This window comes from Tyto alba, unplaced genomic scaffold (genome assembly GCF_018691265.1).
Source record: "Tyto alba isolate M040663 unplaced genomic scaffold, T.alba_DEE_v4.0 Super-Scaffold_9, whole genome shotgun sequence".
Lineage (NCBI taxonomy): Eukaryota > Metazoa > Chordata > Aves > Strigiformes > Tytonidae > Tyto > Tyto alba.
The window spans coordinates 30,424,854-30,496,942 of record NW_024881330.1 but is presented as its reverse complement, the minus strand read 5'-3'; positions in this window follow the sequence as shown (position 1 = coordinate 30,496,942).

The following is a 72,089-nucleotide window of genomic DNA, read 5'->3' as shown; positions in this document are numbered from 1 at the left end:
ACACACTAGCTCTGCATGATCACTCACACTGTTAGTATGTACATTCACAGTCCACTCTAACTCTGAAGAAATCCAAATGACTTTTAGGTTAGGAGAAGTGTGGGGGCTCAGGAGACAGTACTGGCTGAGAATGGTTTCCACCTCTGTTCTGCTCTTATGGACAGAATGGGCTCAAACAGTTATTGTCTTATGCTGTTTTACCCATCCATAGCACTCACGCTTGCTAGTCCACGGTGTCTCACATATACTTCTCTGCCTTCATGTCCTGTATTATGACCAGTGTCACACTACAAAAGCCGAGTGGTGCAAGGCTCAGGAAACCACTCTTTCCCAACATCAAAGCTGGTGCTGGCAGAGAAACTGCTTAGGGCACCAGGGAAAACATAGCCAATGTTCAAATCTGAGTAAGATCGTAGCTATATCAACAGCTTCCCTGACTGCAAAATTTAAAAGCATGATATCTATTCTGTAAATACCAGAACAGAGATGCACCACAGGTTCAAACTCAGGGCCATATCTTTGGAAAACTGTGAGTACCAACGCCCTTCATTTGAAGAATTTTATAAAATCTTGGGTATAAAATCTTACATCAAATCATGGGGCCCTCAGCACAACATCCTTCTCTCTCTCTCCTCTCTCAGCTTAGATGGACTCCTTTAGGAGTCATAGCAGTCTAGCAAGCACATGTAAAGGCTTTCTATCTTTACATGGGAACCTGGAAATGTCATGATGGAATATAGAATCATTAGGGAGAATTTACAGCCCTGAGTTCATTCCTGTCAAAGAACAGTGATGGCTTGTTTGAAATACATTATAAACAGGTCAAGGTCAATGGAGTTTTCAGCTCACTTGAGCTACTTGCTTTGGGAAGCTCAAAAATGAGTTCAGACCTTTTTGTCAAATCAGTAAAGACACAGTTAACATAACTATTAAGTACTGGTGAGAACATTGTTATACACTCCAAGGATTACAACAGAGGCGTGAAGAAAGAGACAGAGATGGAAGGAAGCACAGAAGGATCCCCTCTGTTGCAATACTAAGGGCATGGTTGCTGTTAAGCTCAGTCAGTGAGAAGTAAAGGACCTGTGGTAATTTCACCTTTCTTTTCTTTGCCTAGAAGAGGGAGAAAAGGTACATAACAGTGCAGTATGTGGAAGTGGAGAAGACTGACCTTCCGGTTATTTCTGAACTTTTTTCACATGCCACCAAAGGAGAGCTGACAATTGTCAATGTAGGGGCTGCTTGATAATCACAGAGTGGGAATAGGAACAAGATCAAGCCATTATATGGAGTGAAAGGTACTTTTCTCTGCTACAGAGTCAAGGACTAGGAAATTAGTTACCAATGAAGGAAATAGTTGAGATTTTCCTACCTTCACCTCACAAGAGCATGAGAAGAGACAGTTGAGCATGAAAGAAGGAGAAACTTTAGAAATTATTGGTTTGGGTTTGCATTTTTGTTTGGTTTTGTTTATTTTGGTTTTGGGTATTTTGGCTTTGGTTTTGTTTTAAACAGAGATGTTATTATACATGAATATTTGTTTGGTTTAGAAGCACTGCAATAAGATTTGCTAGGTCATAATTAAACAGACTTAAGGCATAGACAATTTGGGAAATTGAAACTAGTTTCAGAGGAAGCCAACGTCCTCAAAACTACTGCAAGAAAACAGTACTTCTGCAGTCTTAAATATTAAGAGATACATATAAATCTCTTACAAAAGAGAGACAGGGTCCTATCAACAGGTGCAATTACCAAGTAGAAAATGTTGAGAAACTTGAATGATTATTGGAAGTTTGAAGATGAATTCTGTTGATAAAGTAATGATAGTTTATCTACTTCAGTCTGGTCGCATTCATTGGATCTTGGCTGTCTTTCCATGTGACCAAGCTAACAGCCAAACATATAATAACTAATTTGGGAAGATATAGGGAAAGAATGAATTATTTAAAAAATGACAGTGGCATTTTATGACATAATGCTTTCCTGGAATGTGTGTAACACAGTAAGTATATTCACTCCTTGTTGCTATCACAAGTTTAGTGATTAAATTATAGTGAATTACATCAGGAAATACTACCAGTATGTGGCATGATCACATAGTGATGCATGACACAATAATGTTAAGTCTACCATCCGTGTACTATATATGAAATACTAGCCCCTTGATAGTGGTGTTTTATACTGTAACTCAGAATTTGATGACTCATTTATCCCCATCCTCTCTAGTTTTTAAATATATATAGTGGACTTAACACTTGAAATATTCATATCACATATATAAAATTAGCTTCATGTCTATTCATGTACATTTGTATCTCTTTCCTATTGGAACTTGGCTGAAATAATTAGCTTTAACTATATGTTATGATGTTCTATTATCAATTGGTGTTTGAAAAAGCAGCCTTTTTACCTAGGCAGCACGTTAGTTCTTTATACATGGACTACTGCAACTGAAAAGCCCCAATGACAGATAAAAAGTCCAGATTTTATTTCATTTTATTCAGTTAAAAGGTACTAAAGCTACAAAGAGAAGAGGTCTACTGCCATATTACTAATTGTGGCTGTAATAGATTAAACAGTTAATTTTATCTTCCTCTAATCAGAGATTTGCTCAAGATTCCTCTCGTTTGTCATGCACAAGCACAAAGACGGTGTTACTCCAGTGCTGAGAATGAATGCCTAGAAACTATTTATTCTTTGGGGGTATATTTTAATAGACCACCCACCCTCCCCCAGAGATATTATTTGTATTCTGATGTATAATAGACATTCAGGAATTATGGGTCCAAAAATTGCTGCTGGTGAAAGCTAACATACCTTCATGACCTTTGATAGAGATGACTCTTTAGACAAAGATCTTGTCCCTGGTTAGCAGTGTGCTGATGTAAATGTATTTACATACACTTAGACACATTAAGAATTAGGAGCAGCTTCTCTGAAAACCTTACATCAATCTTACCATTTTTGAATCCTTCCTTGTTTTACACCCATCACTCTTAAATATAGAGGATTCACTGTGTGCAATAAAGGCACCATTTCATGCTCGGCTAACAAGTGAATAAAATGATCAAGCTTGTAAGTATTGTCAAGAATGATGAATTTATAAGCACTGAATGTTATATCACCCTTCTGATAGTTTTGTAGGTGAATGCATCAAGACCAGTATACAAGATTGGCTGCTAATAATATCATGTGTCTATTTAGAATCTTCTGTGGTCTTCAATATATTTGGTAAAATTAAGTTTTAGGATTCAAGGCGATCAGGGATAACTGTTCATGGCAAACAGCACTGACCAGCCCTGCAGACAAATATATATTATTTCAGGCATTTCTAGTAAAAGGCCATATGCTCCGTACTGAACTGACAGTTCAGGGTCCTGTCTGGGATTGCCTGGGCCCAAGCTGGTTTTATTTGTTGAAAAAATTGTCTGTTAGTCAAGTGACTATTACCTAACCTCCATGAGCTTAAGCTCTGTGCATCCCCTTCATGGCGTGTGGCATACCTAGTCAGTTCCTGTTTAACAAACAGCCCTTTAGGTCAGCTGAAGCTGAGGAAGGCTACTGCACAACGTATAAACTTTGGCTGGGAGTCAGTGAGAGGGAAGCAGGCTGTGTTAGGAGAACATATAAAATTAGCCCCAACCTGACCTTATGAGTAAGAAAGGAGAAATCCTCACCAGGAACATGTTCTGCCAGTGAAGGCCTCAGTGTGCTGGTAACACCTGGGAACTGGCTCCCTCCCTCTGATTCTGCTAAAGGAAGACTGAAACTATCAGCTGTAGGACCCTGGGAACATATGTAGGGTAGGCCAAACTCTACATCCAAGGCATAGAAACTCAGAGGCCTTTGTGTAACAATTTTAACTATTTTATTAATGAGGATTCTAGGTCTTAATTAAGTAGTTTAGACTATTATACTGTTAAGTTACAAATTGGAGTAAGAAATTTTTGGCTCCGTCTGTATGGTGTATTCCATTTTGCCCACCACAAGATTTTGAGTGCAACAGCTCCTACCAGTCTCAACCGGTTATTTTTCCAAAGGCTGAAAATCCTAAAGAGATGTTCAGTTCATAGGTTGAATAAGGAATAGATGTTTCAGAAACACGAAAGGAGATTTCCTTGCACACTGGTAGCTCTGAGTTCTGTAAGTAATGCAACATGCAGTGAGAGATGCAGGTTATGTAGTTTGATGGGAATTTAGAAAGAATGCTTTCTTTTGGCATGATGTTTCCATGCCACTGAAAACATGGTTTTATATTCTCCCAGTGGGTAATGGCTTACACAAACCTGGAAGAAAGCTCTTAATTCTTTGAATCCTATCCCCATAGGCAGTCATGTAAGTGTAGAAGAATGCTTAGGAATAATTACACAAAACACTTCTATAAACAGATTGATGACCTTCAATATAAAAACTGAAAAACCTTCACTGTAAGCAGAAGACAGCAGGAGAATCCAAAGCAGTCCAAGCACATTTCCTTTAGCCTGTTTGTTACCAGGGTAAAATGGGTGTCCAACGTAACTGTGTTTGTTGGGTTGACAGGGTCTTCAGATCTTATTTCATCATAAGGAGTGGATCAATCCAAAAAGAGGTTCTTTTGTCATTCTTAAAAACCTTGGTCTTGTTTATACTGAAATCAGAATAAAAAGACATATTTCAAAGAACCAGATATGTTTTCCTTTTCAGTATATATACGACAACATAATCCCCTGAGTGACTTTAAGCCACTGTTTGTCTGGGTTTTGCATGTGAACAGCACAGGAATAACAATCACCTTCTGTCAAAATGCTGCAGGAGGCAAGTCCTTGTCAGTGTTTGTCACATCTATGTCTGCTAAACTACCAACTGAGTGGGAAAAAGAGAATGATTTTTCAAACAGTTTCCTGTGTGCCTCCTCCCTTTGATAAAGCTTCTCAAAAATATTAAAAAAAAAATATTTCAATACCACCAGAATTGTTGATGTGCCATGAATACTTCCTGTCATGTATACTGATGCATCTCCGTGCCTTTTCCTCTCATCTGTTTCTCTCTTTTGCTGAATCACAGTGAAGACTTTATCCAAGAAAACAATCCCTATTTTAGGTCACAAAGATTAAGTCAATGTGAATGGAGAGCAACCTGTTGTGGTATAAACAAATTTTGCTGCCAAATATGCTTATACAGTACAGGGAGATACTGGTCCATGACTAAGATGCCTACTTTTGAAATAAATGTCTTAATCATTATTTTAATAATTTCAGTCAAGTGTGTTAACACTCTAGGAAAAGACATCTAGCTCTTTCTATGCCATTATAATTCTAATAAAATGTAATATGCATGACAGACATTGTAGTGAATAGGATGTTTTATATCTTATTTAGTCATATAACCTTTTCCAGTGAAGCCCTTGCTAGAAATTGTAAATATTTTTTGATATACTGCAGCAGGTTATGACATATCTTCCTACAAGATTTTACTGTTTCTGCATTGAAATATCAAGTGATTAAAAAGAAAAAAAAAATAAAAATCCCCAAACCCACAAACAAAAACAACAAAAAAACACAATACCTGGAACATCTGGAATATTTCCAAAGCTATTCAGAGCGTGTCTAGATTTAATCATAAAAGTTTTCAAAGCATACTTTCAAAAATTGAGTTATGTAAATGTTCACTCTTATATTCACATTTTCATGTTCTAGACCCAAACCTAAAGAAATATCTTACTTTTCAAACTATAATACATATATCACCTAGTGACAGGAGTGATAACATCTCTGTAATTATTTGTTTTCTTTAATTTTTTTTGGTTGGTTACTTGTTTATTTATTTCATTTTTTGTTCCCTTGCTTTCACTGATGCAATATAGTACCAACAGTCACTATTCACAAATGAGAGCAGAACTGCCACTTCCTTTTATAAAATATCAGGAGAGTGGCTGCATCCTAATACATTAGTTATTACTCAAGAATGAGTCATTAGTACAGACTGAATCGAGATTTTTGTCTTCACTGCAAATAGATGCTTAAGTCAAGGATGGGAAAAGGAGGCTTCTAATACATATTGCTAAATTAATCCCCCTTCCTCTAGGTCTTCTATTTATTAATAAACACAACATGGTCACTTATCCTTGTTATGGTCAAAATCTTGTTTATTAGCAAAGGGGAAAAACATTTTATATATACAAATCAAGAATTTATTGTTAATATAATTGGAATCTTAACATTCTAAGTCAAGAATAGTTATTTTTCTGAATCTAATTATTAAAAAAGTAACTTCCATACAGAAGAAAAGCAACTAAATAATATTAATAATACAATTAAAATTATTACACACACATTAATTATTAATAATTATTATTAATTATTATTAATTGCACACACTTCTTGGTTTGTACCCTTTCTCTTGATGTTACTTTCACGCTTCCACAGCTCCCTTTAAGATGGGTAGCTTCAAGTTGCTGGGGTGGACATTACAGCAAGTCATAAGCCTCTGGAATTTTTTTGCTGGGAAAATATGATGTTCATGTTGATGGTTTCTTCTTCCTCACTGTAGAATCCACAGGTTTTAACACCTTTGCTTTCTTTATTCATCTGCAGCTCCATATATTATTACAAATTTACTATATATGGTGGGTTTTGCTCACGTTACATACTGCTTCATCGCTCTCCCTGTTACCCTTAAAACTAATTCTGTCTTTCTCCTGGTTTGCATTTCTTTTAACTGACCACTGGTGAGATGTTTATTGCCATGGGGTCTTCAGTGACAAGATTCTGCCCATCTCTTATCTTCCCATTCTTTCATTTCTCTATGTTGTGTCCTGTGTCATTACTTCTCAAGACCTCTGCAGTTTTACCAGTATTGTACCAGCACTGCGTTGTATTGTATTCCCCTGCACTATATTATTGTGTTAGATCCGTAAATGTCTCTGTCTAAAAAAACTGCTCATTGCTGGTGTCTATGTAGAACTATACTGGTACTTCACAAAGATGAACACAAGAAAAACAAAATGGCCTTTGTCACGTGCTCAGTTATAAAGCTTACTGTTGCAGAGAAAATGGCCAAAACAAAGCTGCGGGCTGGTGATGAGTTCTGACAGAGCAAGCTTGACAATGCAAGTCCTGAGGCCTTGCAAACTCAGTTCAAAGCTTATGGCCTGTTACTAGCAATGGCACTACTGGGCTACACAGTTACAGCCTTCTCCGAAGTTCTGTCTCCTTCCTGAATTGCTTCATCTGATACTTTCTCTAACCTTCCTAGGTATGCTATGAAGCCTCACTTTTAAACAAGGACAGGGAAATTGAACTCTGAAGTGAAGAAACCTAAAGTATCTAAATGATAAATAGAAGCTGACTAGTCCCATCTGAGATTTGCTCTGGCTCCTAAGCTGCCTTTCCAGATGTGAAAGACACTTGTAAGTCTTTTGTCATGTCTTGCAAACTCCATCCAGATGTGCTAGACAATCAGTGCATCCGAAATAGTATTAGGCACCTATGTTTAAGCAAATAAATGAAACTGGAGGTGATACATGTATCACCTGTCTGGTGCTGGTGTGTCAGCGGAAGATTCCCTCACACCAAAGGACACTGAAGGTTAACTGCAGAGACCTACAGGTTCATTGTCTGCTCAGAGGGAGCCTAACCATCTACCCTATGTGTATCTGCTTACATTTAAATGTCAGCAGTCTAGTATTTGAGGTGAGATGCCTCATAAAGGAAAGCAGAAAACACATTTGACCTTCTTTGCTTACCGTAATGGTCTGTTACAAGCAAACTCATTCTAGTTGCTGGAATTGTTACTTTGCTAATTGCTAACTTGCTACTTCTGATTTAGCTATTCTTAGCACTGCTTTTTACTTTATTAGGAAAATAATTATTGTGAGAGATGTGGATGTTGCATGAAAGCTTTTTTTTTTTTTTTTTTTTTGTAGTTCCGTGTGTCAGTAACAGTTCTGTCATTCCCATGTAAGCACATCTATGACCTTGTGGTTTGCAGTTAGTTTATACTCTAATCGTGCTGGGTTTCTGTGTGTGGCGGGGTTTTTGGTAACGGGGGAGGAAGCTACAGTGGTGGACCACTGTAAGAAGGGGAGAATGAGTGGCTGCGTGGTGCTCTGATGCCCTCTGAGCTCAAACCACAACACTAATAAAGATGCTTATATTTGTATTTGCTTCTGGTACTATGTGAGCTCTTGTTTGTTACATTGTTTACCTCTCTCCGATCTGTAAGACTCACACAACATCCTGACAGCAGGGATGGAAAGCAGCAACACAAGGACTAACGTACAGTGATTAAAATTTCAGTAAGTTTATTAAGCAAGAGATATCACCAAGTAACTTACTGTTAATGATAAGTACTAATATACCTACTCAATGCTGACACTTAAGTAACTTAGTACCTTAGTTTGATCTGTTCTTTATATGATTACGTGTGTACTTGGTTACATTTCCAACTGTTACTTTATATGTGATTCTTTTTCAACATGATTACTTTGCAACAGCAATGTCACTTAAACATTCACAGAAAAAATCAACCTACATAATTCTTGTTGCTTTAATCTGTTAGTGGTCTGTGATCAGTCTCAGATCACATGAAGATCTATGATACACGAATCCTTTGATATCCATTGATTTCAAAGTACTTTGGATATGTTTCTATCTGTATATATTAGTTGACTGATTTATAATTCAGAGAAAATTGGTGTCCTCATACTGGTCTTTGAAATTTTCCTTAGCTCAGCTGTTCAGCCTCAGGAATTCATATTTACCTGTCAAACCTGGACCTTGTTTATTCCATCTTTCCTGCTAACAAGGAACTTCTGCTGACCAGAATCCTTGTTTAGTCTGTGTATGTGTAAGATATTTTGCAATAATCAAATGTGCCAGAATTAATTCCACAAGGAAACTTCACGTCATTGCAGCTTCTCAGTTTGTCCACCAAGTGATCTGTCCACAGAATAAAGTTAAAAACTCAGTCAAGTCAGGAAAGACACAATCTAACCAAATGCATGACTGGCAAGCTTCTAGCTTTCAAACAATTGCTATCTACATTTCTCTGAGTAAAACGTTTAGTGTCAATTTTTCTTTCATGTGCACTTTTTTGCTTTCATGATTTGGCTTCCTCTTCAGTCTTCCACACTCTTACTTGGAAGGAGAGCTTGGTTAAAAATGTCAACAGCAAACGTGATACTCAAATGAGAAACTTACCACCACAATACAGAAAGAACAGTCTTAATCAACCCTGGAAAGTTACACTGCATCTAAACATAGAAATTTTCTCAAAATCATTATAGATTGTAATAAAAAAAGAGATTAGCATCTACATTTTAATTTGTTCCTTCTGGGTTAAGGACTATGTTTTTAATAGTTTGCATTAGAATTAATTATTCCACGTTTATCATCACTATAAAGGAAAACACAGATTTAGATAATTCTGCAGACTACCTTTATTTAATTATTCTGAATGAGAGCTGTTTTATTGTACAACTCAATTAAAGGTGATGGATCATACAAAATTTGCTTCCTTATATGGATTGCAGATTACAGGTGAATTTATCTCAAAATGTCATTTGCACTTCTGAATATGTAATTCCACTCACAGTAGAGTGTGATTAAATACATTTTGCTCACAGAAGCTCAAGTTCTCTCCCCTTCTTTGGTAGGACAAAAATTTTATTTGCTTAGCAGACAATATTAACATGTTATATTCTCCTGCTCTTCAAAAAAGATGTTTATGAATATCTGACAGATAAAATTAAGCCCGTGACATCACAAAACTACAAAAATTACCTCTAACCCTCTTCCTTTTAATTACATGTGGATGTTTGTAGTTCACTGTAGCTAATAAATTTTTGTTCATTAAAGATGAACTGATAAGTGACCTGTACTATGTCTGATAAAATATGACAGAACTGAGCTATATTTTGCTGAGTTGTTTTGAAAAACAGTAACAGCAATGAAGATAAATATTGTTATTTTATTTAAATGCAATTTTGCCAGGATACATCCTGATTGCTACCTTCATGGTACTGGCCTCTCCTAAAGCAATGCCAGCCCTCAGTTGGAGCCAATGTAGAGCTTTAATCATGGAAAGGACCTGGCAAATGATTTAGCATTCACAAGAGGGGACAATGCAGTTTTGAAAGCTGCATTCCCATGCCTGTTGTTCTTTATCCTTTGCAACTTTATTCATTACTCTCTGTAACTTTTCTGTAGGTGCTAACATCAACATCTTTAAAGTAGATGTAGTGTGAGTCTCTTTTAAATAATTGCACAGGTGTTCATTCCTGCTGCATCTTTTTGCTTCATCTCTGTTTCCTCTCCTTTATCAATGTCTGTATGTTTTCTTCTTACCCTTATCCCTCCTTCTAAGTACAAAACAACTTCTACCTATCCACCCATTTTAACCAAATGATGAGAAACTACAAAGAGTGGTTGACCAGTTGAGGATGGGTAATCTCTGTGTATGGATTTTAGACCTTTAGTGTCAGAGTCAGGTTTATCATTACAAGTTCATTGTGAAGAAATAAACCAATCTGCTACTATGTACAATAGCAATGATTCAGGAATGCAGAGGGATGCACCCTTTTTTTCATTAGTTCAGTTTCTGTAAATCAACATGATATTCAACGGCATAGAGAGTTTGCTAGAATACAGATATGGAGAGGTTTTCTGTTTGGCAAAATGTGAGATTTCAGAGTCTCGCTCAATAAGGGGTAGAACTGAGACCTTTCAAAGTTTTCTTGCATTTTATCACCAAAAAAAAAAAAAAAAAAAAAAGAAGCACTAAATCTATGGAACAGAATCAATAAAAGATATTTCCCATTAATGTGTCTGAGGCTTTTTATTGGGGAGAATTTTCCTTTTTTTTTTTTTTATCCCAGACCAATACATTCACATACAATATATTATTTTAGACTGACCAACTTCTTTTTTTGCTCAAGTTTCCTTTGTTTTTAAGAAAATTACATTTCATTACAAAATTCCTAGGCAAATTAAATTTTCAAATTAAAAAAAAAAAAAATTATTTCTGTACCCAACTAAAAATCATCATTAACAGATAGATTGAATTAAATTGTGGTGTAGCTTAGCAGGAAGGAGTGCTATTATCAAAGGGATTAAATAAGTCAGATGATTTAAATAGATGTTTCAGGCCGTTTTAATATAATACTGGTGGTAGGGTTTTCATGGAGATACAACAGCTATTTTCTGCTACCTCTCTTAGAAAATGAGAATATTGTTAAAATTAAACTGCTAAACCATATGCTAAGAGAAATAAATGTTTCCTGTATGGCTTCAAGCTACTGAAACTGATGACTTTTTTAAAAAATGTTATCAACCTCCAAAAGATGTGGCATTTACATGTTGTCCTGTTTGACATACTGTACTGAGATATCTATGGACCTGACAGCTAACATGTAGAGCTGTTTTGCCTGGAGTTCTCACTAATCAAAACCACATCTTTCAACAATTTGTCCTAAGGAAAATCCTTTTATGCAATCTCATGGTTTTTTTTTTTTTAATGGAAATAATTTGGAAATTGATGTGTCTGTCTCATTTTTTTTGAATGTGTGAGATAAGTAATTTCATTAACTGAATCTTTTAGCTAAAGGATACAAATGACCTCAGGATAATATTTCTTCAGCTAATTTAAACATCTGAAATACTGCAAATTTACTGGCAGAGAAAAATCTGACCTGGTATGTTAGGTACAAATCTTTAAAATATTAACAATAGACAGTCTTAGATCTTCCAAATGAATAATTGAAACTTAAAAGAGATCGAGATATTACTTAAAATATTTCTAACCAGAGATAATTATTTCAGCATTATTAATTAAAAAGAAAGTTATGTCTATAGTTTTACTTCTATTAGTAGAAAAATTAATACAGAAAAAAACAACTGTGAATTAAGACATCAAGAAAGCCTCACACCATGGAGACAGAATATGGTTGCCAGAAACCTACTGGAGATTGCACAAAAAAATATATGTTTTATCTTTTGGTAGGAAATAAAAATGTGTCTTTCCACATACGCAATGTATTTCATATTTGCACAACAATATGTACTGAGTTAATAAAGCACAATATGTGAGCACATCTTTTTCATAATCATATCCTCACATATAATAAAATCATAAACCATTTGATTAAAAAAAACAAGTAATGAAGTTCAAACAGTGCTCTAACAGCATGTAGACCAGACCTAATTTACTGTTTGTTATTTTCTTTAACAAGTAATAATTTCAATTTTTTTCATATGTTTCTCTACCACTAGACAATCTAATCAAGTATACTTCAGAGTGTGATGTTAAAAGGCAAAAGAACTGAAGATTACAGGGTTGATACAGGAAAGTAGAAGGCAATATATCAGATGTCCCATAACTCTTAGTTATCAGTGTAATCAGTTAGTTATCAGTGTCCTTTCTGCACACATTAAGTGTACATGTATACTTGGAAAAGAAAGATTGCAGACTCTATTTAATTTCTATCAGTGCTTAAGACCACAGAATCCTCTTCCAGCCGTTGTAGGAATAGAAAGGAAATTTTCATCAACACTAAAAGAGTTTACCAGTATCTTCAGTAAATATTTCCATTGTGATTTGATTATAGCAGTACCTATTAAAAAGTCCTTAAGTCCTGCATAATGTGAACAGAAAACAACAGGAGATGAGAAAACCATCATAAATAGCTAGATCAACAGCCAGTCAACACTCAGTGGCATTATCTTGCACGTATAGCTATAATGAATAACACTGAGACATCGCACCAGCAGGCCAGCCCTGGGGTAGGAGAATCATATATAATGCCCTTTGTGCAATCAGTTTTGTCACTTATGATCTTTGTATGGGGTCTACAATATTTACAAGTTCCCAGGTGAATTATCTCACATAATTAAAAGTATGCTGTATTTCCATTCCTGCAGTACTACAGCTTTGGTATTCTTACATTTGTGCTTATCCACAGTCGAATTTCCACATAAAAATTTGAGTATGTTCTGTATTTATTATCAACTATACCACAAGGTGTAACTAAAATCTACTTCTTGTAATAAAGTAGTGACTTCTGCCTCCATTTGTTGCATTTACCATTTAATTATGGAACTATGGCAATTTGCTCTGGCTGAAGATTTGTCCTGATTTTTTGAAAGGAGCACATGTGATCATTCTTAAAAAGCCGAAGAGATACTCTAGATCCAAAGATTAAATTCACATGCAAGAAAAAATAAAAGCACAATTAGTTCTATAACGCATGATAACAGAAACTGATAAAACATATATTACTTTTGTGAGTTATATATTATATTAATACTGTGAGATTAGTGTAGACGATCAGATGAGATGCATCTTAATGTTACAAAAAGGTATGACAAGTATATACCTGAATTTGTATCCCATCTGCAGAACACAACATTTTACTACATGCATCTTCTCTTCTTCATTTAAAGTTGGGGTTGTTTAATGGAAATTATAAGTATATATGAATATTTTTTTCTTTTACAACCTTTAAATTTCTTTTCTGTATTTCATAGTATTCTTAATCAAGACTATTAGTTTAATTGCTCTAATTGAACAAATAAACAAGCAGAAACATTGCCATAACATTGATTTTCTTTGTAATCAATGAATTTTTTTGGTGAGTTAAATACTTTAATTTGCATTTTTATTTATATTCTATTGTTCTACAACAGAGAGTCAACATAGTAATGGACTAAAATTATTCCATAGTAAGCAAGCTAAGCTGACACAAATTAATTTAAAAGATTTTAATTTTAATATAATAATCAAGTTAGGGTTCAAGGCATTCTGCAAAACTGTCCACTGCCTAATTATATATTATTATAATTATTAAATATTTTTGTAGTCTTATTTTGTAGTGGGGCCTGAAACAACAGAGTGAAAATATAATCTATAATCTGCTGTCTCCAAAAAATGCATAAGTATATATGTATATACTAGTGTGTGTGTATATATATGTATATATGTCTTTGGTATATATCTTTATATATGTATATGCATATATACATATATATACACACACACTCTCAAGTGTGTGCGTATGCTTGTATGAACCAGTCCTCTCACAGGTGTCTGTCAGACACTGATGTCCCCATTGTGTATTTCCACTCTTGTCTGTCCTGGTGAAGGAAGGCTGGAATGAAAGCACAACACCAAACTGAACCATGGCAATGTATTTTTTTGATGGAAACAAACCATAACCTTAGTGCAACATTTCCCCGATTTTTGTCAATATTCTTGTTCATAGACATTTCTTCTAGATTTAAACAATTAAAACTCCTCCCCTGCTTCCCTCTTCTCCCTGAAATTGAGCCAAACTTGTATGCATTATGTATCCCGTATTGCCTCAACACCTTTTTACATCTTTTCCTGCCCGGAATATAAAAGAGATTTTAGTAGTTTTAGTATGCATAGGTTGTACTTTTAGTACACTGTTTTACATTCTTCCTTTGAAAACGCCCATGGATTTTAAATAATACACTATTACCTTGCTGTCATTCCCTTCATGTTCAAATTAACCAGATTTTTTGTACATGCATCAAAATTGTTTGATGTTCTCTGGCATAGATGCTATTAAAGATTTTCATGTTAATACAGATGTAGAAGTCATAGAATATTTCAGCTGTGGCATTCTTCAATATTACATAGAACAAGTACTGTGAGAAAATGAAATGTTTGTTAGTTTTCTAGATCTTAAAGCAGTTTCCAGAAATATTCCAATGAAAAATCAGTTTCTCCAGATCTAATATACTAATTCAATACTCCAAAGCATTGCATTTAGTATGTAAGACTGATTTAATATACACTAGTCTCTCCCTGAAAATGATTAATGATAGGGCATAAAAAATTGGATCAAACAGTTTTCCTGTTCTTTAATTTCATCCTTATTCATAGAAAATGCTACTTAATTGCTTAAAGGTTTACACCTACTATCCATTTTTATACTTAAAAATCCATAAAAGGAAAGCTTAATTGTTTTATGTTGTTAACCTTCTTTCTTTGAAATAAGGAATAGAAACTCTGATATTGCAAATAGACCTCAATAACACATACACACTCATTAAATAGTAAAGATAATAGTTCACTTTTTATTAAAACTGAGTATATTTGTTACAATAATAATAATTTAATTTCAGGACCACTCAAACTCTTCCCAAAGGTAGTCTAAGTAAGTTCAGGATAAAAGGGAGATAATGTACAGAAGAAGCAGAAGAATTTTAAAGTAGATTTTAGAGTCTTTCTTGCACTTGGCACTGAATGAGATCAGGAAGTTTAGGTAGCAAAGCTTAATCATTAGGCAACAAAATTTAGCTGTGATCCTGTCATACTAAGTTAGTCTTCACTGTCCTTAAGACAATCAGTAGCTGGAAATCAATGAAAACAGGACAGGAAAAGGATGAGGTATAGCCTTGAGATGCAGTGGATATGACAAAAGCCCTGACGTTTACTGTAACATTAACATGTTAAAAGGTATCTCAGATAGTCCATATTTTTTTAAAGAAGAATACAAATAATGTAATAATGTTAATTGTAGTGAATGCTAAATATTATTTCTGAAATGGAATTCCTGTACAGAAAAAAATCCGAGGCCTAGGTGTTTGTCCTGGTTCGAGCTGGAATATAGTTCATGTTCACTTTTGGTAACTGGAGGAGTGCTGATGGCACACTGAGATTTCAGAGACTCTCCAGCTCTGTGTCCTCTGCCTGTGAGCAGTCACGCAAGAAGCAGGGAGGGAGCACAGCTGGAGCCCTGGGCCCAGATTGGCTGATATTCCATGTCATGTGATGTTATTCTCACCATATAAAGGAGGAGTGGGCAGGAAGGGGCATGCTCTCACTTCTAGGATGGCTGCCACAGCATCTTTGTGTTTCAGGATGGCTTGCAGGGAACGGGCAGGATGTCAGTTGGAGGGGGTGAGCAATTGCATTGTGCATTACCCATTTATACTGTCACCGTATTATTTTATTACTCTTATTAACTGTTTTTATCTCAACCCACGAGTCTCCCTTTGCCTCTCTGATTCCCTCCTTATTCCCAGGTAGGGGAGGGTGGTCGAGCAGCTGTGTGGTGTTTGGCTGCCAACCAGGCTCAAACCACAACAGTGTTTTACTGTGTGGTTTTGAGGATGTAATTTTTCACGATTTAGGAAGGAACAACATTAATTTAAAGCTCATATTCTCAGCACTGTTGTGAAGGCATGTGATTAGGGATATCTTTTTTTCCCTGTCTTTCTTTATTCACAATTATGTTAGTTACAAATCCAATTATGAAACTTAATAGACATGTGCAAACACTAAAATAATAAAGGCATGTACATAAAGCTGTTGTTATTGTAAATGCACAAGGTACTTATGCTATTTCTGGCCCTTTCTATGTGCAAATGCATCAACAGCCTCTGCATATTTCTGAGTTTAATTTAGGTTGCTTTAGCAGTCACAAACAAGACTTTCCAAATTTTGATACCCTTCTTGACAATCAGAAATGAACATAGTTCTTCAAAGAACCTAATGTTATGTACAGTGTTTCTGACACAGTCCTGCACAACATCCTTGTCTCTAAATTGGAGACACATGGATTTGATGGATGGATGACTCAGTGGATAAGGGACTGGCTGGCTGGCTGATTGCACTCAAAGAGTTGTGGTCAATGATTCAATGACCAAGCTGAAACCAGTGATGAACGGTGATCCTCAGGGGTCAATGCTGGGACCAGTGTTGTTTAACAACTTTGTTGGTGACATGGACAGTGGGATTGAGTGCAGCCTCAGCAAGTTTTCTAAGGACATCAAGCTGTGTGGTGAGGTTGACATGCTGGAGGGAAGGGATGTCATCCAGAGAGACCTTGAGAGTCTTGAGAGGTGGTCTCATACAAACCTCATGAAGTTCAACAAGGCCAAGGGCAAGTCCTGCACATGAGTTGAGGCAATCTCAAGCACAAATACAGTCTGGGTGATGAGTGGATGAAGAGCAGCTCTGCAGAGAAGGATTTGAGAACAGTAGTGGATGGAAAACTGAGTGTGAGCCAGCAATGTGTGCTCACAGCCCGGAAAGTCAACCATGTCCTGGGCTAAAGCAAAAGAAGAATGACCAACACATTGAGAGAGGTGACTCTACCCCTCTCCTCCACTCAGGTGAGACCCTGTGTCCAGCTCTGGGGTCCCCAACATAAGAAGGACATGGACCTGCTTGAGCTGGTCCAGAGGACAGGAAGACAATCAGGTGGCTGGAGCACATCCTTTATGAGGACAGGCTGAGAGAGTTGGGGGTGTTCAGCCTGTAGAAGAGAAGGCTCTGGGGAGACATTATAGCAGCTTTCCAGTGTTTAAAGGGGGCCTATAAAAAAGATGGAGAGGGACACTTTGTCAGGGACTGTAGTGGTAGGTCAAGGGGTAATGATTATAAACTAAAAGAGGGCAGATTTATATTAGGTGGATGGACGAAATTCTGTATTGTGAGGGTGGTCAACCATCGCAACTGGTTGCCCAGAACAGCTGTGGGTGTCCCCTCCCTGGAAGTTTTCAAGACCAGGTTGGATGGGGCTTTGAGCAAGCTGGTCTAGTGGAAGGCGTACCTGCCCATGGCAGGTGGGTTGGAGCTAGATAATATTTAAGGTCCCTTCCAACCCAAATCATTCTATGATTCTATGACACGGAAATTTCAGCGTATCTATGTGTATGGCCAAGGATCACACTAGTTGTTAAAGTTACTAGGGGAGAGACTCTTTGTTAGGGAAGGTAATCATCCTGTTCCAATCATACAATGTAGTGTAGTTGTGAGCATGTCTTAGAGTCATTCTGTCTAAGAGTCAATCTAGTAGTATTTTAAGGAATTAGTTATGATCCTGAATGTTGTATCTAACCTGCTATGGTTCCATAAATTTGTCAGATATACATCAACCATCAGATGGATATCTATGTACTGCCAAGCAATCCAGAGAATGTATAGGCACTAGTTAATACCTGGTAAGATATGCGATATTGTACCCATTCTGATGGTGAAGGGCTCTTTTCAGGATTTAATTAACTTTAAATTTTTAAGGGAAAAGAAAGAGCGAGCAGTAATTTAAATTAAAAAAGAAAAAAAAAAAAAAAAGTAACATTAAAATAATCCTGGACAAGTGAGGGAGAAATTGGTGTTACAAGAAATACTGCTATATTGAATTTCTCATAATTAAATAAAAAATGCTTTTTAAAGGGGTTCATTTTTTTTTTTTTCCTCTCTGTTTGAATCATATGACTTGAGAACATATTTTAAGGGTTTTTTCTTTATGAAATGTGTGGATTTTTTGATTTTGGTCATCATACAAAGTTTTTGTTTTTATTTAACGTCTTTGTCTTTCAGTGAATTTATGGCTCAAACAATTCACTGGACATCTCAGCTTATTTTATTTTTTTAAAGTGATAAAATACCTTAGTAATAAGAATAATTTAATATAACAACATAAGAAATATTTAAATGAAAAAAGAAAAGATGTCAGTGATTGGTGAATCATGCTCATTTCTTTTTTTTTATTTATAAAAGTAATTAAAACTCAAACAGTGCTTCCTACAACCAGAACTTATTTTCAAATCATTGGCAATTTCAAATTAAAAAAAAAATCCTGTTTTTTTTCTATATGAATCAGTGGTCTCAATCCCTCCTTCCACTCAAGAATAAATGTTTTCAAATAATTTTAAAGAACCAGAAAATTTTAAGAACTTTAATTTTCTAAATAAATGCAAACAATACTTGGCATAAATAAGTATCTTTATAGTGCAGATGGATTGTCAGGTGCCTGTGGACGTGTTTCAGAAATGTACATTGTGTGGGAAGTTAAGCAGTCTTTCTGGATATTTATGATTTCTAAAATTTTCATTTTTTCTTTTTTATAATTTACAGTGTATTATTTAAAACAGCTGCTAGGAGAAGTCTATAGCCAAAGCATGTTCAAACATAAGACTTTTTATACCATAAATGTCTTCCAAATAGTTTTATTATAGTATATAATATGACATCTTCTATATTATTTTGAGAACCAAGAAGCAAGCATATTTCTGTACAGTGAATAATAATATGGATGTAAAAAGGATTCTAGTTGTGTTGAGAACAAGAACTATGTGATTACCCAAAGAAGATATATAAACATTTGCCTCATAAATTTTATGGTGTGTTGTGCAGTATTTTAAATTCTAGTAAAAGTAAAATCTAATACTTCCCATAAGATTTCCCAGTGGGCAACTGAAACTATTTTTCCTGGCTTCTGAACTTCAAATCAAGTCCATTGGCAAGAGTCTCATTATTCTTTTGATCAATCTACTGATGTGAGAAGTGCTCTAGAATGATCAATGTGACTACATTTAACTCCTTCTAAGCAGAGATTTTTATAAATAAAGGTCTGTTCAGCTGTGGATCATTCCTCACTTGTGAAAGGTTGGTACTTTCACAGTACAGGTAAGATTCAGTCTACCAGGTTTTTATTTTTTTATCTGTTTTGGTTTTTTTACCACTTTATATCATACAGAGAATTATGTTCAAATATCAAATAAAATGATAGCAAGGAAAAGACATGTTAAAATCTGTTGGGTGTTGCCCTGTCTATTTTTTTTAAAGAAATAAATAAGCTTTTTTTAAATTTCAAATTTGTGAAATTACTTAATTTCTTATAAAGGTTTTTTCAAGGCTTATTAATTTAAAAATGAAGTAGCAGGTTTCCTGGAAAAAATGTTACCTTAGTTAATTATATTATCTCAATCTAAAATTCTAACCTAGAATTTTATTTCAATTATTTAGAATGTACTTTTCATTTTCCCTCATGACTTTTGTACACCATAAACAGAGATTTCTATCTGGCAGTCATTCATCACCCAATAGTTATTTCCATTTTGACACCCTAGTGTACAAAGGAATGGAATTAAATCTGATGACATAAAAGCCAATATTATTTACATGATCTTCAATGGGAATATAATGTACATTAGATTATGTGCTATCTATCCAGTGCTAATTCTATACGAAAGCAGATACACTTCACACAAATTAGTGTCCAGTGGCAGTTCATCTATCCTGTGCACAGCACAGTGCCAGTGAGCACTCAGGCACACCTAGGGCACCTGTGGAGATGTCTGAGCCATCACGCCATTACTTTCTCTGTCTGGATGAAAACCCAGCTTCAGGTAGTACCTGCACAGTTCACAAATGCATTTTTAGAAAACCCAATAAAGCAGTTACTTAGCCACTCTCTCTGTGTGAACAGCTTTGGAGGGATTCATTTTACCTCGGGTGAGATGCTGACAATGTAGATCTCTCCACTTCTAGCCACGATCACTTGTCTTTAAAGTAACAGAAGGGGAAAAATGAAAGAATTTTTTTTTTTTTTTTTTTTTTTTTTATATAATGCAGCTCAGCTGATCTATTTGAAGCACTTTAGTATATGCTGAATCAGACTCTAGAAATGTCTACTTATCCCTCATGATCATAAAGAGTGTTTTGATAGCTAATTCAGATGTCTGTGCTTATTTAGGAAAAAATCCATTTCCTGTGTCCTGTATTCTGCCTTAAATCTGGGTTAGGTACTGTTGATTTTTACACACTAAGATAAAAATTACTATTTTCTGTGGAGTATATATGCAGGGCTGCATCTTGGTTGCTATAGTAATACTAATTCTTTCAGATTTACATTCAGGTCTAAAAATATATGAACTAGGAAAAGAGAAAAAAAACACCAAAACTTTATATATATTTAGAATGTTTTACTCCTACAAATATAAATAATTCAGTTGCTGTCTTTTCCCTGTGAATTTTTCCATATAGCATTTCTCACTTTTCCATTCTTGAAATTTCTGAAGTAATACCATTATGAATTTTAAAGCCATGAATAAATGTTTGAAGGGATCTTTTAGCACTGATATAAAAGCATGTTGTTATGGCCATTTTAAAATATTTTCTTACTATGATTTTAAATAGTATTTTTAGTTTTACATGTGTCAGCTTGACTTCTCAGGTGAAAAGGTAATGTTTTAGCTATTTGCTGCTGTTAAAATATACAGCTCACAATGAAACCCATTCTATCTTTGATCATACAAATCAGTATATACAACTTTTAAAGTGAGTAACAGGTATTTTTTTACTTAATAAAAATATATAAATATATTTTGAAAATCTATTACTATTTCTCTCCTTTACAGGACACATCCTGCTTCATGTACATGATGTTGCTGCCAGTGGATTCCAACAGCAATTCACCATAGTGCTGATTCTGTCCTTGCTCTTCCAGATAAGAAATGAATAGTGCCTGTATTTTACTACCAGTTAGGTAACGCTGTCACTTTATTTTTTTTGTGTGGTATAAATGCTTTGGTTTTATGGTGCAACTTCACAATCATTGCACATGTTATTGTTGTGTATATTTGTGCAGAAATCCAAAAGCAATCACTTTTTTTATTTTTTAAAGTAATAACACAACTGACACATAAATACTCTTTAGATCAAGAAAGTATAAAGATCCCCATCACCTTTCAGTGACATCTGTCACCTAGCTCCCACAGCTCTGAAAAAAACAAGATCTTACTGGGATGAATGAGCAGGAAGGTTGCGTATGAGAAATATGAAGTGTTCATAAGTTCTCAGCTGAAGTTTTGTGCCCAGTTCTTACTACTCTATTTCAAAAATGAATAGTCTACTCTGTTTACTATTTTTTTCCTTTACAAGCAGCTTAATCTTTCTCACCTATTATTTAATCCCAGTTGTAAACATTATAGATGTAAACTGTAGGATACAACTGAATTCTATACATTTCTAAAACTACTTGAGATTAATTTTTTTAAAGGAAAAAGCATAAAGTTCTGTGAATGACCTTGTACCATGGAGGGAGAGCAAGGAGGAGACTTTCTATTCCTAATAGAAGACAATTCCATTTTGAATTGTGGAATAAGAAAGCCTGGTTTGTTTTCTTTTAATGTATCACACCAGCAAGATATTACTTGCCTGGAAGAGTAACGGAATTGACTCTCAGGAGGTGTTTGGACATTAATCAAGACTCCTTAGTGTTTTCTAAGTTTTTAGTGTTTTCTGGAAACCTGTGTTCAATTTCCTTTTTATAGTACAGTTTTTCAGGCTTTTATCAGTTTTTCAAATAATTTGGTTTTGATAACAACAAAAATAGCAAAAGTATGTTACAATGCTTATATCATGGTATATAAGTAGCATAAAATTTACATAAATAAATACTGCAAGCAAATGACGCTGTGCAATTACCAGAAATTTGACTTTAAGTCACATTGACACCTTTAAGCAGCTGTTCCTAAAACCTTTGGTGAACAGATCTATGAGATTGAGTTACTGACATATAATTTTATGACAGTATCAGACAGAAAGTGAAACATTTGTAATGATAGCTAGTAGGAGTAGTTGTCAGATTGCTGATACTTAGAAGAAAATTCAGCATGAAGCAGAATACTAACCAGGATTTCTGATTGATAAATCCCATTGTTTTTCTGTAAGCATACCATCCTTGCCAAAATTCCTAAATACTATTAAGATGTTTATTAACAAACCTTGTGTTACTGGATTGTTGAAAGCAAAATAACCTGTTTCTTAGTATTCCAGTAACATTAGTAACATCCTGGAATTGTGAAACAGTAAGAATTGGCTCAGTAATACATACAGATGATTCCTAGTTGTTTTATTATTCCTTCAGAAGTGATACAGTATGACTCCTACATCTAGAAAAGCATTTATTTCCATCTCACTAGCTCTAACGAGCAGATTGGGTATAAACTGAACTACCTCAATTCATTAGTAGCATTGTTTCTTTTTCCAGCCTGTATTGGCTACATGAGGGCTTGAGGAATAATAATAGTCTTGTCCTAAGGCCTGTGATGAAGTCTGCTTCTGATAGTCAGCAATTTGAATTGTTCCTGTGTGACAACTTCATTGTCATGATTGTGAACTGTGCCTGAGGCACTTCATCCAGATCAAGTAAAATAATTGAACAGTAGGAACTAATAAGACTTACACATCGATGATGTTGTAAATTTCCTGTATTTCTTTTCCTATATTTCATGATGTCTGGATGATAATGAAGTCTATAATTATAACAAGTTTTTTTCCATTAATGTTTCTGCTCATTGTCTTTTTCACAATGAAGCAATTGCTGAATTTTACAAGTTTCCTGTGGGAGTCAAGAACTGCAATCATACAAGAATTGCCACTCAAAATTAGCTCTGTATCTCACTTCCCTCTAAGTCTGTGCTGTTTTTTGTAACGTTTTGGTTTTGCTTATTGAACTGCAATAGGATGAACTTCTTACGTAGCTCACATCTGTAAAAGGTGAGCAAACTCATAGTTATTTCTAGACTTTCAGTTGTTTCTAGAGTCTCTGAACATTCATTTGCACATCTTTTCTTTTGTGAGGTAAGCCCAAGTGTATTTAAACTAACAGCAACATACTTCATAACAGCACTATTTTAGTGCTAAGTTTCAGTGTTATTTCTATCTACATTTTGCCTCAAGGCATGCAGTTTATTTATTGATTTATAGTAAATAATGCTTAGATCCTCCCAGTTCTTCTGAATGTATGTTGAAATCTATCCACAAAGTCATATGAAATCCTCGCATTTTGTGCTGCAAAGGACACCTTATTTTGTAATTTGGTTGACAGGAGAAAAGTTATGGGTTTATTGTAGAGAGAAGATGATATCTTGTGGAGACAAATCCAGATGATTTTCCCATATAAAGTTTATCATAATTTTAGAGTAATACCTATGCAATTTGTGGAGGAGAATTTTTAATTAATGTCCAAAGAAATTTAAAATTTAGCTCATAATATACATATGATCCAATGGTGCTGTCTTAAACCCAGCACTAGGGTTTATTTCCTCCCATTATGGATGTTTCTTACTTAACATCAGAAAGACATTTCTAATGACTGCTATTTATAGCTTTGAAATGTGAACACTATATTCATTTATGGTGTCATATCTCTCTATACTGCCAAGAAGCCAATATGTTAAGTGTACTGAAGTGCAGGCTAGTGGCTAAGTGCAGATCTTAAGCAAACTAAGTGCACATAAATGGTTCAAGCTCAACCCATTCAGTTTCATACTTGGGTAACTGAATGACATGGACTGTTGTGAAAGCTGAGGACATGACAACAACTCTGTATTGCATGAAATAAGCAGTAAGTTTTTAAATTTTTTTCTCTTGTCAAAATGAATAAACTAAATATTTCCAGTGTGATATTTATTAGATTTTAGATAAAAATTCTAGGTAAAGTCCCAGCACATAATGAGGGAAATGGAGAAGACAATCACACTGTAGGAGTAACTCTTCCTCCCTCTTCTTCATGGCGATGTACCAGCAGAACTTGAACTTCTCCTAGTATTTACCAGGCTAGCCTGACACCATAACTACAAAAAGTAATAACATGGCTAAGCGTCAGCTGCTGGATATAGTTACAGAAATGTATCGCAGAGACTTCAGGCTCATATTCTTCCTTTTCTGATTTTCTTTACCATTGAGGGTCAAAGAATTGGGAAAAAAACAAAAACAAACAAACAAACAAAAAAAAAAAAAAAAAAACCAAAAACATAACAGAAAACTCTTCTGTAAGTAGACTTTTTAAGTCGACTCTATACTTTCCCAGACTTCAGCAATTTTCAAAGAAAAGGTAACTTACTTCACATGGTTAAAAAAAAAAAAAAAAAAAAACAAACATTATTTCTGTGCAGCAGACAGGATACAGCTCTAATATCTGGGGTATTTTTGATTCATGCTCTGTCACATTTGCCTTGCAAAAATCATCTGACCAGGCACATAGTCATACATCTTAGAAAAACAAAAGTGTCATCCACAGAAACTGGTACTCTAACCCTTGATTATTTACAGAAATCATCACATCTTGTCAAAGAGGATGAAGGATCAATCTGAGTTCATAATGAAATAATAATATTCACTGCAGTTATCAGCACTGCTCGCTTGCTTTCTCTAGTACCACAAGGAGGAAAAAAGATATTTTGATCCCAGATCATCATTAATTCTATACTCAACTAAACATTTAAACACGTTTAAAATATATCCATCTTAAAAGGGGAATGGAAATCAAGGTAGTCTCTTGCACCGTTTTTTGATTCTTATGTATCTATAATATCATGACTCGTCAGAGGACAGGAAGTTACTTATGCAGATAGCAAAACAAATGTCCAAATATGAGTTTTCATTTCATTTTTTTTTATAAAAGAAAATATTTATCTAAAAACAGATTGAAGTTTAACATATACTTACAAATTTTTAATTCCTTTGTCCTAGTAATTTTCTTTATTGTTCCAATTCAGTCTTTAAAAAGTTAAGGGTTTTTTTTAGTATATGTATATGGATTTTCTGTTTTCCTGCTGGGGCAAATATACAAAAATATACGTAGGTGTACATGCATGTGTATTCAGAAATATACATGGTTTTATATATATATTTATACTATATATCATATATATGCATATGTGTGTGTGTATATATAGTGTATATGCATTGTGCATTAACCCAAGTAGGCATCTCCCGGAAATCCATCACATGTAAGAGTAAGTTGGAAGACAAACACCATAACTCCAAACCTGCTCATTTCCTCCTTCTTCCCCCAGATCTTACTGCTGAGCATGACATCATATGGTATGGAATATCCCTTCGGTCAGCTGGGGTCAGCTGTCCCAGCTGTGTCCCCTCCCAACTGCTTGTGCCCCCCCAGCCCACTCGTTGGTGGGGCGGTGTGAGGAGCAGAAAAGGCCTTGGCTCTGTGTGAGCACTGATCAGCAATAACTAAAAGATCCCTGTGATACCAACACTTTTCAACACAAATCCAAAATATAACCACACGCTAGCTACTGTGAAAATAATTAACTCTATCCCAGCCAAAATCAGCACTATATATATATATATATATATATATTTATAATATTATTATATATATATTTATAAAATCAGATTTATAAAGATTTATAAAAATCTGTATGCATGTGTATATCTACATACAATCACATTTCCAGTGGCCAAAATGGAAATGTACAAGTTCCAGTATGATACATACTCATTTAGAGTTTCTTTACATGAAAAATATTCATAGACCCACTTGGAACAAGATTAATTTCGAATGTGGGGAACCACATCTGACCCTGTTCTGATATGTCTGAACAGAGAAACACTGTGCTGCTATTATATTTAGTGGAGAACTAATTAATAGGGTTACCAGAGTTCTGGGAGTGAATCAGCTTAGTCTTACAAAGTTATTTATTTTGGTTCACATGAATAGCATCTTTTGTATCATTTCCTCTATTGATTATATCTCCACCATCTACAGTGGCCACTTACTTCAAGTCACACCTACATTGTAGGCAACTAAAGTTAGGTGAAATTAATCCTCTCGGTGTTCTGGGGTGTGTGGTCTTTCAAGATTTGAGTAGGACAGAGAATGTAAGGACTATAGATTCTATGCCCTCACCCATACACATTGATATAATAAATAATGTTAATCTCCACTGATAATCAGAAAATGTATTTCATGTTCTCTGTGAGTATTTCTTTTATTTTAATTTCATGACAGTCCTAAATAACAACAACATATATAATACAAGGTCCCCTACTAAAGCCAGCGAAATGTGTAACTGCAGATAAAATATTTAGGAGTATTTGCTTGTTTTGAAAATAATTAATGTGTTGATCTTTCTTTCCACAAATAGTAATAAATCACAAGTTGAAACTGATTTTACCATGTGAGAAAATGTTAGGGTCATAGAGAACAAAATGTCTTACATGAAATAATTAACATTTATAATTTATAATTTGGTAGCAATTAAAGATATACTAAATATTCAAAGCACTAAAAAATGTTGATTCATTCAAATAGCATTTGTGAAAAGATAATTAAATTAATAGACTTACCTGTACAAATATTTCAATATTCAAAATGGAATCTGATCAAATGCTAAAAAGAGAAACATGATATAGTGCAGTGCGTAAGATACTGCTCTAGAGCTGAGAAACAAAATTCCCTTTTATATTCTTTGACTATTATGTTATTGTGGGTCTGTTTCTTCCTTTTTCTTTTTTTTCATGTTTTTTAGTTTTGTTTTGTTTTGATTTTTACTTTTTTTCAGCCCTGCATATGAAGACAGAATAGAAAAAGAATTGATCTTCCCTCAGCAATAAAAGCCACAGAGTTACTGCGATGACCAGGAGTACTTGAAGTATAGCAGTTGCCACCACTTAATATTGGATGTTGAATGGATTCTAACCTGTTCTTTCTTTTCCATGACTTACAAGGAATAGGACCCACAGGTCCCCTGAGATTTTTGTTACAGAGCTTTACTATATCCACTAATTGTTTCCCTCTAGTATACACTTAGGACTCACTGATCTCTTTTTCCTGGCTGAAATTCCTGCCATTAGTTATATCCAATAGAGTTCAGTGTTTTACAAATATCCATCAATAAATTTTGCATCATGCTTTCAAGGTAAAATGAAGCCTTTAATCTTCCCAACCATCCAGGTTTCTTGTTTTATCAACTGGAGAGGAAAAAAGGAAGAGAATTTTATACTCCAGGCTTGCAGGATCAAGACTCACTCAACTTGTTTGCAGGACATCATTCCTTGTGAATGTTAAGCAAGATGTAGTGGCAGTTTTCATTTTCTTAAATTACAAAGAGCTTTTCTGAAAATACATATATGACAGATGGTAATGCACAATTTTTCCTGGATAATGATCTTTATAAAACGTGTTGATAGTGTAAAAAGTAAGGATTAGATCTAAAATACATGAACCTTGTGCATTTGAGCTCATTGATAAGGGTGTTGTTCTGACTGTTAGAAAAATAAATAGTTAATATTCCTAATCAATGTCAATATAGGCTGTACATAATTTAGGATCATGTGAACCTTTTTGTAGTCTCGATGTCTCATTGGTATTACATGTGTAGATGGAGGTAGAATAGTGATCCCTAACTTTCAACTGTATGAATACTTTTGGAGGTGAAGACATGCATGGACTAGTGTGTTGAACAGATGTATGGTTACAGTAGATAACATTTCAGAGGCTTTCTTTTAAACTAATTTGTATATTGTTTTATAGAAGTGCTTTTTAAATTTAAATTTCTTATAAAGGCTGTGGCCTTGCAAACACTTAAACTGGTCAATAGGTAGGTTACTCATGGGTATCAATGTGTGCCTGAATCGGCTATTCATGAGTATGGTGTTTTAATTCATTGATTTATTCACTCTATACGAGGTAGCCTTTATATTTATACAGTGATTGCTACATTTACTAAGGCTTCTAGAATGATATATGCTTTTCCACCAAGTTTTTTGCAAAAGATCCTTTTGATTCCTCAAGGTTTCCATTACCACAGCATTTTGTTACTGCTACAGTGCCAACTTTACTGCCACAGGAAATATGAACAGAGTTCTCATTACAATCTGAATTGCATTGACAATAGTTAAAATTGCCAATAACCTCCACTGGAATTATTTATAATTTATAACAAGTATTCTGAGCTGTAATTTTTATGCCAGGTGATTGCTATAGGCTGAGGATCACTAATATCACTTAAATACTTTAAAACTTTGCAAATACTTCTGTTTGAAAGCAGAAAATAACACATTTTATTTATCCATATTGAAACATATTTATCCATCTCTTACACTGAGAAACTCTAGTAATTTATTTCTTCAGAACAAACAAAATTAGAGATATATTCAAAGATGTTCTTACTTGAAGAATGGGAGAGGTCACCGATTAAATTCTTAATGTCTCCACTTTGAGACTGGGTTAAAATTATTAATTTCTGATACGTTGATGTGTTCCAGCAGTGACATTCCTGAAACTACACATGATAAAATCATTAATGTTGGATGTTCTTTAGTCCATTTGTCTTGGGCACCTGTCTTGCGCCTTCATTTTCAGTACCCAGCTAAAGATCCTTTAGGAAGTTTCTGCCATCTTTGGACTAGTTCAAATTCCTGCAGGTAGCAGGATCACCCCTTAAAGGCTTTCAGTCCTCCCTGACTTTACTTAAATTGTATAAAGAACTTGGAGACTTGTTTCCTTGAACATCTACAGTTTCAACAAAAGTGGTGGTCTAAGTTAGACAGAGGGGATATTGCCTAGCTAAGGGGAGAGCAGTTGCTGTAGTTTACCTTCATTTTAGCAGGACTTCTGACACTGTCTTGCATAAGATCTCCACAGGCAAATTGACAAAGTATGGATTAGACAAGTGCACAGTAAAGTGAGTTGAAAACTGGCTGAATAGCTGGGCCTGGAGAGTTGTGGTCTGTAACACAAAATCCAGCTGGAGGACAGTCACTAGTGGTGTACACCAGGGTTTAATCCTGTTCAACTTCTTCTTTAACAATCTGGTTGATGGGACAGCGTGCACCCTCAGCAAGTTTACAGTCAGGTCAAATCTGGGAGGAGTGACTGGTACACCAGAAGGCGATGCTACCATTCAGAGGGACTTTGACAGGCTAGAGAAACAGACTGTCAGGAATCCCATAAATCTCAACAAGCAGAAATACAAAGTCCTGCCCCTGAGGAAGAATAACCAAAAAAACAATGAATTCTGGCGACCCAACACCTGGAAAGCAGCTTGGCACAAAGGGACCTGGGGATCCTGGTGGACCTGGAACTGAACATTTGCCAGCAACGTGCCCCTTTGGCAAAGAAGGATGGCAACATACTAGGCAGCATTGGGAAGAGCATTGCCAATAGGTCGAAGGAAGTGATACTTCCCCTCTACTCAGGACAGGTGGGACACATATGGAGTATTATTTCCAGTCCTGGCATAAGAAAGATACTGACTTACTGGAGAAAGTCCAGCAAAGGGCTATGAAAATAATCAAAAATCCGGAGCATCATCCATTTGAGGAGAAGCTGAGAGTGTTCAGCCTAGAGAAAAGAAAGCTAGGGGGTGGTCTTATCAGTGTGTATACATACCTGATGAAAGGGAATGAAGAAGACAGAGACAGACTCTTTTCAGTGGTGTTCACCAACAGGACAAACAAGATGCAATGGACACTAATTAAAACACAGACAATTCAATTTGAACACAGGAAACAATTTTTAACTGTGAGGGTGGTCAAGCACTGTAACAAGTTGCCCAGACAGGTTTTGAAGCCTCCGTTTTAGGAGATATTCAGCATTTGACTGGACATGCTCTGGAGTAACCTGCAGCAGCTGACCCTCCTTTGAGCAGAGGAGTTGGACTAGATAGACTGTTGGACTAGGTGGACTGTGGTCCCTTCCAAGTTCAACCATTCTGTTACTATGTGTTTCTGTGGTTGCCATATTCACATTATTGATGGATGGAATAAGTAAAGGCGTGGAAATATGCTTTGAATACAGAAGATCAAAAAATAAGTGAAATAATTCAAATATTACAGAAATTCAATAGGAAAAAAGCCATTATCTTGAAATAAAAATCCTAATATTTATTTATAAAATCATTAAATTTTTGCATTTCCTACTTTTTGAATACTTGGATTTTCAAACTGAATGCCCTTTTAACATTGTAAAACAATGGTACCTTGGTTTTGATTGATGATGTCTTTTTTCAAGACAATGAATAAAAAGTTTTGTAAAGTATTATCCCTCCTCATGAAAATGAAACTTTTACAAATAAATTTTAATGAATTTTTATTCTAGATGTTGTTAGTTTCATTTCATTATCATAATGAAGAATAATAGTGTGGAGTTGTTTTTTTTAAGGTGACTTTATAACATCATTTACAAAACTATCACAGCAAAATAATTATCTGTCAAATAGAATGTTATTTTCTTAAAAGAAATAAGATAAGAAATTGTTGGAATCAGCTTGTGTGCTTTAAGTATGTCACCATAGAAAAACAGTTAAATGTGAAATAAAATTTATCTTTTCTCTTAAGACTGGGAAATTACATAAAGGTCTATTTAGATCCTCCCTTTGTTTACACACACATACACATATGCAAACACAAAACCCAACATCACCACTCTTCAGTCTTGTTGAAACAGCATATCTGTGAGATGAAGTTGTGTTTCACATTTGGCACAGCTGTTCAGTTTTAACTCTTGGCAACTATCCTTAGTTCTGAATTTGCCCTTTGCTCATAACTGATAAAAGTAAACACAAAATTGGAAAGGAATCCAGACTGTGAATGATAACATGACATAATGTAGTTAATTTGTGGTTTAGCTTCACAGTTAGCAAGGATCACAATGTCCAAACAGCCTGAGGCGACATGCAGGTAACACTTTTTGGTGTCCTCAGTGACTGTACTTTAGTAGAGTACAATCAGATGAATTCCAGTAAAATCAAAGGGAATATCTCATGGTCATTACTTTCAATGTCTTGAAGACCAAAGACCATGTTCATACAGTCAATGTTTTCTGTAAAGTTATTCATACGAATCCGTGCCAGTGAAATAAGTATACACAAATATCTTTAGACATGATTTTTGGCAGTCTGATCCATGTAACCAAGAATTTCAAAGAGTAAGTGGAAAGAATTTAATACTTAGACATGACATTGGTTTGACTTCTTTTTATCTTTCAAGGGCAAGAAAAAAACCCTTGTTATAGTTCTAGTGAAAGCTACATATTGCAAAGTGCTCTGCCACAACTCATAAAGCTCAAAGTCTCTGAAGCAATAATGCAGTCTAGCTTGAGAAAATTGTATGTATTTAAGTGTTTACTGATCAATTTACTTTTTATCCTAGTTCCCGACTGGCATCTAGTTCCTAATACTTCTTATGGTATTTAAGGTTAATTTCACTTCAGCAAGAATAGTTTTAAGTACCAGTGGGTGCTGATAATTGAAACCATATTGTTCAAGATAGATAGCTTAGTGTTTCTGCAAGACAAAATGGACTAAAAATAATAAAAAAAAAATCTATGCAGGACAAATGTCATGCAACTGAAAGGAAGATGTTTTGAATACCAAGTATTCTGAGCTATGCTGTTATCCTGCAAAATCACCTCTATGACCAACCTTCCTTACTTCTTCAGAAGTATATCTTCATAAACTACATAGTCTGATTTTCATAATATTTCATTTTGTAAAAATCTTTGACAGATCTTGCAGCTGTGATAAATAACAGTCAGGAGATGTGGCTAAAATATCCACCTAAAATTTGCAGTGTTTATTGGACAGTATACTACTTGCATACTAATATAAGTATGATTACTAAAAGGTAAATAAATCAATGTATTGTACAGCTTTTTCTGGTTTTGAAATATATTTCCGCCAGTTTTTCTGTCTGATGGAAAGCTTCTAATTCAGTCTAACTAGAGTGAAGCATGGATTTTAACACTTTTCTGGAGTGGCATCAAAGGAATTCTATTTTCTGAACTGGCAAAAAAGAAATCCTTATCTAAGATGTTGAAGTCTACAAAATTATGTGTAAAATGCTGTCCTTATAAAGCATTTTTTAAACTTTTTCTCAAAAAATAGCTATTATAAATGTATTTTTATGATACGAGAAGATTCTATATATAAATTATTGAGATTATATATAGGATTATTTTTTTAAATGGTTTTAATAGTCAAGTTGCTTTATGCTAATTATTTGATTATAACAAAGAAGGTATCTTATTTACAAAGAGATATCCAGTGTAGAGTCAACATTATTATGATAGCTGGGTAACCCTTGGTTTCCTATTTGTTCATGAATATCCTATCTGCAATTACAGTGGGTTACAAATTTTAGCCATGACATTAAAATATTTAGCTTTTTTGCTTTATGTTCTCTAACAGTTTTATTTCAAATTTATCAATGTACATATCCACCCAGAGTAGTTACTTCTATTTTTAAATTTTTTTTTCTTAGAATGTGGTATTCTACCATGTAAAAATATTTGAGAGATTTTGCAGTCACAAACCAAAGTGTTAAATATTGCATTTATGTATTTATATACGTGTGTAGGCATATATATCTGTATATACATATACATGTTTATGTGTTTTTATATAAATAAAAAGGAAAGATTTTTTCACATCTGTACATGTGAAAACTTATACAAGTATATACAAGAGCAAAAATTTGAAAATTCACAATATATTCTTTCTTCTGTTTATAAGTTTTGAGACTCAATTATAAGAATTACAGTTTAAATGCTGAAGAAGTGTAATTGACTGCTGAGATAGTTTGTTTCTTTTTCATTATTCTTAATAAACACAAATAACACCTAAATTGTATTTGCCTAATTATGTTCCCCAAGAGAAGCTCTATAAACACAGTTTATAAAACACAAAATGTATCTGAATACTTCATTAAATGACCATAGTACATTTAGTAAGATATAGTAACAAAAACAATTTTATTGCACTCCTTGAAAACAAGTAAGTGTATATAAGTTTTAAAAATATCCCCAAAGGATGAGGCCTGCATTAGTATATTTCCTTTAAATTATATGATTCAGTCTTTGTGAAAAGAATGCTACAGTGAATTCATAAAGATTTCATCCAGTCATCTCTCTTTAGGACTGAGTATATCTGTCCATAAGCATACAAGGTATTTCATCACAGTACCTAAATAATCTAAGAGCAAAATTTACAGAAGACCTTACTACGTTGGTTGCTAAGTCATTTTCTTTCTTGTTTAGTCACTGAAGCAAGCAGGGTTTTGACACAAAAACTTCTGACAGTCTGGGCCTTGCTGACTTAGACTTTAAATATACCTAAGACATTTTGCAGAACTTTACTGAGGACATACACCTAAAGTATTTTGTGTATTAGAAGAACCTCAAAATAGCTAATAATAATAATTAAAAAAAAAATAAAAAAGAAGCAAAAAAAAAAATAAACACAAAACCCAACAAACTCAGTTTTCATTTATATGAACTTTTTTGTTAACTTAAACTATAGTTTATCCCTTAAGAACAGGCCAAATGCAGGCAAGTGAAAGTTCAAAACAAGGCAAGGCTCAAGTCCTGAGCATAAAGAATGAAATTCAGCTATCCTGATCATTGATGATCCCATTGTAAGGAATTTCAGACAACTGATCTGTCACATTTCCAGTAAGCAAAAAAGCATGTAAGTCCTGCATACAGGATTACCCTTGGACTACACAATTTATATTACACGCATATGTCAGATTCTTCCAAGCTAGAGTCCAGAGTTAAGACTCTTTCTTTCTTCAATGAAGATGGTAGAAGAGAACTTGAGATGAATGAAAATCATCTCAAGGACCACAAGAATGAATGAAGTCATTTCTGACCATCTTCTTTGAAGTGCTTTCAGTGCCAGGCAGAAGTAATGAATGGAAAAGACTACCGCTGGTACCAATGGCAACTATGTAAAATAATGGGTTTGGGGGTTCATATTACAAGACACAGGCCACTAACCTGTTTACTTCTAAAGCAGCAGGCCTTGTTAGAATATGCTTTAAGCTTGTCAGAAGGTGATTATGCATTCCTTATCTCACAGCTGATAACTGTTTTTAAAGCAAAAACTTAAAGGGAGAATCTCTTTAATGCATAGTTTGAATCACTGACTTCCAGGGATGTAATTCCATTGAGTATAGCATAAATCTGTAGTAGTTGGTCATTCCTCTGCTGGACCAGAGTACCAGTAGTACAACAAAAATGGAGGGGATGGTGCACAATTATTATCTTGCTCCTTCTGTCTATTATTCAGCTCCTGAGGTACTTGTTAGAAGTAAGAATGATACAGTTGGATAATTCTAGGACATTCGGTTGCCATATTGTTTTAAAATACCTGATTACCAGAAGAGAAAAGGGAATTATAAGCAATATAGTCTTCAATTGCAGCTCAGGACGTGTTGTTTGTCTCAGGCATATAAATGGTTATTCCAAATACATCAGATAAACTTTTTACATATTATAGGTACTAAGATGGAAATAGAGATGGCAGATGATTGGGATGGGTAACTGACAGCTTTAATCAAGGTAGTTCATCATGTCAGAAGTGAGGTAGGAGATAACCAATGAAATCAATTCTTTGCACTTCTACAGCATTTTGCCATGCCAAGTTATCTGTTAAGGCACTTTAAGACATATCTCCAAGCATCTTAACAATAGAGACCATAATGACAAACTACCTATTAAAGGCAAAAGGAAAACAGCAGTTACCGTTTTTGTCTGAAGAGAGTTGTGTTTAGTGACACTACAGTTTAAAGTGAAAGTTGAAAAGGGTGAAGCCAATTACCACCTTTTGTCAATTACATATCATGGATACATATGGGCACATAAGTTTTGTATGAAATTAAATGGAAATAGATGCTATTGTAGATTACTTTATTCTGTATAGAAAGGTCTCTGACTGAAGAATGGGAAGAGAGGATTTACTATGAACAAATATTTTCCAAATAATTTGTGCCAGTTGAAATTCTGAGCCTGAACCTGAATCATGTTTTCTGTAAATTGCAAACATTCAGAGATCCATACATGGATTTTGAATATCTCCAGGAAGAGAGATTCCACAACCTCTCCCAACAACTTGTGCCAGTGCCTCTGGCTTATCAGCCACTCCTCCAGTGTGTTGTCACCTGCAAACTTTCTGAGGGAATTTGAAAATTCTTAGATGTTCAGTGAGTTTTGGAAAATTTTGTACACTAAGGTGTTTTTAAAAAATACTTTTTTCCCCAGAAAATTAATTTTCTTATTCTTTTTTATTTGTGAGGTGGTTTTCTACAGTATGACTCTGTATGAAATTCGTCATATAATGTTAAACTACAAAACTTCAAAACATAAAATAATTAAATAAAAAATACATAATTTATGTATTTATCATACTTCCTGAATAGTCATTATTTCAAGGATGGTCGCTTATTTTAGCTTCAAGGTTAACTAGATTTTGTACAAATTTTCGTATCTTCTATTACTGCAATGTTGCTCTTGGAAATTATTCACCTTGCAAAAACAGAATCAAGAATGTTAAATTGTAAGAAGAGAGTTTTTTTACCTCCTACATACTTCCTGAAGTATCCTTCTTTCTTTTTATGCCTGTCATTTCTTGCAGGAGTTCTTTTCTTCTTGACCTTATGAGATTGGAGGTATAGTGCTTAGCTCAAAGGAGTTTCTAAAGCTTTTAAAGCTTGTTTGTCAGTAATCTCTAGAATACTCTGTAAATTCTAATATGCGAACAAAATGTTTCCTAATTGCACACTGGAGTGGATGATTACAGCATATAAACCCATATTCTAACATGTGAAACTGACACATCTGGTATATTTCTCCCATTCATTATGTTGCTGTTTTCAAGTCAAATTCAATTTTACCTAGTCTGCCTGAAGCAAGTAGGGGTTAATTCCTGTTTATACAAAACGAAGCTGCATAATGAATAACATATATTTGTGGATTTCATAATAGTAAAAATTTGAGCTATGTGGACAATGCATGTATAATTATGAACTCAAATTAAGGATAGGCTTGCTTTCTAGCTTTACTTTCAGACATCTATGTGCATGTTTATAGTCTTAAAACATTGCATTAAAAGGTGCTAAAAGAATTCTCCATTCTATAACATTATTTTCTGAATTGTGTCTTAAATTCATACGTGGTTCTGGAAATAATTATTTTAAAGAAAAAAAGTAATAAATATTTATGTACTGTATTAGAATTTAAAAAATACTTCTTCTATTTTATTTTTTCTTTCCTTCATTCATGAGGGTTAAAACCTGTCAGAAGTGACCAGTTATTCTTTATATTGCAACTCAGACGTGATATATTAATAAGAAATAGATACCTATCTGACTAATCAAGCTAGGCTCTGAGAAATTTCTCTGCTTAAAAGTGTGTAGTCATTCTGCATCAGTGTTTGCCACTGATGTTATTTCATCTAATATAAATTTGTCTTGATACAACTTTTTCTGAAACTACTATTTCAGCTCTGTATTTTCTAGAAAATCAACTAAATATGTTTAGAAATTGTCATGTCTGAAGAGTTCAATGGATACTTAGTAAGTCATGGCAGTAGTAAATAAACACATATCCCTTAATATATCTTTCTTCTAGTCTAACTTTGTAGAACAAATTATATTTTTTCTTTTTATCAAAAGGAAAATAAGGAAAAAAGGGTTTTTGTGGGGAGATTTGGTTTATTTTGTTTTGTTTTTATATCAGACTTCTCTGCATCAGCATGGAGTAGAACCAAGTAACCTGGTAATATTCATTTTATTAAACTGAATAGACAGAAATCCTTCAATCTTTCTGCATAAATGAATATTTTAGAGTATTCTTGTGACTTTTCCTTTTAACTGTGTTCAGTACATTATTGTCCTCCAGGAAAAAGTGAAGCTGGAACCTGTGCATGACTACTTGAGTATTAGCCACACAGATGACATATCCAAAACTACTATAATACCTTTTGTCCTAATAGAGAAATCTCTAGTAAACCAATCCAGAGGACTAGCTATGCTTGTGGAAAGAGAGTTTGCAATTAACTTGTAACTGTAAGCATAAATTAGCAGCCAAAAACCTGGAAATTATAATTAAATGATCTAGATTAATTTGTTTTGACAAAGGAAGTTCCCTAGAAGTAAGAGTTCTGAAACCACACAGATAATAGATATACTTTGTGTCCTTCATAAGACTTCCATAAATCTTACCTTCTGATGTTGGTTTGTTGCTGATTCTGCCTTAGTCTTTTGTTCCTGAGTTTTTTTTTTGTTTGTTTTGTTTTGTTTTGTTTTGTTTTTTGTGTTGTTGTTTGTTTTTGTTTTTTGTTTTGTTTTGTTTTTTTCTTCAGTTCTTGTACCACACAACCTTTAAATAGGATGTGGAAGAATGTTCTGCATTTAAGAAACAAGCAAACAAAATAACCCCCCACTGGTTCATTTTCTTTATAGATTAAAAGAAATAGCAGCAATTATCAAAAACTTGGAGGACTCATGAAACAATCTAACTTTGGCAGTGGAAGTGTTTCAGGGAGGGTGACTCATAAATTCAAGGGCTGGCTATTGTTCAATAGAATGTGTATGTAAAAACATAAGCAGAAAGAATTACAGGGAGACAGATAACAAGCTGCATTAAATCAAAAGTTGCCAAGGAAACGATGATATTGCACCCTAGAAGAAAATCAAAAGATAAAATATATTGGGATAAATTTCTCCCAGAAAACAACAACAACAACAACAACAAACAAAAAACAACAACAACAACAACAACAAAAAAAAAAAAAAAAAAAAAAAAGGAAACCCAAAAAAACCCCAAGAACATGAAATGTAGTAAGGAAATAATTTTGTGTTTTGTGATCCCACTACATTCAGAGGAAGATTTACATACCAGGTAAACATATAGTGCAGTTTCCAAGAACTCCTTGTTACATCAGCTGCTTCTCTTCTTAGCAATAACTGCTGGCTAGCAACATTTAGCAACCATCGTAATTTTATTACTGACTTAGAATCACTAAACACTATAGGTTGTCAAGAACCTCTGAAAGAGAGGATCTCCTTCTCTAAAGTCAGATTTGGTTGCTCAAGTTTAACCCAACTCCATCTGAAATATGAAGATTGTACAACCTCTCTGAGCAACTTGTTCCAATATTTAACCGCTCTCATGCAGAATTTCATTCAAATGGCATATATGGCTGTATAGATATGGAGAAATTATACACAGGACTTTCTGAGGATCAGTCCACTCAACAGTTGCAGAGACATAACACAAATCATAAAGAGTTAAAAGTCTTCACCAGTCTTCATATGGCATCCCAGATAGATTATAAATTAACTGTTATATTAAAACCAGAACAAATTTTTCAGCCAGCTCTGTAATTCTTCAGAAAGCTATGGGGTTTTTTGTTTGATGGTTTTAAAACTAAATCTCTTGTTATGTTCCTCAGATCTATTTGAATTACTTACATTTTTAGGATAATTTTTTCAAAAATAATGTCTCTGAAAAAAGCATGAATACCCCACTTATCTCCACATGTGGTAGGTTTTATGCCCACAGAAGATAACTTTTAGCATTAACTCTCCAATTCTCATCAGAACAAGTAAGAAAAAAGAAGGCTTGGTCAACACATAAAATGACTATGGACAGCCTCTATTGCTATCACAAATAAACTGGATTAGCAGATAACAGCCTTTTTTTCTTCCACCCATTCAATACAAAGTACAGGAAATCCTAATAGGGCATTTAGGCATTTCAAAGAAAAGTTTAACTCAAAGAAACAACACTGAGAAATGTACAACTTACTGAAAGTAATTCAAAAGGCCAGACAACAGGTATGATTGTGGTTTTAAAAACAAAGTATAAATCACAAAAGCCAAATGCATTTTGACAGTTTGTTTGGTTGTTTTTTTTTGTTTTTTTTTTTTTTTTAAGTTGTTTTTTTCCTGATATTGGTCTTTGGATGTTCTTAAATTATTACTGAGAATGTGTTGGGTCCTTACATTTTTTAAATCTCGGTGCTTCAGTTCTGTGAACAGCCCTGTTACACATTGCTGGCAGCCAAAGAAGGGGAAACACCTTTTGCAGTCCTCAGGAAATATTTTACAGCCTGCAATAGTAATGGAAAATCTATTGCATTGTTTTCGATTATCTAAAGGTCATATCTGGCAAATTAAAGAGAGAGCCAGTGTCACTTTAAAGAAAAGAAGTTCCAGTCTGATATAATACTTCCTCTCTAAGAAGTGATATTTGATACCATTTTCATATAGCAGTGGTAAATTGTTTTGTTCTCTAATGAGGACAAATCCCCAAAGTTCTTCCAACATTGATCAGAGAAGGACAAAAATATTTAGCACAGTTTTCTGTCATATACATCTACAACATATTATTTCCAATATTGAATTTTCAGAGGAAAATGTATGGTTTTCATGGTTTTGAGTAAGAACTGGCTCAGGCATACCGATCCTTTTCCAGACTATTCCTTTTCAGTATATGTTAGAAGGCACGGGTGCTAGGCAAATATAGGATGTTTATAGACTCAGCTATCATTTTCCTGGATGCTAACATAGGTTGAAAGGAAAATACCTTAAAGGAATTCTTATTTAGTTGAAGCAAAACCAGAAAAGGTTGAGTTGAAACCAAAGTGATGTGTAGGCAGCGGGAATTGTGCAGACTATCGCTTCTTCTGCATGACATTTTTTCCACTTCTAATTGGTGAATATATTAAGACAGTTTTGTCTAATGACTGAAGGGCCACGTGAGGAGAGAATGGGAAAATTATATGGCTGCATCTTAAGAGTGGATCCAAGCGTGAAGTCTTATAAGTCAGGTTTTTTTCCATTACATTACTCCTTATCCTAACTGAACAGAAATTATTGGTCAGTTGCATATCTGGCCAGCAACATATATGCCTGACATCTGAAGTGATGGCAAGAAAGAGAACAGCCAGAGCACAGTGCTGAAAATGTATGAGTCAGAGGCCTGGTTACAGTGGTGTCTGAGGCAGAGCTGGTTGTCTGAGTCTGACTCTCACTGTCTGAAATCTGACAGATATGAACACTGCACGGGGAAATGCTAATGGTCGGAGAATGAAGGGACTTGGTGTCTGACTTCCTGCAGAAGGAAGTCTTTCTTTCTTTCTTTCTTTCTTTCTTTCTTTCTTTCTTTCTTGCTTTCTTTCTTGCTTTCTTGCTTTCTTGCTTTCTTGCTTTCTTGCTTTCTTGCTTTCTTGCTTTCTTGCTTTCTTGCTTTCTTTCTTTCTTTCTTTCTTTCTTTCTTTCTTTCTTTCTTTCCTTTCTTGCTTTCTTGCTTTCTTGCTTTCTTTCCTTTCTTGCTTTCTTGCTTTCTTGCTTTCTTGCTTTCTTGCTTTCTTGCTTTCTTGCTTTCTTGCTTTGCTTTCTTGCTTTCTTTCTTTGCTTTCTTTCTTTCTTTCTTTCTTTCTTTCTTTCTTTCTTTCTTTCTTTCTTTCTTTCTTTCTTTCTTTCTTTCTTTCTTCTTTCTTTCTTTCTTTCTTTCTTTCTTTCTTTCTTTCTTTCTTTCTTTCTTTCTTTCTTTCTTTCTTTCTTTCTTTCTTTCTTTCTTTCTTTCTTTCTTTCTTTCTTTCTTTCTTTCTTTCTTCTTTCTTTCTTTCTTTCTTTCTTTCTTTCTTTCTTCTTTCTTTCTTTCTTTCTTTCTTTCTTTCTTTCTTTCTTTCTTTCTTTCTTTCCTTTCTTTCTTTGCTTTCTTTGCTTTCTTGCTTTCTTGCTTTCTTTGCTTTCTTGCTTTCTTGCTTTCTTTGCTTTCTTGCTTTCTTGCTTTCTTTCTTGCTTTCTTTCTTGCTTGCTTTCTTGCTTTCCTTTCTTGCTGCTTTCTTGCTTTCTTGCTTTCTTCTTGCTTTCTTGCTTGCTTTCTTTCTTGCTTTCTTTCTTGCTTTCTTTCCTTTCTTGCTTTCTTGCTTTCTTTCTTTCCTTTCTTGCTTTCTTGCTTTCTTTCTTTCTTGCTTTCCTTTCTTGCTTCTTTCTTGCTTTCTTGCTTTCTTTCTTCTTGCTTTCTTTTCTTTCTTGCTTGCTTTCCTGCTTTCTTTCTTGCTTGCTTTATTTCTTGCTCTCTTTCTTTCTTGCTTTCCTGCTTGCTTTCTTGCTTGCTTTCTCTCTCTCTCTTTCTCTCTGTCTTTCTCTCTTTCTCTCCCTCTTTTTCTCTCTTTCTCTTTCTCTCCTTTTTTCCTCTCTCCCTCTTTTTTTTTTTTCTCTCTTTCCCTCTTTCCTCCTTTCCCTCTTTCTCTCTTTCCTTCACACTGGTTTGGGTAGTCTGATTCACTGGTTGCTTGGTGTACATGATCTGAAGCAAGGAGATCACATAGGGGGTTGTTAAAGTTTTGTCCACCAGAAGGGAATCTCAATCCAGAGAAGGGTTTTCGGGTTAACTGATTATAACTAATATTAACTGCTGATTGCAATTTCTTCCTCAGGCACCATGATGATGATATTACAGTTATAGTCAGTTCCTGAGACCCATGGAGATGATGTTTTTCTTGAAAAGTAGTAAAAATGGAACTGAAAATATATCCAGTAGTACCCATAAAGATATATATAATCAGAGAGGGATATTAAGTACTCATAAAGAAGTTTAATATTGTTGGCAAATACTTTCCTACTTCTGCCTAAAATTTTCAAACTGCTGCTAGTAGGAAAACAAAGGAAAAAAAGCCCCAATCTTTATATAAACAATTCATGATTTTTTTTTTAAATAAGTCATATGAAATTATATTGATATATCAAAAATTATAATTTTCCAAGTAAAAAGAAATAAAAATAGTGAATGCAAAACTGGTAATTCTGTTTTGTTCCTTTTAGTTTGTGAGAAGAAATATATATTTACGAGGGAGTAAATATTTCTGTAACAAACTTATTTCAGTATTTCTTGGGATTTCCTTTTTAATTCATATCTAGAGAGCTCATTGACATTAAAATGAGCTTCATTCCATTATTCTAAAGTGCATTTTTTTTCCTGGTATCATAAAAACAAAAAAAAAAAAGCTGTGGAGGTAACTGGACATCAATTATAACAAAAGATTTTGGTTTGTTTTGTTTTGAGAGCATGGAAAGTGTCTGGAAATACACATATCTTCTGTTTGTAGCTAGACTGGACTAATCCTAAACATGAATTTAAAGAAAACAATCATATTTCTTTTAATAAATATTATTTCAGCAGTTTAAGACCTGCTGATACAAGGAGCTTTTACAGTATATGTAGATAAATCAATTCTGAACTACAGAGTGTCTTTTAAAATATCCGCTTCAAGTCAAAAATCATTTAACATTTGTCCCACCTTTCCCCTGTCATTTATTTATGTCTGTATTAATATGTTCTCCAGATTTTCACCACTTATGACAATAACTAAACAGTTAATTCAATTTGAAATAATTTTAATCTATAGATGTATTCAAGATGCATCATGGAACCTGATTTTAGTAGGTATAAACTGGTGTTTCATTGAAGTGTAAGGCCAGTTTACATGAACTGAGAGTCTGGCCCATAATCTGTTAATGAATAAGGACAAAACATGAAAGTTGAAGCTGATTGAGTGCTTTCCTTGGTTTTAATGACCGCATACACTCCCACACTACTTTTACTACGGTGAACAAGGTTCAGCTACAAAGCACTTGTGTCCATTTTGGGAAATACATTCCTCTGACTCGGATGACTCCCCAGTTGTCAAGAGGCAATGCGTGCTGTCAAGCTGCCCACTCACCAGCCTCCATGTACCAAAGTGTGGCAGGGTTGCGTTTTCCAGGAGGTAATGAAAAGGGTCACAGTCTCAGCTTCTCCAGTTTGCAGCCATGTAATTGACATTTGCCTCACTCACCTGGGTAGGCTCAGAGATGAACTGAATAGATAGCTCAGGAGTTGCTCTGCATTCATTTACAATTTACATGTATCGCTATTAGCAAATTATTAGGTCCTTTTAGAAGGAGTACAGGTGAGTGATCCCCCATTACACCCTTCCAGAAGAGACTAGTATGTCATTTGTTACACCAAGAAATGAGGGAGAAGAGGAATAGGACAACTATTCAAGGAAAACTTTCATATGCCCCCTTCAAAAAAAAAGAAAGGAAAATCTTTCACACACCCCCCAAAAAATGTCTTGATCATAACTTTAAAGGAAAGAAGTTTGACCATATGTCTTTTGTACTGGCCAGAACTGAACCCAGCATTCTAGGTGTGGTCCCACCAGTGTTGAGTAGAGGAGAAAGTTTACTTCACTTGACCTGCTGGCAACACTCCTCCTAAAGCAGTCCATGAAGCCACTGGCTGCCTTTGTTACAAAGGCACATTGCTGGTTCATGTTCAGTTTGTTGTCCATCAGGACCCCCAGGTCTTTTTCTGCAAACATTCTTTCCAGATGGTTGACCTCTTATTTTCTTTAGAAATGGTTTCCAGGATTAGTTACCTTCCCAGTGATAAAGGTGAGGCTAGCCAGCAGTGTAATCCCCTGTCTCTTTCTTCTTGTCCTTCTTTGAGGTAGGAGTGACACTTACCTTCTTTCATACCTCATGTACCTCCTCCAGTTGCCATGATCTTTCAAAGATAATCTAGAGTGAACTTGTAATGAGATCAGCCAGCTACCTCAGCACTTGAAGGTGCATCCCATAAGATCCCATCCCCACACCTCCATGGAGGTTGCAGTGAGGCGGGTGTCAGTCTCTTCTCCCAAGTAGCAAGTAATAAGACAAGAGGAAATGGCTTCAAGTTGTGCCAGGGGAGGTCTAGACTGGATATTACGCAAAATTTCTTTACTGAAATGGTTGTCAAGCATTGGAACAGGCTGCCCAGGGAAGTGGTTGAGTCACCTTCCCTGGAGGTATTTAAAAGATGTATAAATGGAGCACTTTGACACATGGTTTGGTGGTGGATTTGGCAGTGCTAGGTTAATGGTTGGACTTGATGATCTTTTCTAACTTAAATGTTTCTCTGACTTGTCTATGGCCAGGCTGTTTAAGTTATACCTATCTTGGTCCTCCTAAACCAAGGGTAAGTCTTCCTTTTCCTGAAGAAAATGTATGGAATAGTCATATCTTATGATGAGACAGTTCTCTTTAGACAAAGTGTGATTATTCTTACAGTGGAAACAAAGCATTCAAATGATAGATAGTCTATAAATGCTCATGTCTCTTATTTAAGTCTTAATATCACTAGATAGGGTACTAGTCAGGTCTTGCCTCTTCATGCTGCATAAGCCAGTGTATTCATATAGTTTATAAACTCTTCCCCTTAACAGGAGATTCTTCTTTTCAGAACCTCTGATGATCAAGAATTGCTTTATTTCGAGAGTGTTTTTCATCTCATCAGTCCCTTTTCTTTCTTTTCCCTATTTTTTATATCAAATTAAATCAAAATATTCACATGAAAACCATGACAAAAAGCAAGATCACATTCCACAATTTATTTTAGAGAAGTTTACATACATATTTTTTGGCGTGTCAGAGCCCAAATAAATACACAAGACAATGCTACCCAGAACAGACTTGACTTATAGCCACTTGGGATATTTAGAATATATCAGGTTTTATTCTTATACTCAATGTTGCATCATTTATCATGACTGCTATTATCAAGTTCTATATAAAGCTATACATAAATTGAGTGACTTGCAGCCATTAAAATGAAATAGTAAGGTATCTATTAAATAATAATGAAAGGCGTATTAAGCCTTTATAAAATCTATTTGTATGTTTAGGTCCATGTTTTTGTCCCCTACTGGCTGCAGGACTGAATCAACTGGCTGTGAAACAGTCATGCAGACAGTTGAACAAGATAAACTTGTTAGTTAGCCACCATCGCTCAACTTCAACAAACATTGGAGTGGAGGGCGAACATGGTTTATAAACTTCCTATAAGAACTCCAAACATTTTTCTCTATATACAACATGGCCATTGTGTCACCTCATCCAGTATCTTGAGGGAAAAGTAAAACCTGTGGTATATCAACAAAAATATTTTTTTCTTTTTTCCATAAAGTTGCAAAACCCATGTGTATATTTTTAAACAAAATAAATTAATAAACAATGGCTTAAACCCAAAATATGCATTTTTTTCTTGGGAAAAATGTTTTATTAAGGGAAAGCATTCTTAATAAAACTTTATTTTAAAAGATTTTCCCATTATTTTCCTTCCTATCTACCTTTCCACAATGCATAAATCTTGCTATTTTCATATGCGTTGCAGATAGCCAGCACTTTAATACTCCCACAGCCCTGAAATTAAGATTGGCTCTTTCAGAGTTTCATTTACCAAGGAGGTAAAAATAACAGCCTAGTAGGAAACACTGCTATCAAATTCTAAATGCTTGCTCTGCTGGAATAATGTTAAGTAGTGGATCATTTTTTTTTCCCCAAAGATGATTTGCAGTGGAAATGCTGAAGCAAAAAAAGACTTGCATGAATGTTTAAAGCAGACCTAGCCTCTGTCACCACTGGGAAAAACAATCCAAACTATAGATGTTTAAGGAAGGTCGGTGTGGTGGCATATATGAGAAAATGTGACATGAAAAATGTTCTGAATTCATCATCATCTTTAAAATCCAAGACTGTTGAAAAGAAAACTGTATTGCTTGCTTGAGATAAGATGAAAGGTTATTCACTCTCAAGCTTTTATCATGACTCCAACCCTGAACTGCTACATGGCCTTTGATAAATAACTTAATTTCTGCATTTGAGAATGAAGACTGTTTTGGGTTTCCAGTACGCAAAATATTTTGCAGATATTACTATAATGCTTTGTTTGTTTTTTTGATCCCATTTTCTGTCTATCCTATAACAGTTTATTTTCTCTATAACTGTTTTCCAATCCCAGTGAGAAGTTTTCATTAGGTTGTATAAAATAGCTCCCAGATTTTCCTCCAAATTTTTCTCCTCATGTAGGCCTGATTCCAAAGTATTATTTTATGGTAAGTATTCATAATTTAAAAATATACATATAATACATATATTCACATAGTTCTTGAGTAGCAGGACATTAGAACTGTCTCTTTATTTCAGAGTCCCAAAAGCACAGCTTTCTTCATCTGCTGAAATAGGTTTCCATTAATGAATTGGGAAATGGTTAAAGAGTCCCAGACATAATTCTCTTTCATGTTTGCTGAAGGATTTTGCATTCATACCTGTAATCACAGTAAACAATCTCTACACAACTGCGGTTTGGAAGTTCACAGACATGATTGGACAAGGCAGGCAAATTTACTTTTTGATGATACATTGGAAATGCTTTGCTATCAGTGCTGATGTTTTCATCCTTGAAAGCTTCCCTGCCACATCTGTGCTTATCTGCCATTTCAGTGAACCTGAAACAAGCCCTGTGCACTGGAATGGTGCCTGTATAGAATTCTCTATGTACAGAGTTTTTCAAACCACTCACAAATTCTGTGAGATGAGGAAGGAATGATTTACAACAAAGCCATTAATAGTGAGTGTTGTATAGAAGAGAAGCACTCTAGCTTGGTAAAAGATTGGCTTGACAGATAAATTAGTGATTTTTTTTTTCACTAGATGAGACTTTATTAAGAAAGGAAGTTACAGAAATTAAGTTTTTTTGAAACTTTTTTGCCTATTTTTTTCCTTTATTTCAGTTGCTTTAAGGGGAAAGAAATACACTATAAACAGGAATTGACAGTATTTCAGTCAAATCTTCTGAGACAGGTGATTGAGACCAAGGGTTCAAGTTAAAAAACCTGGTTAACTGTTAAGTATTTTCACCTAAAAGGCATTAGTGTTAAAGAATACACTAGATTAGTTTTATCATAAAAAAGTAGGATGATTACAGTATTAGCTTTTCCTCCATAAATAACAATTTACAAGAAATTGATTTTTTTTTTTTATTTCCTTTTAAAATAGAATTTGACTGCAGTTTTTCAGCTGACTTTGCTCCTATTTCTGAAACAGAATTGCTTCCAAGCACACTTTTAAAAGTAAATTAATGCTTTCAGCTCTGCATGTTTAGCTGAATCAGCACAAATATTGCTGAGCTGATGACACCTTCTATACCTAGAGGAGCTGAAATCCAGCACTTAATGTAGTCTTCCTTAATCTTTTGGCAAGTGAAAGAATAGTTAAAATTTTTCCTAAGTTGTTGTTATAGAAAATGGAAATATCTATTATCCTAGCACCATGTTTGTGCCAATACAGTTTAAAAAGATCAGTAATACTTTCCATTTCCCAATGTTTATAAGCCAGCTCAAGACAACTGTGTAGAGATGAAAAATCACCATGGAAGTTTCCAACTGAGCACCAATATCTCTGTGACATTTACAAAAGAAATAAATGCTGTGCTCTTTATAAATCATAAAGGTGAAGAAGAAAAGAATATTTTTTTTTCCATTTTCTTGCATTTATCTTGTCAAGAATTATTCCTATGAAACATGCCTATCTAGCAGTAATTGGCAATAAGAAATCTATTACTGCCAACACAGAGGATTCAATAAACAGGGCTGAATTTACTGAACTTGTAGAAATGTCTTCCTTCCTTTTCTCACATATCATTGCCAGTGAAATCCAGTAGCAGTAATCTTTGGGTTTATAGTAAAAGCCTAAATTTGTGTATATCCTGAATATGTGTCAGACAATCATATGTGAATTTCATCGTGAGGATGGTTGCAGAAGCCACATCTCAATGCTTAGATCTGGAGACAGTAATTTAAGCATACTGAGCATCAAACCCATTGAAGAGACTAGGATACCCCAGCAGGGATGCATTCCAAAAGTCTGGCTGATTCATTTCGTGTTCCAATGGAAGTGTGACTGTGGAAAACTTGATCTAATGTCCATTGCAAACCAATGCTAAAATCTATCTTTTGTCTAGTTGATTCATAATATAAACTATAACTTTAAATACTGCAGCTGGTGATTTTTTTTTGCATCTTACTAGAACAAAGAGTTGTCTACATAGCAAAGACAAAAATACACATACATAGAAGATTTGATTAAGAGAGTAATATCTTCTCCTATGCACAATTCAGCTAGGACCTAGTTTCCCTGATAGTTTCATTCTACCCTCTTTTGTCCTACTGGTCTCTGAACTCATCTTTACTCCATCGTAGCCCAGTAACTATAGTATCACCATTGCTGGTCACTGACCATAGGTTTTTCATTAACCCGGTGTAAGGTTTGAGGGCTTGTCAGATGTCTTCTGGATTTGCCTTTATTGTTCTTGAGCTTATTACAGCTTGCTTTAGCTAATGAAGCAAACTATCCAATAGTTAGGTGACTTTTACTTAAATTTAGCTCTCTGAAATAATCTGATTTCACTCTATAAAAATTCCATCATAGATGATAAAGATTTAACAATACTAAGTGACCATTGCCTAACTAATCCTGAGGGTCAACAAGAAAAGCAAATGGTCAAACAGATTGAAAACATAAAAGTAGAACTACAACCAAAGAGAAAGGAACTCCGGCAAAAGACCCTGAAGAACTCATGTCACTGAGGGCTCACACTGACACCTTTCCACTTGAGAAAGGTTGGTGTGTGATCTCAGGACCCAGTGACATACTGGAAGACTGCTGATGAGCAGAGAAAGGGATAGATTCTAGACAGACTGTAAATATTAGTTGAAGTACACAATTATTAGGAATGAGCTGTAATTACATCATTCAGACTGAAGGCATTAACGTCATTGTAACTGGAATATTAATATTTCTTTGTTCATTTTGAATTTATTGCCAAAATTTCTATAAGAACTTCAGTAGTTTCTTTGTTCCACACTTATGGTATCTCTTCACACAAATAGTGCAGATACTGCTGCAACTGAAATCAGGAACTTTATTAAGGAATTAACAACAGTTATCTAAATAATATCAAAATTTATATTTATGTCTTGCAGAAAACTGAGGAGATCATTACTTGAGAAGAAACTTAAATGACTATATGAAAAGGAAAAGAGGACAGAATTACCCTCAAAACCCATTACTGAAACACTCTGTGAATGTTCCAATTTGGCAAATGATACTTTCTATTACTTAGGCCAGAAATAATGCAGGCAGGAAGCTAAAGATAATCAGCCATGGATTGGATGGTAGAAAACAAGTCTCTGATTATAAAAAATTTATTAACGAGGTCGATTCCATTTATGAATAATTATGTATCACTATATAGAAGAAAAATGAAACCATAGGGGAGGTTTGTGTAATGGAGCCTCAGGGAGGAAAAAAAAAAAACAACAGCATTTTCATGGGCTTCATTATCAGTGCTAATTCTTTCCAGCAGACAGAACGAAACTGCTTTAACTGAGATACAGGTGCACAGAAGTATGTAGGCATTTGCATCTCCAAATGCAGTGTCCACTTATGACAATCAACATTGGTCACAAAAATGTTTGCGCAGACTCATCTTCTACTGTTTGAACTTGATTATAAAGCAGAGCTCAGAGTAGTGAAATGTAAAAGATTTCCTTCCAGTTTTGTGGGGGATCCTGTCAAAAAACATTTACTGAATTAGGGTATATTTTGCAGGATCTTGTCAAAATGCCAAGAGAGACATTAAAGAAATTAGAAGCAAATAAGGAGGAAAAATCTAGAGATAAGAGAGATGTACAAGATCTTCAGTGTTAACTCAGAGACTTTTAGATGTCATTAGGACTCAAACCTTAGATTTTTCTTAGAGAACAAAGTAATTTCCTCAGTGATTTACATTTCATAATCTGCATTTTGGCAAAGTAACTATTATACATCACATAGACTGTGTAAATGAAGGTGCCTTGAGCTGTTGAACAGTGTGGGTGGGGAAATAGGGACGTTTCCAGAATATGTGTATTTTCTTCTGTGTCCTTCTTCCTGTGTGGTTAATCTGAAAGACCACATCCAAGACTTGCCACGAGCTGTGGATACTCCAAAAGCTTCATCTTCAGATACCATTAAATTTACTGTTTCCCATGATTGTTATTTTCATTTGATATTTAACAATGGAGAAACCCTATGTGAGAGCAGCATGCTTTATGCTAAAAACAATAAAAAGTTTTGTGATTATAAAACTGGAACTAAAACTGCAATATAGAAGTGTAAAACCTGAAAAGCAGACATAAAAGTACTTGATGTTAATTTACTTGAACACTTTGGGATTTTTTTAGGGGGAGGGGATATGTCTCATTTATTTGAAACTAAGAATCACTGTATCCCTTCAGTCATGATACTCTTATGGATTGTGATCCTACCCCTCCGGAGATTTTTTTCAGAACATAGAAATGTTCTGCTTACTACCTACTGCAGGAAGGTCTCAAATGAGCTTTCAAGAAACTTAGAAGACTTTTCTTTTGTCTATATACAATATATGTGGAATATTAACTTATTTGATTATGAACATCTTTGATGAAAAAGGAGGGACTTCAGAGGTCTGATTCTGCTACTCTTACTTATATTTTTCCCTTAAACACGTTCCACTAGAAACTACAGGATCACATCCTTAATCGCAGCTGTTGTGGTTTGAGCCTGTTTGGCAGCTAAACGCCCCGCAGCCGCTCACCCACCCTCCCCCCACTTGGGAACGGGGAGGGAAACGGAGGGGCAAAGGGAGACTCGCGGGTTGAGATAAAAACAGTTTAATAACAGTGACAGAACAACACGCTGACAGCAGTATCAGCGGGTAATGTACAATACAGCTGCTCACCACCCGCCGACAGACACCCACCTGCTCCCGGCCAGCAATCCCCAACACAAAGGCCCCACAGCCACACCCCTGGAAGTGAGAGCCCCTCCTAGCCCACTCCTGCCTTTATATAGTGAACACAATGTCACGTGACACGGCATTTCGGCCAATCCGGGCCCAGCCCTCCAGCTGTGCTCCCCCCGCCCCCGCACACAGGTGAGGGCACTGGGCCCTGGGGAGCCCCTGGGGTCTCAGGGTGCTGCAGCTCCTCCTGCTGCCAGACCAACGGGAACGCTATGCCAGCCCCAACCAGGACAACAGCAATTGTTGAGGAGTAGCAGAGTAAATCAAATGGACATCAACTTAGGAAGAATGTCAACTGAGCTTCAGTTATACATTTACATTGCAAACATTTTACAAGGTATAGGTCCTAAGCTTTTTGCAGCAGTCTCTCTTTCGGTTTATTATCATGCTGTAGAGACTACAAATATATTAATGTATGTTTTTAGTCTTTCATAGAGACCATGTGTTATGTTTCAATAGCGCAGATGACAATCTTGGCATTTAGAATGTGTTTTGTTTTCTTTCTAAATTACCTTTCCACTATATTTTGACATTTTGGGGATGGTAGCCATCACAAAATTAAAAAAAAAAAAAAGAAAACAAAAGCCCTGAGAATGTCTTACTGAAGTTTTATTGCAGTTCTTCAAATTGTTATTAGAATGAGAACTATAAGCCAAATTCTCCACAACAGTAAAATTATATCTATATTAGCGATCGTCCTTCAAGTAAGTTTCACTTATTCAAAGCTGGAAATCAGAGCTTCTGGACAAAATTGGTTGGTAGTCATAACTCGTGGAAGTTTGTTTCTATATTTAATTTTTCTATCACTGGACATTTTTCTATGAATAAATGTTTATTAAAGAGTTGAATTTTCCCCTGTGTTTTCAATATTACTCATTTAATATCTGATGCTAAGCCTAAAAGTTGTCATTGTTATCTATATGGCTTTTTTTTTTTACTATATTTCCAATATGCATATTTCATGTAATACTGTGAATGTGTCCAATTTCACATTTCATATGTAAGAACCTTAAAAAACCTTTACCACTGTTAACAGATATATTTTACATGCATGGATAGTACTGGTTTAGAACTATTTTAACTACTGGAAGAAAGACTGAACACTCAGATTACTTTTGGAATTAACAAGACCTGTTTTATTCACTTTTGAAAAGGAGGATTGGCCAACATTTTGTGCCATTGTTCAATAAATTGCATAGTAGAACACACATGGTAAAGCAAACCAACCAGAGCTACATAATAATGATACTACTGTTTTAGATAATATCAATTTATTTATGAAAATTCACTCACAATCTTTAGATTTAGACCCTGCTTCTGCAAAGTACTTTGTTTTCAGGCATGTCTCATTGTAAGTACAAATTTATTTCTTGAACTGCATATTTATTGAGCTCTACAGAAGCTCATCCAGTAGTAAATGATATAAAGGAATAAATATTAAGCTAGAGGTCAGGTACTATGATAAATTAAAGATCTAAGCTATAAAAATCTTTGTTATAGATAAAATTAATGATAGTTATAATCACATTTTCTATGAAATTTCAGGAATTCTGGTTCATTAATTTTTAATGGTAATTTAAATAAGAGATTTTGATGTAACCCAGATACTTAGAATTTATTTTCAGATTTTTGCAATTTAAGTAAATGAATAGAATTATTGAATAAAACTTTTTCTTTTTTTTAATCTTATGTGTCTAAGTTGGTGACAATTTTTCACATCAAGTTTTGATGTCTAGTAAATGCTGTACATTTAATCTGTCTTTTGTATGCTCTGTTTTATCAGGAAGATTCATTGAAAATGTTCTTTGGGTTCCTATGAGCTGCTGTGTGGTTTTGTATTCAGAGGAATTCCTGCCTAGTTTACAATACAAACATGTTCGGGAGAGATCGTATCACAATAGGGAGGATACTGTAATGCAAACATGTTAGTTATATTTCTCTTCTATCAGTCTTATTTACATATAATACAAAGTTATTAACATGAGAAAAATTGATGGATCCACTACTTTCTTATTCTGTAGAAAGGATATTGCCTCATTCAGCCATGTACCAATTTTTCCTTCTATTATATGTTCTGTTAATCCTTCCAACTTCACCAGAGTATAATGATTCCTTATTGGATTTGTTATTTCTAATTGTATGCATTGGTTTGGGAGATGGTGATGAAACATGGAACTGTAGAACTGCCTTGTGTTTCTGGAAGACCATGCATCTATATTAATTTCAATTTATGTTGAATTTCTCAGGAAAATTGTTGAGGTCAATTTTACCTTCCTTCTCCCCCTGGCATCATTGCTTATATCACTGTCCTTTCAAAACATCTCTGGATGCACATGTTCAAAGACTGACAGTTTCCATTTTATTTCATCCAGTTCCTTCCCTCATTAATAAAGTGGTACATCCACTCATTATTTCTGGTCCCCTCATTGGCTTGAATTATCCCCTGAAGCCCTAGACAAACATGTGTATCTTAAAAGGTGTATCTGAAGTTTCCTTAGACTGAACTGTGTACTAAATAATGTATGAGGTGGGAGGGTTAAAAGGTACCAAAATAAAGATAAACCTCTTTGGTGTCAGTTTCTCTGTTAAATTCCTCAGTATATCTGGATTAAAGCATCTAAACAATTTTCATTTATTTCCTCAGAATAATATTTTAAAAAATATATATATTTTTATTCATTATCTTTTTTAAGCCATATCTGTACTAAGGAGACTACACTGTTTAAACTGTTTTGACAGAATCACCAGTGGAGATCCGATACATACTTATCCCAAAGACAGAACCAAAGCCAAGGTAGCTTCCTACAAAATAGATTATTCTGGCATAACATTGCCACATTTTAGATGGTATACATTGATATAGTACGAAAGCTCGCAGTATAGGGGAATTTTTATGTGGTGGATGATGTATTTTCATTGCACACAAATTAAAGATCTTAAGTAGGATTAAGTTTTTACTCTTATTATGGGTTGATTAATAAAAAAACAACAAAACAATCAAAGAAATAAAAACAATACAAAAAACAAACAAACAAACAAACAAAAAACAAACAAACAAACAAACAAACAAACAAAAAAAAAAAAACAACAAAAAACCCCCAAGAAATCGAAGCCTATAATGAAGAAAATATTTGTTTTGGAAGATTCTTTCTAAGGTAAAAATTCCTCCCTAGTATTTAACTCTATTCCCTTTATTTCTAGAAATCTCAAAGACTGCTTCATATTGTATTTCCATAACATATGATTCCCTGTCTTGCTTTTCCTCATTTCCCTTCCCTTTCTCTTCTACTTCTCCCCTTTCCACTTTCCTTTCTCCTTCCCATTCCTGGAAAAAGGTGCTCCAGCTGAACTGTCTTACAGACCTGTTATTCCATCTGGATGTGGTTCCATTTCTCTCTCTTTTATTATCAGTATCTCCTTCTTCTAAATTCAGTCTTCTGAACATCAAAGTTCTTGTCAATCTGCTAATTCATAGGCATGAAAGTATCATATGCTGAGATTTTTTGTTCTATTTCCATTCATTTTGTCTTAAAAAGAGCTGATGGTGGGTGTTTTTTTTCTCCTGATCCTTCTAGGAGTCACACCTAGTTAAAATCATTATTCTATGATCTGTTCTTAAATGTCTCACTTTCTTGAGGAAGAATACATATTTCTTTTTTATTACCTATTTTAAGTTCTGAATATGATCTGTATCTTTCTATTTATATTAGTTTTCTATGCTGTCAGATCTAATTCTAGTCATGACAATGCTAACAAAAATAATAATTGACTTTCTTCTTTCTTTGTGTTAAGTAGCTCTTTTCTCTCTCGGATATCTAATTACACATACAGCTTGATTCTTTTTCTAATGAGATTAATAGAAGTTGCCATCTAATTCTACAGTAGGAGTTTTGTGTCAAGATGAACTTCAGACAATCATGTTCCTTTTTATGTGTTTTAATATATCTGTTCCTATAAATTTAAGCACAGAAAATATACTCATCCCTTTTGTAAACCTCAACTAGATTTTTAAAAGGCAGACAAAGATCTAGAGTCACATTGAATTCTCAAAGCTATTAAAACCTGGAATGTTTCATCACATCTGGGACAAGTTAAAATAATTATTTTTCCTTATACTTTTCACAAAATCATAATTTGATGGGTTTGCCTCAACATCAGTCTGAGTTCAAACAAAACTTCAGATTAAAAAGAAAACTTATGCATTTCAAAACTGTATCAATTGACTTAGAGGAATCCTTGTGATTAAAAATGCTGAAATCTCAGACTTTGATTCTTTTCTCTGTGAAGGTAGACAGAAGAAACAAACTTATTTTACAAAACAGACATTGTTCAGTGGGGCCACTCAACAGTTTTGGGGGAAAAAAACCTCAATCAACCAAATGAACAAAAAAACCTGCTGCCCACCCCCTCAAGACAAGATAGATGCTTTATTAATATTATAAGGTTGTCAGATGGCAGAAATTTTTAACAAATTTCTAGTAGAATGTGCATTTTTTTCCATTTAATTTCTATATTGGTCATTCTGAACAGCAAACATGAACACATGGTAAAACACTTGGGTTTTTTGACTTGGATTTCTATATTAATATGCTTATTAAAAATGTTTAAATATGTTGTCAGTTATGTCATACCCACACTAACTAGGCAGTAGTGAATACTAGACTAGATTCAGTCAAAAATGACCTACATAGACATCACTGCTAAACAGAGGAGTATGGAAATAGAATATGGGTATTTGGGGAATCTAAATCAGTGCATTTCAGGACTCCTAAACTGTAGGACGGAAATGCCAATACTACTATAATAATACAAATTGAAGCTATTTGGTAAATAGGCGTCTCTGCATGACGAAGTTAATATTATCCCCAAAGCCAAAAAAAAATAAAAGCAAAAAAGTTTAAGATAATATTTCTGACCAGTTCTAAAAACAAACTGGGGAATCTTTCGTCTGCTGTGTTTAACCTGTCAGTTTTCTGAGAAAAAAGATATGGAAAACTGAAAGACTGAACAAACCACTACGTTGATTTGACTGGATTCAGAAAACTATTTTTAAAGTCAGATAATATCAGATATGTATACGGTACTGCTAATCAAGGAAATTTATTATTTTAAGCTTTCTCAACTTCCTATTGTTTTCTAGCTTCAGCAAATGAATCAGCCTGGCCCAAACCATGCAAAGGTGTGGAAGGATTAAGCATGTGAACTGGATTTTGTGGAGGGACTGAAGATGCCAGTTAGAAAGCAGTTTTCCATGTAGGTAAAATATGATGTATATATTTTATTGAAGGATATCTTTTCTAATCAGTTGTTCTGAAATTTGCATCGAAGGGCAACCATTTTACTGCTACTTTCATTGTAGCAACCAAACAGATGGGGGTGGGGACAGGGGGAAAGCTAAAGCCTAATTTTCTGTTAAACAGTCAGAAGACAACCTTGGTTTTAACTCTCCAAGGTAAATTAGACCACTCAAGGTATGACAATTATAATCTCCTAGGGGAGATTATGGTCTTCTACAGGCTATATCCAAAGTATCTGAATCTATTCCATTTCAAATTGATAACTTCAAGCACTTGTCAAGGCTTTTATACTTGAAGCTAAGTTATATTTAAGTTAAATACATTCAAAATTTCAGAACTGTGCTAGCAAGTTTATGGAAGCAAGAATCACCTGAAAGTGACTGGATATGCAAAAAATAAGAGTGAACCTTAACTAACTAGATGAGCATAAATAGAATAAATGGAGATGAAAACTCCAGTCCTTTAGTGTGTAGTCCAAAGCCTATAAAATGAAAATTGAGAGCCACCATTGTGAGGGGCAGATGGTGCTTTTGGCTCTTTTTCACACCAGATGTGTCTTTTCAGATAAACAAAGTCTGAGGTCTTAATTCATACCTGTGTTCAAAAGTAAAGGACCTTCTTTGTTCTCAGATTCCAGCTATTCTCTTATCTTTAAAAATAGTTTGGAATGAAATACACAATAAATTATATTGCCTAAGTAAGAAATTAAATGCATGTTATATGTGTGCAGGTCATTGTCACAATACACAGCCTTGTGAAAGATAAACAGAAATGACATTTTTAAAGATTTTTCTTTTGTTTGTTCTCTGGCTTGAACTCCCCTTAAAAGAACCAACATGGTAAAATAAAGCATTCATTATATTTGATCTAAATGACAAGATTTGTTGGTGTTTTTTTTAACTCCTAACTAATGAACACAAGATGGTAAACTCAAATTTATTTTGTTTTTCTTGTTGGAATTATTAGAAATAAAGTTTTGTGTTTAAAAATAAAGATTATTACGGTTATTTTGAAGATAAAAGATCCTTAGAGACTGAAGATAAATGTTACTTAGACATACAGCTAGTTACAAAATTAGAATATCATTAACTCTGGTCTAGTCCAGGAACCTCCAATTTCATCTGCACAATAGGGTCTTTAAGAACACACATATACAGATAAATAAAATAGGCCATGACGCATGCTTTAGTCTTAAGTGTAAGCAATATTGCTTGAGATCATAAGGCTAAACTCTCTGCCTTTGCCCAACAGAGTAGACTCACTTTTATTGTTCATTAACAGTAGTTTGGTTCACACTGTCCTCTTGCTTTTAAACTTTTAGAATTGTAAAACCAGAGCAAGAAAATACCTTTTCAGAGATTCATTACATGAGAAGTACAGAAAGTCAAGGACCAGCAAAAAGCAGAACATATTTAATCTGGCTTAGTATAAGTCAAAACCTTGGAATAATATAAATTTTGTCAAATGAACACAAAAATCTAAATTCTATTTACCACAATTTTACAAAGAATTCTTCAGATGCTATTTATTCAAATGTACGTGTAAGTAGTTGTCTATTTCAGGCTTCAGGAATGTTCTCATGCAAATACTAGTGATTTAGATATTCAATGCCTTTATGAAATAAAGCGTATAATCTAAAAATGTGTTCAGAGGTGGAAACTGAATGACCAACAGTTGTGAAACTTTTCACTCAAAATGCTACTGTTTTAGTTTTATATACATTTAGGAATGTATAATGGACAGTAAGCACTGTTAGTACTGATACATCAGAACATGACATTGGTAAACCGTAAAGGCTGAAATATTTAACATCTGATTTGTTTTGTTTTGATTTTAATCTATTTTATGCCTTTATTTTATTTTATGTTATATTTTGTGAAGTCTGCTAATACAATGTACTGATTTTGGAAAGGATTTCTGAATGCTTCATCAATTTAATAAAGCTTGATCTATTGCTCACTGTGATCAGTGTCCTCTCAATGACTATAACAGACCACTGCTTAGAGTTGAAAACCCACAACTATATATGACTGGCAATAGTAACTACAGCCATAGTACATAGGTGACACCAAGCTGTGTGGTGCAGTCGACATGCTGGAAGGAAGGGATGCCATTCAGAGGGACCTGGACAGGCTTGAGAGGTGGGCTCATGCAAACCTAATGAAGTTCAACAAGGCCAAGTGCAAGGTCCTGTCCATGGGTCGAGGCAATCCCATGCACAAATACAGGCTGGGCAATGAGTGGATTGAGAGCAGACCTGCAGAGAAGAACTTGGGGGTATTCGTGGATGAAAAACTGACTATGAGCCAGCAATATGCACTTGTAGTCCGGAAAGCCAACCGTATCCTGGGCTGCATCAAGAGTAGTGTGGCCAGCAGGTCGAGGGAGGTGATTTTTCCCCTCTACTCTACTCTCATGAGACCACATCTCAAGTACTTTGAGCAGCTCTGGGGCCACTAGGGTAAGAAAGACATGGAACTGTTGGTGTGAGCCCAGAGAAGGGCCACAAAGATGATCAGGGGGCTGGAGCACCTCCCCTATGAGGACAGGCCAACAGAGTTGGGGGTGTTCAGCCTGGAGAAGAGACAGTTCTAGGGAGACCTTATAGCAGTCCTCCAGTACCTAAAGGGGGACTACATGAAAGATGAGGAGGGACTCTTGATCAGGTAGTGTGATGATAAGATAAAGGTAATGGTTTTAAACTGAAAGAGGGTAGATTTACATTAGGTATCAGAAAGAAATTCTTTATTGTGTGGGTGGTGAAACACTGGAACAGGTTGCCCAGAGAAGCTGTGGCTGCCCCCTCCCTGGAAGTGTTCAAGGCCAGGCTGGACGGGGCTTTGAGCAACCTGGTCTAGTGGAAGGTGTCCCTGCCCGTGGCAGGGGAGTTGGAACTAGATAATCTTTAAAGTACTTTCCAATCCAAACCATTCTGCAATTCTATTATATGATTTTGTTCACCAGAAACCCTTGTTCAAATACCCTTGTTTTATAACAGGTAATTTGATAATTTGCCTTTTTAGTTATTTGAATTTAATTTTTCTTTTTGCTGAAGGAGAAAACCATGTGTTAAAAAATGAATTACAAATTTAAAAATAGTAAAACTATTTAAGTTTAACAATTATTTTTTCAGAGTGAGTTTATTTTACCTGTTTTATTGTGATGGCAATGTATTGACAGAACATCAGTTATACTAATTAATAACTCTCTTTCACTATGTTTCCAGATCGCATCCCCTTTAAACTTACCCCCTATATTCTCTTTTAATAATGGATGAATTTACTTCATTTTATAATTTAGTGGTTGTATAAAAATAGAATCATTGAATATCTGGAGTTGGAAGGGACCAACAAAAATTGTTGAATCCAGTTTCTGACTCCACACAGGGTGACCTAAAAGCTCAACTATATCTCTAAGAGTGTTGTTCAAACACTTCTTGAACACTGACAGGCTTGAGGCCATGATTGTTTTCCTGAGGAGTGTGTTTCAGTGCTTTACCACCCTCTCAGTCAAGAACTTTTAAATCCTTAGTGTTGTTCATATATATTTCTAAATAAATATTGAATTTCAAATATACAGCAGCTTTAAATTCAAGTACATTGTGATAAATTTAAGTGTTTTTTTGATTTCCCAACTCAGAATACATAAAGAAAACTGAAAAGGATACATTATGAATACAATTTTATACAATGTAAAAGTTTTAAAATGAGAAAAGTCAGTGTACAGGAAAATGTAGAAATTAACACAGAATGTTTTTCCTTCTTGTCCTGGTTCGGGCTGGAATAGAGTTCATGTTCATTTTGGTAGCTGGAGGAGAGCTGATGCACACTGAGGTTTCATGGACTCTCCAGCTCCGCATGCCCTTGCCTATGTGCGGGGGCAGGGGGAGCACAGCTGGGGTGCTGGGCCCGGATTGGCAGATATTCCATGTCATGAGATGTTATGCTCACTATATAAAGGAAGGAGTGGGCTGGGAGGCGCTTTCACTTCTGGGGGTGTTGACGTGGTGTCTTTGTGTTCGGGGTCACTGGCCAGGGGTGGGTGGGTGTCGGTCGGTGGGTGGTGGGCGGCCATGTTGTGCATTGACCGTTTGTGCCGTCATTGTATTGTTCTACTGCTGTTGTTGGGCTGTTTTTGTCTCAGCCACAGGTCTCCCTTTGCCCCTCCGATTCCCTCCGCATTCCCGGGTGGGGGAAGGATGGGTGGGTGACTGCGTGGCATTTGGCTGCTGACCAGGCTCAAACCATGAAACTTCTTGTCTTCTTTATGTCTATAACATTCTCAGTCAATAATAGTGTTATCTTTCAAACCAATAATTATTTATTCCTAATAAAAAGAAATATATTTTCAAAACATTAAAAATTAGACACTAAGTATTATGTTAGCACAACTAAATTTCTGTATATCTGGCCCAAGTCAATTTACAAATGAGTAGCTTGTCAAATACAAATGCTAATGTACCTTGATCACTCCATGGAACATTATAGTGAAATACCACAGAACTGTGTGACAGAAATCTCTACCTTAGCTCTTACTGTTATAACTGGATAACCAATATTTCAGTGCTCAAGTTTAGTTCCCTGCTTCATAACTGATTTTATATATGCCTTTTCATAAAATGATGTTTCCTGAAGAATTAGGTTATCAAGATTTATACCTTAGTAAGTTAGTATTTTTGATACATATTCCATTAATATGAGTTGAATATATTACACTAAAGCTTGGTAAATGTTGTTATATGGAGATGTCCTATCATTTGGGACTGCAAACTCTGCAAATCATTCTTCAGACTTGAAATCTTTATGCCTAAAAATACCACACTGTGTGTCTATAATAACATCAAAATATCATCAATGATTATTGTAATCATTGTAATGATTATTGTAATCAGTGTAATCAGTGGCATGTTACTGTACTGGGCCCAAAGCATTTAGTGAAAATTCTCAGAAATTTCAGCAATCTGGGATGCACAAAAAGGAAAGGGTAGTGTCTGAGAAATCCATAGAGACATCAAAGAAGGAAACAAGTAATTCCGAGCAAAATAATTTCTTTAGTATTCATTTTGCATATTCTTAAAAACTCCAGTGCTGGTTTAAACATCTTAAACAAATATGTGTCATGACAGCTAAATAATAACCCACACACAATACGCCTGGGATGAAGTTTTGTAAGCTGTCAGCTTGCAACTATCCTGACAATACAAACTATGGCTGAACTGGGTGACCTTTCCTTTTGTTAATATAAGTGTCAAAAATATTTTTACAAGCCTACACTTGTCATAAGATAGCCTAGGTTTATACAGCTACTGACGGTTTCCCCAGGAGATACCTCTCATTAGCTTCAGCGTTTTGGTGCATACTGACCCGTTGCTGGACTGGTGCCCATTGGAGCCCAAATGAAGATGAGCAGAAAGGAAGATAATACAACTGTGGTCTTATTAGAAATCCAAATTCAGCTTAAAATCCAGCATAATTAGGTTTGGTTTAAAATTTGCTTTCCTATATATGAGTCCCTTTGTGGATTTGGGCCTAAGGGCCATCAGCTAACTAGCAGGGTTGATTAGCTACAAATGAGAGAATACTTCACAAATCAAATATTAAATCCTCTTTATAATTGCTGTGAGATTTTGGACCAGCTATACAATTTATTATCAGGGAATGCACACAAAATAATTTCTGGTTCATCTCTGTGAAAATTGAATTTCTAAAGTAATACTGTTAAGATTAAAAATACTGTATTCAAATGACTACTATTACCTATGTTCCTCATAGCTATTTAGTTTGTTAAATGTTTTGTGTTAACTGAGAAACAATTTGCCATGCAGTGCTGTCTATTTTATTTTTAATATGACGAACCTTATTGCCAAAATTCTAATTAGCTCCAACCTATCAGCCACTTTTGAGATTAATTATACATCATGTGGTACCATGTAGGGTTAGGATGACTACTACAGGATTTAGCCATAATACAGTCCCTTCAAGAAAACACTTACTCAAGAAAGTAAAAAAGAACATGTATTTAAAATTCATTGATGAGCTAGGGTGCTTTTCACAACAGGTTTTCCATAACCAATAACAATACCAGAAGTATAAGTCTGAATTACAGGGACATTTCAGTCACAGCAGACTCACCCATACATCAGTTGGTAACACTGAGGTGGGTAAGAAATCTGGTCTACATTTCATTGGCCCTGGAAACAGAAGAAAGGAAGGCACCAGTGAAGTCTCCTAGCATGTAAGTGAACATTTTTTTCATTACTGTCAGAATTTCTGTAATCTGAACTCTACTGCCCTACAGAAATGCTAACAGCTTCAGGAGCTCAGTTAAGACACTACTTGTCAACATCACAAGATGGCACTGTAAATAATGTTTTAGCTGTGTTTTAATTTGATGTTGCCAAGCTAGGCTCTCTATTCCTGTGTTGCTCAGCTCTTCATCGTCCCTTATAAATCACCTTTGCAGTCAAGCGTGATTTTCAAGGAGATATTGACTGAGTGAATAATGCCTTCCAACACAGACATCAAAATGAACTATCCCTTCACAAAGTTCAACAGATATAGGACGTCAAAAGTCAAAAATTGGGGTGAAAACTTTTGAGTCGATCTCAACAACACAGTGTAAGAAAGTTGTCACATCCTAGAAATCATAAAGAATTGGTATGATGTACCTCTAAAAAATCCAGTTGTCTAAACTCTATTATTGAAGAAAAATACCACTCCACACCCAAAATACCAGAAGATAGCTGCTCATTGCAAAGCTTTTGCTTCTTGACTCTTCAGAAGACCTTTTGAGTACTAGTTTTTATACACAAGGGACACACCTGCTGAGTATGACTGATCCTCTCTTGCATGTGAAGTAGAGACAACAAAATGTGTAGGAGCTGTGCAGGCTGGGCATCTTTACCCTTAGAGCTGTGGCTGCCCTGAAAGATGAAGAATATTATGTTTCTCAGTTATGGAAGAAATAGGTGGAAAAAGCTGATGATATGGAAAGATCTCAGAAAACAGAAGAGATGATAGGGCAAGTCTTGCAGAAATTTACATTTCCAGTGCCTGAGGTAAATAAGGACACAGTTGCTACATAGGTATCATTTTGCAAAGGTAATCTTGTGTTCCTGTTAATGTAGTCATTCTTTCAGCTTCTAACGAGGCTTCTGAGACACAACTTTCATGCTACTTCTCTGTAGCACTTGCTGTTCTTTTCACAGCTGATATAGAGTATGTGTAAGAGATGTCCCATTATTGTCATGTGAGTGAGTGTTATTGCTGTAAGAATCTATGCAGAGCACAAAGAGCCAGAAAACAAAAATGTACCTACAAACTGACCTTATGCTACCACATAACTGGAATTTAATACATTGCTCTTTTCATCAGAATAGGATTTCATCAGGACTTACTGTTTATCAGTTTGTTTAACATTAGTTTTATGTGTCACTTAAGTGAGAAGAACCATAGCATGGTGTGGTAAACTAACCTAAGTTAAGGGGAGGATCAGCTAGAGTACCATCAAGAAAAAGATGCTTATTAATATAATATTTTAAATCAGAACTATTCAGTCTTGTTGGTGATGGTTTTTCAGATGAAATTTTATCATATTCTAATACGTATGTGTGCACATTCACACACACACACATCTGCATGAAAAAGTACTACATTTTCCATGAAATTATGTATTAAAGCTTTCATATTTTTTCTTCTGTTTGAAAAAAAGCATGAGGTTATTTGTTTTAAAGAACCTTGGAAGAATACTTTCACTGATCTAATAACTATTTCTTAGATTATTTTTATTTTTATTTTTCAGCTGAACTCAATATTTTATGGATACACATCAAAAGGAACTCCAAAAAAATATCAACAGTAATACTAGTTCACATGGTTTGGCCCATGTATATATTTCAAATTATGGTTTAGATGCTGTTTCAGTGAGTTTCTCCTGACTTTGTCAGGATACTTTAAGCAAGTCAATGAAAGAGCTCAGGATAGCTTATCGCACCATCCATTACCTTTACTAGCCAAGTATCACTGACAAAAGAATGTCACAGAAACTGATTTAATATCTGGGCAAAAAAAATGAGGTAAACAACTGTCCTACACAGCAGAGAATCCACTTTGTATAAAATAACCCATTTTCCACTGCAGTTCCACATACTTGCAACTAACATTGCTTGAAGCTGTATTCCTTATGTCTTGCCTAAAAATTGAGTGATTGTTATACTGATATGTTTTATGAAGAAACAGACAAATATTAAAAAGATAAAAAGCAGATTACTTCATTAATAGCAAAAAAGTGAGGCTATCCATTTTACCCCAACATATCTTGATTAATGGCTCGAGAATTAGGTTGACTGCTCCACACTGTAAATCTCTGGGGACCAGGAGAAGAGCCCTAGAGTGATAAAGAGCTTCTAATGAGTTTCTGGGTAGGCTGCAAAGCCAGTGTTCTGTTTTGGTGTAGGATGAAAGTTTGGGACAGATATGTATAAATCATTACTAAATCCTGCCAGATACACAAAGCTAGGATACATATTCTATGTATGGAAGTGTAGAACTTTCAGCTGTTTATTGAGCTAATGTCTAGGTCTCTGCTCTGATTGCAGTTAGGGTTGTGATAAGACTTAACAAGGGTTATGATGCCTAGGATGAGTTTCTGGAACCAAAAAGTAAAATACACACTTTTCTAGTTTGACAGGATCAATTAATAACAGCAGCTGAGTTCTGGTTGAATGGCTCCTAATTATCTGGGGGCAGAAAGGGATGTCATTGTTATGGTTAGGAGCAGGGTTATGACTGGGGAGACAGTGCTGAAATGCATAATTTACTGTTAGATTCTCCTTGATTCACGCTGTGAAAATAAGTATAGTGCAGTAGACTCATGATTCATTATCCAGTCTGCAAATGATCCTTCCTAATGAATCCATGAAGTAAAACTGGTTTTGAGTGTATCCCACATAGTCACAAGCAAGACTATTTTGCTTAATTGGGAAAAAATACCTGAGAAAAGTCTTATGAATTCAGAAAATGTAAACAGACAAACAGGAGGCAAAAATACATAGTCAAACTAAAAAAATAATTAAAAAAAAAGCAGTTCTTTTTTTGTGTACCCTGATAACGCTTTGCAATGGGAGCATCAGAATACACTTTGTGGAAGAGCTTTTATGTCCATTTTCACAATCATATGTTTGCATGTAAACAAAATTGCATACTAGATTTTCATATGTAATTTTAATTGAACATATTGATTCAAAACAGTCTAAGTGTCCATACACATGTAATATTTATCAATGCTCAAATACAAAATCCTCAAAACTAATGGTGGACCAATAAGAATAGTTATAATATAATTTCCTACTTTTGTTGAGTTACAAAAATTAACAAGTCATTTGCATTATTATATTATTAACTACTGTAAAAAGTTGGATTAGATGATTACAGGTTATAATTTTGTTTTAACAAGACACACATCATTGTACTGACTAGGATTTAAAACAAATATGTGAAATAGCTTTATTTCTAATTGCAAAATAGAACTATTTTAGTCCTTGTCTCCATATTATTTTATATTATTATGAAATTTTACTTACATGTCTTTAATACTTTTTCAGAGAGAGCTGTAGAAAGACATGTCAAGAAATTGAAGCTGAAACAGGCTTATGCCCTAAAAAGTCAATTTGTCAAATAGATAGAGCAGAAGATGATTATGTTGTCTCACAACACTGGTCAAAGTTTCAAAAATTTTCCTATTCCATCTTGTAATGACATCAAATTCTTTAATAAATCATATAAAAAAAATAGTGTCTGTAAAGACACTAGCAATTGAGGTACTACTGGGGATTAAGAAAAACAGTCTTCAAGGCCTGTTTTCTTTAACACCCCACAGGAATAAATACTAAAGTTTTGCCTGTTTTCCACCAAGGATACCTCAGTTATTGTTAAATATTTTTGGGGAGGGAAGACGGAGGGATATTCCCAACATAATACATTTCACATGGGTGTTTTTTGTTCCAGAATAAGAATATTTTTGGATGGATTTCTGAGGACTAATAGAAGACAATCACAGGAATGATTAGCTTACTGTAAGCATTGAACAGACAGCTATGTTTTGTGCAGTAAGAAATGCTTGAGAGTAAAGCCTAAGATGTTGACTGTTGGCAAAAATTAATAGATTAAAGTTGGTTTCAGGCAGGACATGTCCTCTGAGGCCATCTTGAGTTGATCCAGCAGCTGGAGATATGGAGTAATTATGGTTGTGGCTGAGGGTAAATTCTAAGCAGAAAGAGCTGAAGTAAATCCTGCTGTTGGATTCTGGCAGACCAAGAAAATAAGTTGATAATTTTAATTTTTCTAACTAGATTTTGAGAAAGAAGAAATTTCTGTAATGCTCATTGCTGAGGGCAATATGAACATGGATGCTTTGTCATTGACATACACAGTTGATTGTTGTGTGAATATTTATGTCCTAGCTCATGATGCTGATCTATTGTTCTTATCCAAACCTATTGTTCTGGCATAATGAGGGAAAAGAAGTTTGAAGGGTTTGAACTTCTGTATTGTCCTAATCCTAATTTTAAATGGGCCATGTGGCAGCCCATTTGCCCCTAAAACTAATTGGCATCTTATGTGTAACAGAAATCATTGCATCAACTAGTCTACCTCTACAGGCTGTTTCAGACCCTAACTGTAACTGCAATGCTAAACTTATATTTTACTAAGAAACAGATTTCCTCTCAAATACCTAATGAGAAATCATTCAACTCTGCACCTACCAGCACTTTTCTAGACTCTATAGAATATGTCAGAACGCTATAGAAAATTGTTCATAACAGTGACTGAACATGAACTCTTATCTTAACCATAACTTTAGCCTTCTGTCTGCCTTTTCTACCAAAAACACACAGGGAAGAGTTGTTCACCCTACCCATACTGATGTCTACTCTAGTATGGCAAATGATATAGGCTTCAGCAATAAAAGAAGCAGTTTTAATCCATAGAAAACCCGAACTTTATCCACAGCTCAGTAATTCTCAGTAATTTTCTCAGAACTGCATATAACCAGTTAGTACATCTGCCCTTAACAGCTCTCCCTCTACTCCTGGATTCTAAGATCTAGGAGAAAGCTTTCCAATGTTTTTAACCTCCAAATTATCCTTCATATGAACAACACACCATTAATTCCCATCAGACCTACAAATAATAATTGGACACACCCCTGCAGGATCCAGGCACTTCAGTTTCACCGCAGTGATCCAAAAGGCTTCTTCAACTCAGAAAGGTGGACTGGAAGGATGTGCTGAAAAACCTGTTGGAGTTTCTGTAAAGGACTACGATTCTTCTTCTGAGGAATTTGAGTTAATTGGCTGGAGAAAAACAGCATGTGGCAGTTCTGGGACAAAATGGATTGAAAGGAGTAACGATCTTGCAGTTGACTTTTGTGGGGACAGTAGAGATGGACTCGATGAAAAATCCTAGACATGGACAGAGGTATGAGCATGAAGTTAGAAGGATGAACATAAAAAAAGGCAAGAGGAGATATTAGAGAGAGTCCCATCCAAAATCCGAGGTGTGTGATCTGAGTGGGCCCTCCTGGTCAAAGGCTAGGCTGAATATATTTCAGGAACACTTTTCTAGAGATTTTGATGCAAAAAAAAAAAAAAAGGACAGGTTAGATGACTATTTGGTGGGAAAGTACTAAAAGCATGGGCCTTGGGGCTCACAGGTTTTAAAGAAAGTACTCTCTGAGAAGTCAAGATGAGGAACAAAACTGGAAAAGGAAAAAAAGGTCTTATTTTAACAGATAATAATTAACTTTTGAAAGATACCAGCCCCATATCAATTCTACAGTGCTGCAGAAGGCAGCAAATGGTGGTCATTGAAGCTCTTGTGTGCCAAGACAGACAGAAGAAAGCTGTTGACCCTTTGTAAGTTAATAGTTGCTAACTCCAGTCACATCACCTGTTTTTATTGTCATTGTTACTTTTTATTGTTATAGTTATTTTTTATAGTTACTCTATAGTATCAAGAGTGAACAGTGAATACTAAGAGGGAGAGAGCAGGGGTGCATCTGACTGCAAAAGACTCCAAAACTTAAATAACCATAGGCTTCTGATTTTAACTATCTGAAGTCTCTTTGTCCAGAACAGGAGATAAATGATTATCTCCAGTTATGTTCTTTAATATTTTTTTTGCAGATAAAATGTTAATCAAACTTTTCCATTATTGTTTTGTAATAATTTTTATTATCTTGGCTTTTGGAAAGGAATCTAGTTTTTTTTTTTTTTCCTCACATTGTGAAAAAACAACAAAAATCCCTCAAACAAAACACAAAAAAAAAGCAGTTTCCAAAAAAAAGAATAAGTTTACAGACAAAAATCTGTGAAGTTTGTTGACGTATGTGATTTCATATTACTAGACCACTAGCTAATCAGTACTGTAATCACTCTCGAACACACAAACATAAACTTATTCATTCAACCAATGCTGTCAGGGAAGAAGGGAGGTGGGAAGGAGCATTTTGACACTGAAAATTCAGCATTTTAGTTATTAGAACATGTTTTTTTGATCTCGAATGACCACAATGAAGTGTCAGATTTAGGTGATGTGGAGCAGGAGCTTAAAATTAAATTTCCTGTATTCAAGGTGGATCTGGGAATACTGAACTCTCAGGTTTACTTGAATTTATAAATGTTACTTTATTTTATGGGCGGAGTTTATTCTGGAAATCTTGAGAGATCTCACATTCCAATAAATACTAACACTGATTTCTGTAACTTTGGTATTTTTTACAAAATGTACTTCCTGTTTCCAGAGTACATTTGTGTTATGAAATTTCAGAAAGCAAATAAGAGCACACAACTGGCAACCCCATTTTTAAAGGGAAAAAAGGAAGACTCGGGGAACTACAGGCCAGTCAGTCTCACCTCTGTGCCCAGAAAGATCAGGTAGTTTATCTTCCTGGAAACTATCAGAGAAGTTCAGCAGTTCGAGGGAGGTGATTCTCCCCCCTCTACTCCACTCTCATGAGACCCCACCTCAAGTACTGTGAGCAGCTCTGAGGTCTCCAACATAAGGACATAGACCTGCTTGAATGGGTCCAGAGGAGGGCAAAGGAGGTGATCAGGGAGCCGAAACACCTTCCATATGAGAACAAGTTAAGAGAGTTGGGGTTGTTCAGTCTGGAGAAGAGAAGGCTCCGTGGAGACCTTATAGTGACCTTCCAGTACTTAAAGGGGTCCCACAGGAAAGATGAAGAGGAACTCTATCAGGGAGGGTATTGATAGGATGAGGGGTAATGGTTTTAAACTAAAAGTGGCTAGATTTAGATTAGGTATCAGAAAGAAATTATTTACTGTGAGGTTGGTAAGGCATTGGCCCAGGGTGCCCAGAGAAGCTGTGGCTGCCCCCTCCCTGGAAGCGTTCAAGGCCAGGTTGGACGGGGCTTTGAGTGACCTGGTCTAGTGGAAGGTGTCTTGTGCCCATGGCGGGTAGGTTGGAACTATGTGATCTTTAAGGTCCCTTCCAACCCAAACCATTCTATGTTTCTGTGATTCTAAACCTGTCTATAAGCAGTTGAAAAAATTTTTTCTGAGATTTTCAGCTAAAATCTGATCCCACCTTTGAGGAAAGTGAAGATCATCTATCTTATTCTGAATTCATAAACAGGCTGTATTGTCTGGAGCTAGTATAGTCCAGGCAGTCAAACCCTGATGCTTTGAAGTCAAACTCAAAGACTGCTGCATGTTAAAATCATACCCTGATGATACTTAACAAACACGTACATTAATACAACAGACTGTTTTTCCCAAATATTCAAATGCTGCTTTTGCAGGAAGAAGAAACAATAATATTTCTAATTACAAAAAGAAAAGAAGTTATAGGCCTAGAAAATTATGATGTACCATTTACGCTAGACTCAGTTGTTTACCTAGTTAATTCAATTGAGGAAACTAATGTTAATTGGCAATTGTACCAGTTATACTTTGCAATGAAATAGACATTAACTCAAAATAACATTCCTTAGTTAACTCTAGAGAATCTAGCAAGGAAGCTTATCTTTAGAAGTGACTTATTAATTAGGTACATATAGAAAAGACTATACCTTTTGCTTTTTTGTTATATGTGAACACAGACACACGTATCTGCTTTTCACAATACACAGAGGAGCTTTGGAGAAGTTAGTTTAGGTGTAGGTATATGGTTGGTTTTATAATCTATGCTAGCCTGTGAGGCTGAATAAGCCATTGGGAAAGTAAGACAGGTGCTACTCATTGGGCTATCAAGTTTAGCCTTTTTCTGTCTTACCTTTTTCAGCCATACCATGGAGATACATCTAATTATATTAAACTCCATTTTATAACAATTTTGATTTCTTTGCTTGCTAATGAAAGCCCACTCAGAACCTTTCTCCTCTGATGGTCAAACTTCTTCTAACATCCAATTTAACCTTCACTATGGACAGTTAATTAAAGTTCACATACTTAAATTTAGCTAAAAAAAGCTTGGCCTTTACAGATACCAATGCAAATTCCTAGCTGATAGCTGGCTCCTGAGCTGGTAAGCACCCTCCCCACAGAGGTAAGGAGTTGATTGTGAGTTAGTATACTTGACAAGGAGCAGAGCAAATTAGTTCTATATTTCTCTGCTCATAGAGTTATATGTCTTCAAGCTACATGGAGTATGTCTGCACTGTCCTGAAGCTGTTTAAGTATATTATCAAAGGACTGAATATTTTTCATAAAGCTGCTGGTATTAAGTGTATCTTTTACATAGACAGCCATATTTTCTGTCTAAAAGCATTTCTTCTATTAAAAACAAACAAACAAACAAACAAAAAACAAACAAAAGACTAAATGAAAACAAAAAGAGAGCAAATGAAAGGAATATAGTAAAAGATATGCAAAAATAGAAGCAAAAACATATTTAAAAGATATAATTGAATCAGTTCAGGCAATATGTGCCTGCTGGAGTTTGAAACATGAAATTAAAAAATATGTCCATGTAATTGTAACAAAACAAAACAATATAACAAGTTTCTATTTATTTTGATGATGTAAACCCACCAGCAGAAACAGAAAACTGGATAAAGACCAAGGAAATCACTACATATGTTACTTTATTTCTTGCAGCTTTGAATTTGTATTGCATTGATGGACCAGATAATGGGTTCTGTAATATTGGTCTAAATTCAGAATTGCCTGTATTTGGTTGCTAATGATTAAATTATGAATAATTCATAAAACATGAAAATTAATCAACTACCTCTGATTTTATAGGCCCTGTTGAGGGAAGCAAATTCTTCACATGACTGAGTTCTGTTAATTCTCTGACTTTTTTATGTATAACCTGGTCCTAGGATTCTATGTATGATATAAGATAAACAATGTCCTTTTTAAGAAGAAATGTTCCCTTGACTAGGCAGAGTATAAATTAATTTTGAATTATGTATGAATATTAAATATGGTTATGAGGAAAAAGCCATGTTTTTGCCATTTTGGTCTAGTTTCAAATTACAAATTCTAAATGATATTGATTGATAACTTCTAGAAAGAGAAGATTAAAAATAAAAGTAATTTTATTCATGTATTTCCTATAAAGCTAACTTACAGTGTTAGTTACATATTTTTTTAATGCTTATAGCCTAAAATCAAAGATTTAGCTATCGATTTTTAATGCTTAACTTTATTTATTTTATTTTTTTTTTCAATTAACAAATATAATTGTCTGACTGTGAAGGGACTAGCATTTACTTCAAAAACAGGGTGTCATGGTTCAAGT